The 59464-nt window shown below is 37.5% G+C and overlaps 1 protein-coding gene and 1 long non-coding RNA gene across 2 annotated transcripts; one reads left to right on the plus strand and one right to left on the minus strand.

Moving 5' to 3' along the window:
• Positions 1–15438: 15438 nt before the first annotated feature.
• Positions 15439–31194, minus strand: LOC144239597 (uncharacterized). The gene is made up of 4 exons (XM_077773684.1): positions 31135–31194; positions 20542–20668; positions 20191–20283; positions 15439–18416 (listed from the first exon to the last, which is right to left on the minus strand). The coding sequence occupies exons 2-4, from the start codon at positions 20573–20575 to the stop codon at positions 16081–16083; spliced, it is 2463 nt and encodes an 820-aa protein (XP_077629810.1). The 5' UTR covers positions 20576–20668; positions 31135–31194; the 3' UTR covers positions 15439–16080.
• Positions 31195–34585: 3391 nt separating this feature from the next.
• On the plus strand, positions 34586–58359 carry LOC144239690 (uncharacterized). Its single transcript, XR_013337466.1, has 3 exons — positions 34586–34682; positions 49209–49357; positions 58174–58359. It is a non-coding gene; the product is annotated as an uncharacterized LOC144239690 (long non-coding RNA).
• Positions 58360–59464: the final 1105 nt, after the last annotated feature.

The raw sequence follows: 59464 nt of genomic DNA on the forward strand, positions 1-59464 counted from the left end.
AGGGCAGGTAGCGCTCGCGTGGAAACAGACGAGGGCGCGGTGCGCCGCGTCCTCGTGGTTCAGAAGTCCTGGCCAGCTAGCACGCAGAGAAGAGCAATCTGGAACTGGCGGCTGTCCGAAGCCCCAGGCCTGTGGGTGCAGAGCCGCAGGGTTGGGTCACTGGTGCGGCCCTGGCGGGGACTCCGATGTAGGGTCACCGCAACCTGGTGATAATATACGGGAAAGTGACTTTTGATATTGCCGAGAACGGGCTGGTTTTCTCACTACACCGTGTTAGTTCCATTTAATAATAGTGAGTAGGAGTGAAGTAGTATTAATACCTTTATATCCAACACGGACTTAATTAAATGTAAAAGTGACCCGGTGAAAATTTTTTATGTTTTGTAATATCGGTGTAGGAATAGCTTTTCTAAGTATAACCAAAGAGAGAAATGTAATATGTAAAGATTTGACTGATTATTTGTCAGACCTTCGACTGAGTTCTCATTCAGTATTGTGTTGGGTATTGTCCGTCTTTTGCCTCTCCATATAAACCTTAGTATTAGTTTGTCGATATCCACAAAGTTACTATCAAGGGTTTTGTTGTTTACTGTTTTTATGATGAAAGGGTGTTGTATTTTGTTAATAATTTTCTGATCAGTTGAGATCATCATCGGTTTTTCTTTTTTCAGCTTTAATCCTATTTTTATACAGGAATCATGTTAGTATAGAGGAAAGTGTGGGAGTGGGGAAACATTTTAGAGTAGTGTGGTTAGGTCTTCCTCTCTTAGTTTGCCCGCCACCCTGAGCTGCGACCTGCACAAGTGCTTCTCAGGACCTCTCCTCCCCCAACCAGTTAGGTGACAAAGAATGCCTAGAGGGGGCTGGGTATTTCCCTCCTAACACATTGGTTAGTCTCTGGTAAACTAGTTTCCCTTTGATGGGGTTCTTGAGCAAAGGGCTAAGAAAGAATTCTTAAGACGTCTTTGGTTCAAAAAGATGATTTTATTAAATTACGGGGACAAGACCTGGGTGAGGGTGCGGTGGAGAAAGAGCTGCACTGGGGTTGTGAGGAGTGATTGATTACATATTTTTAGGTTTGTGGTGGGTAGGGGGGTATGAGAAAAGTAAGTTTCTAAGGCATTTGGAAGCAAGACTTTCAGGATCTTGAGGGACTAGCTACTGTTAAAATAAGGTTTCTTTTAGTCTTTCATAAAACAAAAACATGAAGGAAGTAAGACACCCATGAGTTGCTTCAGGAAGGTCATGCTCTGCATTCTTCAGGTGTCTGTCAGTGGGTTACAAACTGTAAGATTTAATTTATATTACATTTCTCGTCTTTGTTTCCCTCATCACCTTGCGGGCAGGTGGACAACAGAATATCTAGAAATATTTCACAACGGTTACTTTCCCCTCCCTCTGCTGGAAGCATGTGGGCAATTCCCTCTGATCTTCACTCTGAGACAGTGGTGGTGTTCCTAGAGGTCAAACTCAAAAAAGGGGGGGCCTGTAGACGTTTTTAACTCTCAAGCTGGTCCACACTCAGTTTCCAGCAGTTAATAAATTCCTAGAGTCCCTGGCTCTAGCAGCTTCTACTTCAGATTATTTGTGATTCTCTTTGCCTGTCTCTCCAGTTATCAGACCATTTGTCTGCCCTATGAGCTCAATACTCTGAGGGAAATGACTTATTAATTAATTTTCAGTTTGCTTAGCTTTTTGTTATTGTAAGGATGGTAGTGATCACTTATAAGCTCCTTACATATTGGAGTAAAAAAGCAGAAGCCCTCCTGATTTTGTAATAGTAACTTCTTTGTAATATACATACTTAAAGGCACATACAGCCTAAGTACTGCCAGATGGATTTTTTTTTTTTGGAAACTGAACACATCCATTTATTTAACTATCCAGATCAAGAAACAGGACATTATCAGCATCATAAAGTATGTCTTCATGCTCTCTTGTGTTCTCTTTCTTATTCTCCAAGGATAATCACTACCTAAATTTCTAAAAGCAAAAATTGGTTTGGCAAGCTTTTTATTTCATATTAGAATCACATAGTATATACTCTTGTGTCTGAATTCTCTTGCTCAACATTGTGATTCACCCATTGCATGTTGTTGGATGTAGTTCTAGGTTATTATTCATTTTTGTATCCTAATGCAGCATTTATTCCTCCTTGTATAAAACATGCCACATTACTTTTCCATTTCCATCAGATGGACAGAGAGACAGAAAGAGGAAGAGAGAAAACTAGTCAGAAGTGAAAACTGGATCACTCTGTATCCTGCTGAAATTAAAAAGATAATTAAGGGGCACCTGGTTGGCCCAGTTGTTTAAGTGTCTAACTTCGGCTCAGGTCATGATCTCATGGTTTGTGGGTTCAAGCCCCGTGTCAAGCTGACAGCTCAGAGCCTGGACCCTGCTTCAGATTCTGTGTCTCCCTCTTTCTGCTCCTCTGCTGCTCATACTCTGTCTCTCTCAAAAATAAACAAACTTAAAAATAATTTAAAATGCCAAGAAGAAAAATGTTAATTAATAAAGAAAGGATTATGTCACCATTTCATTTTCTTTCTAATTCATACATAAATAAAAATTTGGCCCATCAAAGTATGGATGGAATCTTAGATCTGCTGTTTCCCAAGGATGGTGTTTCTTAAGTCTGAAAAATCAAACTTACAAACTACTCTTTGAAGCTTCTAACGTGTGCAGTCTCCAGTCCTGATCATCTCATCCCCAATTTGACAAAACAAGATAAAAGCATCACACAGAGCAGTATAGAAAAAACATAAACATGTCTGCAAGTATCTAATCACTCAGAGTAATGTGAGCTAGAGGCATATACCAAGCCTAGGGCCAAACACCCGCCAGAATAAAGCTTCAGCCAGGAAGCAGGTGCCATAGAAAGTGCATGTGCATTGAGTGAGGGCTAGAATTCTCCAAAGCTTCAGGGACCCAAATGTTAAATTCCTAGGTCTTCTTTGTGTTGGGAGACTCACGCCAAGAGCAACATCTCTCTCCAGAACCTATACATGTACCCAACCAGTGCCTGTTGAAACTGTTTGATGTTTCTGAGACTTCTCTCAGTTTGAGTTTATGTTCTTAGAGGCTGTTGGACCTGAAATTACCTGGAATTAGCAAATCAAGATCCTTTTCACTTGTATCGGTTGTGACAGAGGCAGGTCCACAGAGAAACCTTTTGGGAGTGATGTGGGAAGCTCTCTGCAGATAGTTCACACTGCGATTACTGGCTCTGTAGGAATGGAGGGCCTGGGATGAACTGTGGGTTTGTGAGGTGAAGTCAGGGTTGGCAGCTGGATTGATACAGAAGCAGGTGATGATGTGAGCAGGGGATGGTCTCATAGTCATCATTCCACAGGGTGAAATTAACAGCTAAGTGTCATTAACCTGAACCACAGCTCTGTTAAAGATGAAGGAGCCTCAAGTCAAGGAGAGACACCTGAGGAAAGTCACTTGTAGATTCTCCTGGGAGCTCTATAGAGAAAATTATACTTCCTAGAAGTCCTCCCAAGCAGGACTGCCCCCAAATTGATGTCTGAGACCTCTTTTTGTAGCTTCGGCCTTAAATTTCTTTTTGACGTAAAGATGAGTAGAAGATGCTAGTTGCTCTCTGACCTTCATCTGTGTGAGCGAGCAGAGGGTATGGACAACATGTCTTAACAAGTATATGATTCTCCTGTTCCCAGTTCTCTATCAAACCAATACTACTCTGAGGATGATATGCAACATAATATGTCCATTTGAGATGGTACCTCTTTGTACATTATTGGAAACTTAGGGTGTAAAGTGTTTCATGATCTGAAGAAATATAACACAGTGGTCTCAACTGATACAGTCTTCTATTCAAGCCCTTTTATAGTACTTTGAGCATTTACATCTACCATGCAAAGTTTAGTGCAAGGTTATGTGTCTATTCCTATCAGGACTCATTTATTGGCGCTCAGGGCTCCCAGCAGCGGAGGCTACAAAACTATTCAGTTTTGTAGACCCATGGAGGCCAAACTGTTATAGCCCAAGTTCTTCAGCATATGAAAATACTTTATCAGACAGGCTATTATAAGGGCTCAGAAATTATCTTCCAGGAACCAGTCAAAAGCCAGTCCTTTCTTGGAATGTGTAGGGTTTGAGCTGTCCAAACCTGCTGAGTTAACCCTTTACTCTACAGAGGAATATGGTGTTTAGCATGTTTATAGGACTAATGAATCTTAATGGTCATGCTTTGCTTTGTTTGCTTCACTACATGTTCTAACTCATAGAAGTTTCCCACAGTAGCAGGAGGTTATATTCACACCAAAGCACAGTGATGTTCAATATATATGTATTGATTTCCTTACTTCCCTTCCTGTGTTTTAAGGATCCCATTCCAACCTATTGTTTACTATAGAATCCCTCTCAGGAAAATGATTTTTTATATTCCTATCGTTGATCTGAAATACAGTTGTTGTTTTTACTATTATTAATGTTACATAGCTTTCTCCTTACAGGGTTTGATGACATTCAAGGATGTGACTGTAGACCAGTAACTATGGGTTTATTTTGCTCTTCTTTTTCTGTTATTTTGCAATACAACTTTAGGTTGTTGATTTTACACCTTTCTTCTTTTGTAATATAAATATTTAAACTATAGATTTCCCTCTATGTTCTATCTTAGCTACAAAACACACATTTTGATATGCTACATTTTCATTATTGTTCATTTCTATGTGTAGTATTATTTTCCAAATACTGGGAAGGGGGTTTCCTTAGATATTTGGTGATTTCAAATTTAATTCTACTGTGGCCAAAGAACACATTCTGCCTGGTTTCAATCCTTAATGTCTTAAGATTTTTTAAAGACCATAGATGCATATGATCTATTTTGAATGTATATATGCACTCAAACAAAATGTACATCCTGCAGTTTCAGACATTGTAAATATCAACTACTCGAAGGTAGTGGTCATTGTTACTTATATCCTCTATTTCCTTATTGAGTTTTTTGTTGTCATTCTGGTTGTTCTGTCAGTTATTGAGAGATAATTGTTAAATCTCCAACTATGATTACAGAATTTTCTATTTCTTGCTTTAATTCTATCAATTTTATGTTTATTTGTTTATTCATTAAGTAGGCTCTACACCCAATGTGGGGCTTGAACTCACAACCCTAAGATCAACAGTCACGTGCTCTACTGAATGAGCCAGCCAGGCGCCCTTGTTGCATATATTTTCAGACTCTATTATTATGTAACTACACATTTCTGATAAATTGACCCTTTTATCATTATTATAAAACTATGTTTGATAATATAGATTGCTTTGAAGTCTGTTTTATCTGATATTAATATAGCCATTCCAACTATTTTTTTCAAATTCAATGCTAATAGTTGAAAGTTATCTAAGCTATTTGCTTAAGAGAATTATATACTGACTCTGCTTTTAAACATTATGTTTTATTTCTTTTAAAACAGGAAAATAGAGAGGCGCCTGGGTCGCTCTGTTGGTTGTGTCCAACTCTGGGTTTGGCTCAGGTCATGATGTTATGGTTGTGGGATTGAGCTTTGCATTGGCTCTGTACTGAGCGTGTAGCTTGCTTGGGATTTTCTCTCTCTCCTCTCTGTCCCTTCTGTGCTTGCATGCACATGCACACACACTCTCTCTCTCAAAAAAATAAACTTTAAAAAGTATGTTTATTTTCTTCCAGATTTGCTGTCCATGTGTGAGACGAAGGAGTTATCTGTAAAGAATGGGACTTTTGAAAAGGAATCATTAAAAGTCAGAAGTCAAGGCTTTGAGGAATCTTATTTTGGAGATGATGGAAATGCAAGGGTTTGAGAAAGAACAGGAAACTGAAAAGGAGTATTTTAGGCATGTGACAGTCCCATATGAAAAAATTTCAACATTCATCCAGCCTACATCACTTGTTCTAAATCAAGTAATTTGTACTGGAAAGAAACTCTATGAATGTAAGAAATATGAAAGCCTTACTCAACAGGGAAGAATTCATCAAGTGGTGAACTTGATGAAATGTGTGGGAAGGCCTTTATATATTACACAAATCATATCAACCATTGAATTCTTACTAGAAAGAAATGGGATGAATTTAAGGCATGTGGCAGAGACTTATGGCTCCAAGCTTATTCAAAATAAAATAAATGATGGTCATAAGAAACCCTATGAATGTCAGATTCTTTAAATGTTTACTTATTTTGAGAGAGAGCAAGTGAGCATGAGCTGGGGAAGGGGAGGGAGAGGGAGAGAATCCCAAGCAGCTCTGTGCCATTAACACAGAGATGGACATAGGACTCGATCCCACAAACCATAAGATCATGACCTGAGCCAAAATCAAAGAATCAGTCATTGAACTGACTGAGCCACCCAGGCACCCTGAATGTCAGATTCTTTAGAAATACCTTTAGAAGTTGTGCCCATCTTAACATAACTAAATTCACACGAATGAGAAACCGTATGAATTCAAAGAACACGGGAAAGTTTTTATCTGTTGTTCAGCATTGATTCAATACAAGAGAACTCATACTAATGAGAAACTCTGAATGTTACGAATGTAGGTAAGCCTTTAGGTGGACTGCACATCTTATTTGACATCAAAGTATTCATACTGGTGAGAAACCCTATACATAAATAAATGTAAACCTGCTTCAGGAATGATGGGTCAGTATATAACTGCATTCTCTCCAGGGTGTGAATACTGTGACTCTTCTTTATAAAGCAGGTAGGATGACATTAGAATCTCCCTCTTTTGCACCTGCATGAGGTAAAGTAAGTTAAAATGATTCTGCTTAGTTTGTGTATACGGCAAGTAGAGGATTCTTTGATCATTAACATCAGCTGATGACGCTGGGAATCGGCAGTGCCAGCAGAAGACAGTCACTCTATGGAACATAGTCATTCTATGGACGGTCTGACACACGGACTGTCAGGAAGATGAGACAGGCATCCTAGGGCCTCAGCCAGGTGCTCTAATTTAAAGCTATTCCTCCTGGTTTTGAATGATACTTCAGAACAATAAGTGATGCTGTGGAATCTCCAGCTTGGCCAAGAGGAGCATTTATTCTACACTTGGAATGAAGATTTCTCCCAATGGGAACAAGGAGATACAAAGTGGGAAATACAGGGGTTTCCTGAATCAAGAGCAACACCAGCCTTTTCTTTTCTTTTTGTTTTTTTTTTTTAATGTTTCTGTATTTTTGAGAGAGAGCGAGCATGAACCCAGGAAGGGCAGAGAGAGAAGGAGACACAGCTTTCGAAGTAGGCTCGACACAGGGCTCGAACTCGTGAACTGTGAGATCATGACCTGAGCCAAAGTCGGACACCCAGCCAACTGAGCCACCCAGGTGCCCCGCAACACCAGCCTTTCTGATGCTAAAGCTGTACCATCTGAAATACTGTCCACCACCTGATGGTTATAGTTAACACCACAGATGTCAAAGAAAAGGAGTGCCTTTGGAGGGTGTTATAGACTGAACTGTGTCCCTCTAAAATTATTATGTTGAAGCCCTAACTTACAATGTGACTGGTTTTTTTTTTTTCCTTTTTATTTATTTTTTTTTGAGAGAGACAGAATGTGAGTAGGGAGGAGTAGGGAAGTACAGAGAGGGAGAGAAAGTGGGCTCAATTTCAAGAACTGTGAAATCATGACCTGAGCTGAAATTGAGTCAAACACTTAACTGAGCCACCAAGGTGCCCCTATTTTTGGACATAGAGATTTTAGGAGGTCTTTATGGCTAAATGAGGTCATAAGAATAGGGTTCTAATCCAATAGGATTTGTAGCCTTATAAGAAGAGGAAGAGGCAAGATCACCCTTTCTTCATGCACATGCACCAAGGAAAGGCCATGTAAGGACACAGCAAGAAGGCAGCCAGTGAAGAAGTGAGCCCTCATCAGAACCCATCAAAGTGGTCACCTTGATTTTGGACCTTCCAGGCTTCAGAACTGTGAGAAAATAAATTTTTGTTGTTTAAGCCACCCACTCAGTCTACAGTATTTTGTTATGGCATACTGAGCTAGACAGAGGGGACTTTGATTAGATAGGACCCCATGGAACTATTCTTTCCATTGGCTTCATGGATCACTAAGTGCTGATATGAAACTTAGATAGGGAAAGACACACAGGTGAAAATAAATGAAGAAATGAAGCCAAACCATATAAAGAAGTGTTAATCACTCTTACAGTAGGCATTACTTGTAATAATGATGATGTTAATAATGTACTATTTCTATGGGGTGCACTGGGGGTATAGAAATAACCAGCCTATTTAGAGAGAAGTATTACAGCCATGCTATAACTAAACTATAGTTGTATATACTATAATTCAGACTGTAAGTGATTATACTAATGGTGACTTTTAAGGGGCAGCAGTTGCAAGGAGATTAATATAATGGATCTTGTAGCCAATTGGCTTGGGTTTGAATCCCCCTATGCTATTTACTAGCTTTTTACATTGAACTAGTTCCTTTACTTCTCTACAACTCACATTCCTCATCTAAGAAATGGGAATAATGAGCCCATCTTAAGCACTGTTGTGTGGACTGATTTATTATAAAGTGCCTAGAACAGGGACTGGTGTACTCAATACATCATCACCATCACCATCAATCACTATTAGTACTATGTACTGGGTTCTGTCATTTAAACCTCACAGAGACCTTTAATATGTGGACTGTTTACCTCTGGTTTATAAGAGTGTCATCATTCCTGATAGTATCAGTTGTAACAATATTAGCATAAATGCAAATAATCACGTTTGTGTGGTAGCTAGTTTCCAATATTTCCCTTAATGAATCTTGCTTTCTGGCATTCAAACATCTTCCACAAAGAATAGATCTGACCAATATAACAAATCCAGCCACCATATTTGAGAATACCCTTAAGAAGCCCAATGTGGGGCCCACATGGTGGTAAGGCCTGACAATATTCATATGAGCTGGCCTGGAATCAGATCCCACAAGTCCCAATCAGCTTTCAGATGTCTGCAACTCTGGCAAACATCTTGACTTAACCTCTTGAGAATTCCTAAGCCGAACCACCTAGCTAAGCTGTTCCCAAATTTCTGGCCATCAGAAACTGAGAGAATAAATGTTTATTGTTGTTTTGAGTAGCTTGTTACATAGCAATTAATAACGTAGTCAGGGATGCATTATAAACATGCCATTTTCCAGAGTGTAATGGAACATACCAGGGGTTCTCCGAATTGACATTATTTATAGTCATAACCTTTTTAAAAACTAATTCCTATGCCCACCATGCAGCTGGAGCTCATGACCCCAAGATCAAGAGTCACATGCTCTACCAACCAAACCACTCAAGCACCCCAATTACAGTGATAACCTTAATGTAATTCAAATGATTATATTAAAGTGGTGCTTAAATTGCCCCGTTTCACAGATGGAAACACCAGTGTTTAACAGCAATGCCCATTATTATAATAAATATTAAAATAGTACAATTATAATATAACTAAAGGAGTAATCTAATAGAGCTCATTTCACGGAGGGGAGAAAAACGTCACCTCTAGAAGCAGCACTATCGTTGTGTTAATATAGTGTAAACACCACTGACCTGAAGGTGACAGAAGGCAAAAGGGATACAGGATTTCTTAGCATCAGAGTTGGTATTAAACATGGTATCTTAATTACTACAGGCATAGTACAAATAATGAGGGATTTTGTTCTAAATTATATTAACTATACTTCAATATAATAATATAATTATGGAATTAAGTAAAGTGGTTAGTAAGTGTATGGTGTGGTTATGGTATGGTATGATGTATGGCATGGGAAGTGGGGTGGGGCAGGATAGGGTACAATATAAACAGTCACACCAGCACCAATAGTCCCAATTTATGGCTGAGGGTGGAGGGCTCAGCCTATCCTGCCATTAGGGAAAGTGCCCATGACAATCATGGCTTTTTTTTTTTTTAATGTTTATTCATTTTTGAGAGACAGAGACAGATTCGAGCAGAGGAGGAGCAGACAGAGACTCTGAAGCAGGCTCTAGGTTTTGAGCTATCAGCACAGAGCCCAACGCAAGGGTCAAACCAACAAACCGTGAGATCATGACCTGAGCTGAAGTCGGACAGTTAACCGACTGAGCCATCCATGCACCTCAACAATCATGGTTTCAGCCGGACCTTGCTATAGCATCAACACCTGTCACATTGTGTCATATTTATTGTCCAACAAAGTGCTTGGGGCTGGGAATCCTCAGCTCTGCCACATTCCTCTTATCCTCAGGGTTTCATATCCACTGGTGGTTCCTCTGGTGGAGGAGGTGAGTCTCATGGTGGGCAGACCACATGGAATGATGGGATACAGAAGTGCTGGGGTGGATGCTGACAGAATGGTCCTCTGCCTGTTGGTTCCCCACTACTGTCCCTCCCTATTACGCAGCCTGCCCGCAGCAACCAGAGGTCTGAGTAAGGAGATAGCATTGACCTTGTGGACACTGGGAAAGGATGCAGGTCAGATACACTGGGGATAGGAAGGATGGGGTGGTTGAGTGAGAAAAGGTTAGGGCTTAGGTGTGCTCAAGTGTGGGGAGGGGCATTAAATCTTGAATCAGAGGACTGTAACCCTCCCTCCCTCATCCCCTGCCCCCAGAGTTTAGCTCACTCAGTGTGGGGCACTTGGTCAACTTTGATGCTATTACTAGCACTCATTCTTCCACTTAAACTTATACTGAGTGTCTACTTTGTGCTAGTGCTGTGCTGGGTGCCCTGAACACAGTAGGAAGATAACAAAGTCTGGGCATCATGAGGTTGACAGTCCAGTGGGGAGGGGGGAATGATAAACCAAAACCAGAAACATTTAATATCAGGTCAGATAGTGGTACTTGCAACACAAAGATAGTACAAAATAGGAAGTGACCCCAAGAAGTGTGTTACTCCATATATAATGGTGGAGATGGTGGTGGCAGGGGGATTCTCTAAAGAATAGAAAGGACAGCAAGCTGCAGCATAGGCATTGGGGAAGCAGAGTACTTTCAGAGAACACAGCTGAGCAAAGGCCCAAAGTGGAACAAGCTTCCTTGATGTCAAGAACAGACAAAGGTGAGCTGTTGACAAATAATAAAAATGCTGACCAGCTACAACTGCAGGCTCTCCAGACCATATACCCCTTTTTATTATAGTTATAACTTTACACTATAAACATTGAATGTAAACATGTAAAAATATAACTGAAGTATTGTGTGAAAGTCTGATACAAAAGTTACATAATTCAATAATCATACATATACATTATATAAATAAACATTTTAATATACAATAAATATAATGTGCTATATATTGTAAATATACATTACTATAATATGTAGTAATTAACACATATAAAATTATACAAACCTATTTATATTTAGAATCTAATATCTAATAATCTTTTATCAAATATAAATTATCACATGGTAAAACTAATACTTTTTTGAGATTCATCCATATTGTAGCTTGTGTCAATAAATCATTCCTTTTTATGTGTATAATTCAATAAATTATAGACATCCCATAATTTATTGAATTATTCATCCACTACATTTGGTTTATTTCCAATCATTTGGCAAGTGAATATAGTTTCTGTCAACATTTGAGTCCATACATAATTTTTCACTTCTCTAGGTTAAATATGGAGGAGTGGGATTGTTGGGTCATAGTACATGGTATATGGTTAATTTTATAAGAACCTGCAAAATTTTTGTCCAGAGTAGATATATCACTTTATCTTCCCAACAGTAATTCAAAAGTGTCCATTGCTCTGCATCCTTAACAACTTTTGGTACTATTAAAAAAAAAAAATACTTTAAGCCATTCTAAGTGTGTGTGTAGTATCTCATCAAGGTCTTAATTTGCATTTTCCTGACTAATGATGTTGAGCAGCTTTTCATCAGCTTATTTTCATCTGTGTTTCATACAACCATGTGGATGAATCTCAAATACATCACAAAATGAAAGATGTCAGACTCAAAAGGATGCATATGTATGTACATACAGATACACACAGATTTCTATAACACTGGAAAAGGCAAAACTACAGAGACAAGAAACAGATCAAATTAGTGATTGCAAGAGGCTGGAAGTAGGGAGAGAGAATGCCTAAAAAGGGATAAGGAATTCTGGGGAGTGAAGGAAATGTTCACTGTCTTGACTGTGGTGTTGATTACATAATTGTCATTTGTCAAAATTCCCAGAATTCTACACTAAAAAGGATGAATATTATTCTACATACTAACTCAATAAATCTGACTTTAAAAATATCTCAATACTATAATATCATAATATATATATATAAAAGAGAAATAACTGAAATTAATTGACAAAAAAATAACATGTTTCCCTCTGTGAGGTTTGGGCAGAGCCATGCAGATGTTGGTCAGATGCCTGTGTCCATTTATAGATAGTAATGTTATTAACAACACTATACCCTCATTGATCTCCATTAGCCCTGCTCCCTTACTCAGCCCTGATTGAGTCACTTCATTCTCCATAATTCCATTTTATAGGTGAGGTAACTGAGCCCCAGGTGGGGTAAGTTTGCTGGACTGGCCCAGAATCCCTCAGCAGATCACTAGGATTTGAATCTGCATCCACAGCCTTCTCTATTCTGTTTGCATCATGGGACTCTCAGCTTGTGGTCTCTTGGGCCCCTCAGATCCTCCCCAGCCCACTCTGGGTCACTAATTCCCCAGATGAGTCTGTGAGGCTAGGACCTTATCCTCATCCCTTCTCCTTCTTCCAGGTTTCCTGTCCATGTAAACAGTGGGGTTGTGGAGAAGCAATGCTGGAGAACTTGGCAGTAGCCACACAGGATCCTCATGAAGAAATATGGACAATGGAGAATCAGGATTATATTAGTGGAGACGAATGGGGAAAAGCAAATACTACCAGGATTTAATGGAGGGTTCACAGATACTCTTTTTTAATTTTTTTTTATTAAAAAAATTTTTTTTATTTCTAGGAGAGAGAGAGAGACAGCGTGAGGAGGGGAGGGGCAGAAAGAGAGGGAGTCACAGACTCTGAAACAGGCTCCAGGCTCTGAGCTGGCAGTCAGCACAGAACCCGATGCGGGGCTCGAACCCACGAACCGCAAGATCATGACCTAAGGGAAAGTCGGACGCTTAACCGACTAAGCCACCCAGGTGCTCCGAGGGTTCATAGATACTCTTAATAGGGTAATGGACATCAGCAGACTTTTTGCTAGTTATTAATGCAGGTACTAACAGAGGGAAATAGTGGAGGCTTTAAAATGCAGATGTGTGATGTGGAGTTTATGGTGCATTATCAGTCATCACCCTCACTGGTGGGGAGGAAAGCAGGTTAATGGCACTTACCAGTGTTCAGAGAAGGTACTGAGATCACCACATCCTGGGTTGAGGATAGTTACAAACACTGCTAGATGGGGAAATGGGAGATAATTAGTCACCATTGTTGCAATGGACAAATAATGGAGGGGATCACAAACCATCCTACTAGAAATGTAGTTAAAGTATCAGAAGATATTATTGGTAGTTGGATTAGGTGGGGTATATCACAGCTTCCTATTCTGAAGATTGTAGGAAGTGGTCATCAGTTACTACTTACGTGAAAAGTGGGAATAAATGGGGGATATGGAGATTACTAGGCTTTGTCACAAGTGAAGTAACAGACATTATGCTGGAGGTTAGTTGTGGAGGAGGTAATGAGATCTCTAGACACTATTTCCTGGAATTAAGGAGGGGTGATACACACAGCACTGAGTGAAAGAGAGAGAATGGGTGTACAAATACTGTGCTACAGTAGGGTAAGAAGGGGGGTCTTCAGACACTCTCTTGAGGGGGTCAGCAAACACTGTCCTAAACTGAGGCATAATGACGGGTTGCAAGACCTTTAGTGAAGCCCCAGATACAGTACTGGATGAGGTAAAGGGGGTTAACAGTGGGTCACCCACCATACCTTGTTCTAAGATAGAAAAAAGCATATGGTGGATCATCCAATACTGTGAAAAGGTGAGATGAAGAGAGCTAATGATGAATCAGATACTGATCTAAAAATGAGAGTGAAGGGATGTGTCACTAAACACTACCAAATTTGGATGAGGGAGTTCAGGGGAATTCCCAGCCTTGCCCCGTGACAAGGTTCTGTCCCCATCTTCAACCACCATGCTGTTGTTCCCAAAGGCAAAAAACAGTACCTTGCACAACCCCACTACTTCCCATTCCCCATTGTTACCAGTGGACTGACCTGGAGGAACGATTCTGCTCTTGCCAACTTGGCTGCCCAACAGCTGAGTGTTCAGTCAGACCCTCTGCCTGCATTTGAGAGATGACTGCTGCCAGTCTTGGGTCAGACACCTAACTTCCCAGGAAGGTCTGCCCTGTTTGCTCTCAGTCCCTTCATACTATGAGCTTTGGGCCTGTCAGGACATTAGGAACGAGGTCTGTAGGTGAGGGTGCGGAGTGGGGTACGACTGTGCATGCTGGGGCAAAGTGAGCAGGCTCTTCTGCAATGAATCTGGAGCTGTGAATTTCACAATCACATAGGAAATCCTGAATACCAAGCATCTATGTGGGATTTCCTCCATCTCAGTTTTCTCTTCTTTAAACTGGCAGGATCAGGCCAAAATATTTATGATAATGTTTCAGCTTTGGGGCCAGGATGGAGGCAGAGCCCAGGTAAAAACTGGAGCTGAAAAAGCCTAGTGTTTTAGGCAAGTTGGTTCTCCCCATTGCAACATCGTATGCTGCAATATAGAAAAGATCAAAGGAAAGTTGTGAGAAGCAATGTCAATACTCCAGTGTCAATTCATGGAATGCCTATTGTCAGACACGGGTCAAGGTTCACAGCGGTGAGCAAAACATGGAAAAACATTCAAGCATAAGAGCCATAGACAAATAAGTAAAATATACAGGGCATCATGGCAGTAAGTGCTATGACGAAAAATAAAGGATAGAGGGGAGAGAGTCAATATTTTAAACAAGGCAGGAAAAGACAGGGAAAGCCTCTGTGAAGAGGTGCTGTTGGAAGACACGAAGGGTCTAACCACACAGATATGAAGAATCTTGTTCTTCAAAGAGAGAGTGCTGTAGATGCAAAGGCCCTGTGGCAGGACCTGAACTAATATGTTTGAGGCAAATGGGGAGAAGGTGTTTGTGGAGTCCATGGCATAAAGATGGACACAGAGAAGACGTGAACAAATGCTGAGGTTTGTTTTTAATGTGTTTCTAATTTGTTATTATAAAAGTCAGGTCATTAAGGCAGGCAAATGAGCTGGAAGAACTATGACAGCAAAAGGGAGATGGAGATGAAAACTTGACCAAAATAACCTGAAAATTCTTACTTCAGAAGCTTTCCTGAGAGTAGTGGAGGTTCACAAAACACTATGTTTAGAGCTAAATGAGAAAATGGCACCCAGCAGACATTAGTGTTTAGCACTAAAGCAATTATGTGAGTGTCAGAAGACAATGCGCTAGGGACTCATGAGGGTCAAATACACTTTAGTGGTAGATGATAAGGGGCAGAGGTTACAAGTCATGATGCTAGAGGGTAATGGGTCAACAGACATTCTGAGGTTTGTGTCTGTATACATAAAGAACTTTTCTACTGAGTTATCTCTTTCTTGATGGAAATACTCAATGGGGAACTGGACACACACAACCATGTTAGATTCAACAGAAGAATAAGAAAACACCCAAAACTGTTAGACAATGTGTTCTGCAGCAAACATCTCACAGAATTTAGGATCTGTCACTATCATATATATTATGCTGTTCTACCATTCAACCTGTTGACACTCTACCTATTCCACAGTAAACAGGATTATCATTAACATGACTTAATATAACCTCTCTATGCAGAAGCTGGTAATAATGTTCCATAATATTTTTCATGAGAAGCCTTCTTCTAATCTACAAATTTTCCCAGTATGAATGCCTCAAGGTTTAATGAAGGTGGTGATAATATGGGAAGGGTCCCCTTCATTCAGGGTCCTCTTCTGTACGGTGATGTTTGACACTTTGATGGGGTATTTCTACTTAGGATAATATGCATATTTTTCTGCTAACAAATTCAACGATATACAATCAAACCTGATCTCACTGAGGTTTTCTCACACTGTTCTTCTCAAGTGTGAATACTCTGATGGACACTGAGCACAGATTTCTGGACGAAGCCTTTCCCACAGACTACACACTTATAGGGTTTGTCTCCAGTGTGTGTTGTCTGATGCTTATTCAAATTTGACCTGTCTGTGAAAGCCTTCCCACACTCAGCGCATACATAAGGCTTTTCTCCTGTGTGAATTCGCTGATGCACTTGGAGTTGTGACTTCTTAGTGAAAGATTTGCCACAGTCACTACATTCATAAGGTTTCTCTCCAGTGTGGATTCTATGATGTATTATCAACTCTGACTTCTGTCTGAAGGTCTTCCCACATTCAGAACAGATGTAGGGCTTTTCTCCAGTATGGGTTTTCTGATGCTTACTGAGATTTGACCTGCCACTAAAGGCTTTCCCACACACAGCACACACATATGGTTTTTCTCCGGTGTGGATTGGTTGATGCACCAGGAGCTGAGATTTGGAGGTGAAGGATTTCCCACAATCACTGCATTCATAAGGTTTCTCTCCAGTATGAATTCTCTGATGTGTAATGAAGTTTGACTTGCGGATGAAAGCTCTACCACACTCACCACATACATAAGGTTTCTCCCCTGTATGAATTTTCTGATGCACAATGAGTATTGATTTCTGGTTGAAGGCTTTCCCACATTCATGGCATTCATACTGTCTTTCTCCAGTATGAATTTTCTGGTGTATATTGAGGTGTGATTTTTGGGTAAAGGCTTTTCCACAGGTACCACATTCATAAGGTTTCTCTCCAGTATGAATTCTCTGGTGTGTAATCAAGTCTGATCTTTGTGTAAAGGCCTTTCCACACTTAGGACATATATAGGATTTCTCCCCTGTATGAGTTTTCTGATGTGTAATGAGATTTGATCTGTTGGTGAATGCCTTCCCACATTTAGCGCACATATAAGGCTTCTCTCCTGTGTGAATTCGTTTATGTACATGGAGTTGTGACTTGGAGGTAAAGGATTTCCCACAGTGGCCACATTTATAAGGTTTCTCTCCAGTATGAATTATTTGATGTGCAATCAAGTGAGCCTTCTGGATAAAGGCTAGTCCACATTTCATGCATATGTAAGATTTTTCTCCCGTATGAATTCTCTGATGCACTGTGAGTGCTGACTTCTGAGTAAAGGCTTTTCCACAATCACTGCATTCATAAGGTTTTTCGCCAGTGTGAATTCTCTGATGTATAATCAGTTCTGACCTGTACGTAAAAGCCTTACCACATTCAGTACATATGGAAGATTTCTCTCTAATTTGAACCTTCTTATGTGTAATGAGGTTGGAACTATTGTTGAAGATCTTCCCATATTCAGCATATATAAAGGGTTTCATTCTTGTGTGAATTCTTTGATGTACCTGTAGCTGTGACTTTGAAATGAAGGACTTCCCACAGTTATTGCATTCATATGGTTTTTCTCCAGTATGAATTCTTCGGTGTGCAATCAAGTGTGTCTTCTGGATGAAGGCCTGTCCACATTCAATACATATATAGGATCTCTCGCCTGTGTGAATCTTCTGATGCATCTTGAGTGTGGACTTTTGTGTAAATGCTTTGCCACAATCACTACATTCATGGTGTCTCTCTCCAGTATGAATTTTCTGGTGTATACTGAGATCGGAGTTATAAGAGAAGCCTTTTCCACATTCACTACATTCATAAAGTTTTTCTCCAGTATGAATTCTCTGATGCCTTAAGAGAGAAGATACTTGGAAAAAAGCTTTTCCACATTCACTGCACTTATAGGGCTTCTCTCTAGTATGGGTTCTCTGATGTGTAATGAATTCTGGCTTCTTTACAAAAGCCTTCCCACAGTCGATGCACACATAGAGTTTTTCTCCTGTATGAACTTTCAGATGTACCCTGAGCTGTGACCTCTGGGTGAAGATCTTTCCAAATTCAGCACATTCATAAGATTTTTCCCCAGTATGAATTTTCTGATGTTGAGAGGGTGCTTGTTTATAGCTGAGGATTTTTCCACATTGATTATGGTCCCATAACTTCTCTCCTGTTGGAGAACACTCAGGGTCAGGAGAGGAAGAGATTTTACCATATTCAGTAATCTTATTCATGTTCTTTGATGCACTGTTTCTATAATGACTGTATAAATCTAAATTATGCTTCAAAGCATTTCCAAAGGAATCACCTTGATGGGTTCTTTTGGGGGAAAGAATGTTTTGGCTCACATGAATTATTTTTCTAATGTCCTTATATTCATAATCTTTCTTTGTAGTCCGTATTTTCTTGATGAAAGCAACATCTCTTAAAGATTTATTTTCTCTTTGCTGACAGCTTTCTGTCTGGTCACCAATCTGCCACAATTCTTCTAGAATGAAATACAACAAAATATCACTTGTAGCATCACCTTCCTTCTCACTGTAGAAAAGAAGCTTTTTCACGAATTCTCTGCTGTGAAGTTTGCAACCTAAACTCTCCTTTACAAAGAAGAATGATGTTTTAGCTGAAAGAGCAGCTAGCAGAAGCTAGAGGGGAGGGACATATGGATCATCAAAGGTGAAGGGAGAGAAAAGGGTGAGAGTAACTCATTTGAGAATGCTGGCAACAGTGGTGACAGGAAACGTTCTGGGATACAATCAAATAGTTAGAGGAAATAACCTTTATGAACATAATCCACCATGGACAGAAGTGGAAAAAGTAAGGCAAAAACCAGAATATATATAGCACAGTAACATTTATATAATAGTACATACCCCAAGTCACTTTAAATCTTAAAAGAATGAATATGCAAGAATTAAAAAATGTTTCCATCACATAAAACAACTGCCTATGGTGAGAAGTGAGTGGGTGTGGGGAAAAGAAAGAAATGGGAATAAATAAAAAAATAAAATACAGGAGTCCCTTCTCTTATCTGAAGGGGACATGTTCCAAGACACTCAGTGGATATCTGTATCCTCAGATAGTACCAAACCTAATTTTTTTTTTTCTTATTCAGTGAAGAACATTTTAGCTTTTCACTTAAAGGAAGCACTTTATGGCTTCTCTTTGACATACCGCAACTACCACTATCACTACTCTTGTGCTCTGGAGCTACTGTTAAGTAAATAAGGGTTATAGAAGCACTGCAATATCACGATAGTCAATCTGATAACTGAAATAGCTACTAAGTGACTAGTGGTCAGGTAGTATATACAGTGAGGATATGCTGGACAAAGGAATGATTCAACTCCTGGGCAGGATGGAGTGGGGCAGCATAAGATTTCACAATGTTATTCAGAAAGGCACACAATTTAAAACTTATAAATTGTTTATTTTTGGAATTTTCCATTTAATATTTTCAGATCATGGTTGACTATGGGTAACCAAAACCACAGAAAGTGAAACCGCATAAAAGGGCCAACTACTGTCATAGAGAATCTTTACCCAGATTGATAACAACAGTGTGTCCTGAATGAGAGCCACAATTAAACTGAAACTCCATCATGTGAAGTATAGAAATAAAGCAATCACAAAGACAGGCAATGAGGCAGAAATCCCAGTTAATGTGACATCAACCAATACCGGAAGGAAATATCAGAAAAGTACTTCTAAAGGTTAAGTGACAATTAACCCCACATCATCAGTTGGGTGAAAAGCATGGGGAACAGGGATATAAGAAACCTTATGTCAGTGCCTATGGAGAAAATAGGAAGAGAGCCTGGTTGTAGATAATATTCTGAAGCATCCCATAGTGGAAAAAAAGAAATTATAGAGGACTACCAGGAATGGGAATGTGACATATATAAGTTTGAAAGAAAGCAGATCCTTGAATGCCTGAAGGTATAAAGAATCATGGACAATGGGAAAGACAGAAAGAAAAAAAAATTCCTTAATAAAGGATTTAAAAATCCTTTTAAAATAAAAAAATAAATCTGGATTGGCATGTAATCCAGACTCCAAAACACCAAAGAAGATGGTTAGAAATGATGAAAGCATTTAGTTATTTGAGAGGCCAACGTCAAGGGTCCTCAAGCAATACAAAAAAAAAAAAAATAGAGCCTTCCAAAAGAGTCATCTTAATAGCATTTCAAAGATGCCAGTCTTTTTCAAGACAGCTGAGATGTGCTTATTTTCTCCCTTCTGTCTGGGTCATGCTCACTCACCTGAACAGCTCTGATGTGCGCTCTCACCCTTCAATACCCATGGCTCCTTTCCTTGCTCCAACATAAAAACTTCTGGCTGGGGAACGTCATACCCTGTTTAAGAGAAATGATAAAGGGCTGGATCCAGCTAATTGTGTTTCAAAATGCAAGCAACAGTCTTGTTCAATGAAGTTTTGTTCTTCAGGAACATAACCATGTATTTCTGGGAAGAGAGTATTTTTCAGAATGCCTAAGGGGATAAAGAACCCTAGACAAATCAAAGTCAAAACATCACATACTTCAGATGTCTCACAGCATTCAGCAACTGAGAAAGGAAACACTCTCACTGTGGACCCGAGTAACTGTGCTTACCTACTGAAAGCAGGTGACTGTAGGTCTCCAGCATCACATCCCGGTACAAGTTTCTTTGAGCAACGTCTAGATGCTGCCACTCCTCTCTACTGAAATCTACAGCCACATCCCTGAAGGACACCGATCCCTGTAAGAGCACATTCCTGTTCAATGTGAGTTGTTTGGAGGATGGAGAGACTAGGAATATGGAATGATGGGTTTTGTTGTTATTAATTCATTTCCTCTTTTTAAAACCCACCTCCCATCTCCCTAACATTTTATTATGGAAAATTTTGAACATACAAAAAATTTAAAAGAATTTGTAGAGTGAAAACTTGTTTCCTAACCACTTAGGATCCATCATTAACATTTTGCTCTATTTGTTTTATCATACATTTATCCATCCTTTTATCATCAATCCATCTTTTTTTTATGCAGTTCAGAGTAAAGTGTAGATGCCAGTACCACTTCATCCTAAATATGTTAGAATGCAAATCATTAACTAGAATATAACATTTACCTTTTTTTAAGGTAAAATTTTCACACAATGAAATATACAAATCCACAATGTACATTTGAAGTTCTGATAAATGCATATATCTGTAATACAGGAACTCTTTAAAAAAATGGTATTTCATTCAGGGTGCATTTACATATCTAGTTTTACACAATCATTTTGCAGGAGAAAGAAATCCAATAAAGAATTTCTGCTGTTTGTTCTATACTACAGTTAGTCAATTACTTGTTTTTTAAAACTGAAGAATGAAATAGGCTCTCTCTTAGATGATACAGTGATACAGTTTAGGACCAGCCATTACACTAGTCATGAGAACAAAGAAATGGATTATGTTCCTTTTTTTTTTTTTTTTTAATTTTTTTTTTAATGTTTTATTTATTTTTAGGAGAGAGAGAGAGACAGCGTGAGCAGGGGAGGGTCAGAGAGAGAGGGAGTCACAGACTGAAACAGGCTCCAGGCTCTGAGCTGGCAGTCAGCACAGAGCCCGACGCGGGGCTCGAACCCACGAACTGCGAGATCATGACCCAAGCGAAAGTCGGACGCTTAACCGACTAAGCCACCCAGGCGCCCCAGAAATGGATTATGTTCCTAATCTTCTAGCAAATTAAAAGACTTAAGATTTAAAAGAAGGGAAAAAACAGACACAAGTTCACTAAAGTGTCAAAAAGTAAATCTCTTATGTGGAACACACTGAGGACCCAAAAAAGGAAAAAGTATATTCAACATGGGGCAGTAATTTTTTTTTAATCAAAACAGGCCTTTATTTATTCATTTTTTAATAATAGTTTATTGTCAAGTTGGTTTCCATATAACACCCAGTGCTCAGCCCCACAAGTGCCCTCCTCCGTGCCCATCACCCCCCTTCCCCTCCCCTGGGGCAGTAAATTTTTATTAGTTGAATTTAAGTTTCAAGATGATAAGTATAATACAGAATGAGGGGTAAGGAAGGTTACTTCCCAGAGAAGACAGAAGCAAAGGTGAGGAGAAAGTAAAATACGTGATGAGTTTAGGGAACATCATATAGCTCTATATAATGGAGAGAAGTCTGCATACACATCAGAAGGTAGTTATGGAAAAAACAGTTTGATCATAAAACAAGTAAGGATTTTTTTTTTTTTTTTACTTTTAGTAAAGGTAATTAAGATAATCAGATTTATGTGAATTTTTTCCATAGAAGATCCCTATCGCAGGATAACTAACCAATTAAATGATGAAGAAAAGTTTCTTACAGAACAATTCTAGCAAATAAATGAAGAGGTTAGGATATAAAGAGAATATCATAATTTTGTAATTCCTAATGAAATAATGAATTTATTCAGTAATCACTAATGGTTGCTTAGCTGTTTCAGGTAAAAGGCTGAAGAGAAATTTACAATGGATGGACCAGCTATTAACATCTACATCCAATGATCAATTTTAATATCACAAAAAGAGAGATAACCAAATATTATGTGCCTCCTGACATGATATTGTAACTGATTTCATTATCACATCAAGTATTCTTAACAAAGAAAAAGAAGAATCCAACCTGAATCTCATTAAGCCTCTAGATCTAACAAATCATTCACAAAGTGAAGGTGAGAGAAACATATTGCACAATATTAAGACTGACACATCAGCCAAATCCAGAAGGCAGCAAATGACCCATTTCTTCAAAAAATAAATTATAAGGGCGCTTGGGTGGCTCAGTTGGTTAAGTGTCCAACTCTTGATTTTGGCTCAGTAAATGATATTGCAGTTCCTGGGCTCGAGCCCCACATTGGGCTCTGCGTTGACAGCACAAAGCTTTCTTGGGATTCTCTGTCTCTCCCTCTCTCTCTCCCAAAATAAATAAACTTTAAAAAAAAAAAAAGAAGAAAAACTAATAGAAGGGAAGCCTTTTTTTATAAAAAGAAACTTCAGAGTCATATTAACCAAATGCAACTTGTAGACCTTGTTTGGTCCTTCATTAAACAAACCAACATTAAAAAGATATTTAAGACATGTTTTAAAAAATTCAAACAATACAGGTATTAGATGACATCTAGGAATTACTGTTGTTTTAGATGTGATAATGGTTTAGTGGTTATGTTAAACAAAAAGAAAGAAAAAAAGAATTCTCATCTCTTAAAGATACACATCAAAGAATTTGCAGATAAGATATGGTGTTGGGATTTGCTTTATAAAATTTTTTTTAAATGTTTTATTTATTTCTGAGAGACAGAGAGAGTGAGAGAGCCAGTGTGAGCAGGGGAGGGTCAGAGAGAAAGGGAGACACAGAATCTGAAACAGGCTCCAGGCTCTGAGCTAGCTGTCAGCACAGAGCCCGACAAGGGGCTCCAACCCGTGAACAGTGAGATTATGACCTGAGCCAAAGTCGGACACTTAACCGACTGAGCCACCCAGGCACCCGGGATTTGCTTTAAAATAATCCAGCAGCTGAGGGAGTGGGAGGGTGGTTTTAGATGGAATTAAAATGTCAGAATATTGATGACTAATAAAGCTAGGTGGTAGGCAGAAGACATACAAGGGTTCCTGATACTATTCTCTTGACTTTTGTATACGTTTACTTTTTTTTTTTTATATAATAAAATGTTTTTTAAAAACAAGAACCTCCAGGGGTGCCTGGGTGGCTCAGTTGGTTAAGCATCTGACTTTGGCTCAGGTCACGATCTCACAGTTTGTGGATTTGAGCCCCACGTCAGGCTCTGTGCTGACAGGCTCAAAGCCTGGAGCCTGCTTCAGCTTCTCTGTCTCCCTCTCTCTCTGCCCCTCCCCCATTCACATTCTGTTTCTCTCTCAAAGATAAACATTAAAAAAATTTAAAGAAAACATTCCTCCATATTAAAAAAAAAAATTCATCTGTAAATGCATAATTGAAGGTAGGCTATTTCTACCTAAACTCATGAATGTTTTATTTATTTATTTTTTTTAATGTTTTTTATTTATTTCTAGGAGAGAGAAAGACAGCGTGAGCAGGGGAGGGTCAGAGAGAGAGGGAGACACAGACTCTGAAACAGGCTCCAGGCTCTGAGCTGGCAGTCAGCACAGAGCCCGACGCGGGGCTCGAACCCACGAACCGCGAGATCATGACCTAAGCGAAAGTCGGACGCTTAATCGACTAAGCCACCCAGGCGCCCCAACTCATGAATGTTTTAAAAAAGGATTATAAAGACCTGAATACCCACACTCAGCAATTTATAGAAACAGTAGACAGAAAATAATCAGTGATATATAAGAAACAAACAATAGGATCTAATTGATATTTATAGAATATTCCAACTAACAAGAGTGGAGTACACATTCTTTTCAAACACCCACAGAACCAGGACCAAGACAGACCATAACCTAGACTGTGAAACAAACTTCAACAAATTTAAAAGAATTAAAATAACACATAGCATCTCTGACCATAATGGAATCAAACTAAAAATCAATAATAAAGACCAAAGATAAATGGGCAAAGGAATTACATTACAAAATAGTAACAAAAGCTATCTGGAAAGCAACAAAATATTTGGAAATGAAGTAACACATTTCTAACTAACCTATAAATCACAGAGGAATTCTCAAAAGAAATTTAGAAAAAACACAGAACTGAAAGAAAATGAAAATATATCAAAATCTGTGGGATACAGATAAAGCAATGCAGAAAGGGAAGTGTATAGCACTAAATGTTTACATTAGAAAAGGGGAAACAATCCAATTTAAAAAATGGGCAGAGGATTTGAATAGACATATTCCAAAGACATATAGAAGGCCAGAAGGTGCTCAATATCACTAATCATCTGGGAAATGTATATCAAAACCATAATGAGATACCTTACACCTGTTAGAATGACTATTATCAAAAAACAAAACAAAACATAAGAAATAACAAGTACTGATGAGGATGTGGAAAAAGAGAACCCTTGTGCACTGCAGGTAAAAATGTAAATTGGTGAAACCACTATAGAAAACAGTATGGAGGTTCCATTTTTAAGTTAAAAGCTTTAAGTAAAAACTAAATTTTAATTTAAAAATTTAAACTAGAACTATCATATGATCCAGCAATTCCAAGTCTGGGTATTTATCCAAAGGAAATGAAAACAAACTTAAAAAGATATACGCACCCTTCCATGTTTACTAAAGCATTATTTATAATAGTCAAGACATGGAAGGAACCTAAGTGTCCACCAGTGGATGAATGGATAAAGAAAATGTGGTATATATACACAATGGGATATTATTCGGCCATAACAGAAGGAGTCTTGCCATTTCCACAGCATGGATGGATCTTGAGAAATAAGTCAGAAAGAGAAGAACAATTACCATATGATCCCATTTATATGTGAATCTCAAAACAAAAAAACCTGAAGTCACAGATACTTAGAACAGATTCATAGTTACCAGAGGTGGGGAATGGGTAGTGGGCACAATGAATGAAGGCAGTCAAAAGGTAAACTTTCAGTTATAAGATAAATTTGCCATGGGGCTATAAGGTTAGTAATACATGGTGGCTACAGTTAGTAATACTGTAATGTATACTGAAAGTTACTATGAGTAAATCTTAAAAGTTTTCATCACACAAACACAAAACTGTAACTATGTACAGTAATAAATATTGTGGTGATCATTTCACAACATACACAAACATCACGTTATGTTATATACCTGAAACTAATATAATGTTTTACGTCAAGCATATATCAATTAAAAAAAAGGAAAGGGGAAAATTGCTAAATCAATAATCTAAATTCCCACCTCAAGAAACTAGAAAAAGAAGAACAACACAGACTCAAAGCAAGGAGAGAAAAGAAAATAATAAAGAGCAGGCATCAATGAAATTAAAAACTAACTTTTAAAAAACACAGGAAAAAATCAATAAAATACAACACAGGTATATGAAAAAATCAATACAATTGATAAGCTTTGTTGACTGAGCTATTAGTCAACAGACTGGCAAAGATAAAAACAAGAAACAAATCACCAATGTCAGTAATGAAATAAGAAATATTGGGGCTCAGTCGGTTAAGGACCTGACTCTTGATTTCAGGTCAGGTCATGATCTTATAGTTTGTGAGATCGAGCCCCAAGTTGGGCTCCGTGCTGTCAGCTCAGAGTCTGCTTGGGATTCTCTCTCCTTCTCTCTCTACTCCCGCCCCCCCCAACTTGCATGAATGCTCTCGCTCTCAAAATAAATAAAAAGTTTAAAAAAAAGGAAAAATATTACAGATCCAGCTGCCATTTAAAGGGAAATACAAATCACTTCTCAGCCTTTTGGCTAAGAGCAAATGTAAAGGGAAATACAGAGAATACAAAGCCTCAATGCTAATAGACAGATCCAAAAACTTAGAAGATATGTATCATTTCTTCAAAAATCACAAATTAACAAAACTCAGCTATTATGAACAGAAAAGATGATGATCCTATAACCATTAAATTAAATTCTTAATTTAAAAGCTCCTAAAAAATAAAGAAATCTCCAGGCTCAGAATACTTTATTAGAGAATTAAACTAAATATTTAAAGAGGAGTTAGCCTTATTTTTACAGTCTTATCCAGAAAACAAAAGAGAACACTTCCCAACTAATTTTGTGGGGCCAGCATTACCTTGATATCAAAATTAGACAAAGACAGTACAAAAAACTACAGGTCACTATCTCTCATGAACCTAGATGCAAACATCCTCAAAAAATATTAACAAATTACAACCAGTAATAAAAAAAAAAGAATCACGCACCACTGTACTATGTTTCACAATGCCCTTTGAGGATCTATTAGTTTCAACATAAATAAGAAGTTTAAAAAAATATATTGAAGAATGTGTATTCTTAAAACAGAACATTTTGGAATAGACAAGAACGGAAAATCAGCCATGAGACTCACTGCACAATTTATGTGAGAGAATATAAATTTCTTACTTACCTAAACTTAAGGCTGGAGTAGTAAAGGTACAGAAGGAATTGATATTAAAAAGATAAAATTGATAACAGGTGTGAAGGTGAGAAAAAGAGACTCAACTAATTACCAGTTATTAGTTCTGTCCAACTATAGATTTTGGTGTTACAGATGGACTTAAGAATTAGAGGAAGAGATGGGGGAAGAAGACAATAATGATTTAAATTTTGTACGTATTGAAATTTAGGTGATAAGACATACATAAGGGTGTATACTTAGTAGTTGAAAAGAGAGCTAGTATGGAGTTGAAGATTCAGGAGTGGTATGTAGAGAGCAGGCCACTGAATTTAGGGGAGGGAATGAGTATAGAGGAAGGACAAGGGGATAGAGAAAGTATTATCTCTCTCTTTGGAAAGTGTATCTTAGATATCTGTGGCTTTTAATGATTAAAATTATGGTATTTGAAAGCTATTATTTTATTTCTTCATTTAATTTTGTTCAGAGATTATAGTCTGCTTCTTTATGATGTGCTGATTGTTTATGGAGCTTAAAACAATGTCATTTCTTTGAAAATGCTTCCTATATACTTGCAAAAAAACATGTGCTCCGATTTTTCTCTTTCACACACTGGCATAGCCATACCCTACATACACCAAAACCCCAGCCCCCCAAACCCAAGGTCATCAGACTTTAATGGGGAATAAAGAAGATGTCATATTAGTAGCTTTGACTCCTTACCAAATGAGCTTCTGATAAACAGTCTGTCCAGGAAAAAAAATCTCCTCATTCAAAGATAATAATAAACATCTCCTGATGTACAAAGATACTATAAGTAAAAAGAATGAGAGAAAAAAAGAAGAAATTAAAAGGAACATGCTAGAAATAAATTGTCACATGACAGAAGAAAACACATTCACCATGATTTCAATGAATTCACGAAGACAAAAACCTAAAATAAATAGGGATTAAGAGTCCAAGGAAGAAATAATGGAAAAACAGGTTAAAGCAAATGGTTATTCAAATTTTTGAAAAATAAATTGACAGCACTCTATAAAGAAGTGAAAAAGAAAAAGCAACACAAAAACGGAGATCTCTCTGAAAGCAATAAAATACCATGTGAAAACACAAAAAAAGCAACAAAGATTAAGACAAGTGAGCAACATGAAACTTTTAAAGGAAAACAGAAAAAATATATAGTTTAATAAAAACATCTAACAGAATACTTGAAGTGGAAACAACTTTTATCATTTTTCACAGTATAAATTTATTAGATACTGTCTAAAGAGAAAAGAATTAATTCAAGAAGTTAATGTGATAAAGACCACACTAAAAGAACCAACCATACAAAAAAGAAACCAAACCTTCCAAATTACTGGAAGGGACAAAGAAACAAGAGCAAGAATATAGGGTCTAAGGTGAAAGAATATCTTTATCAAAAGTGTACATAAAATATATCTTTTCCAAATGCTATATAAAAAAAGTTCACAAGGACTCCGAAGACCGTAAAAGGATGAGCAAAAGATATATCTGGAAACGCCAACAGGAAGGAAACAAGAGCCTGAAATCAGATAGGGCTGAATTCTAGGGAAAAAATATTAAACATAACAAAGACATAATCCAAAATTAATTTCAGATGTCATTACTATCACTGCACCAAATTTCATAGCATCAAAATTCATTCACAGAAACTACAAATATAGACAGAAATATATTCGTGGTAGGAAATTTAGTATGTTTCCCTTTCAACAGAGTAAATAAATAAAAATAAATAAATAAACCACACTTGTAAAAACCTCCTAACTACATAAGATAACTTACTGATAAGACAGCAAATTCTGTATCTTGAAACAGTCTTTTCAGGTGCCTATGTAATATTCAGAAACGTTAAACATAAAATTTGTGCGTGCAGGCACACCCACATACACACTTTACACAAAATTTAACATTCCAAGAAGCAGAATAAAATCAGTGCAAATAAATCTCTCTAAAGCTGCAATCCTAATTTTATTAAAAATGGAATTACTTAACTAAAAATCTTAGTACCTAAAAGTGAAAATGTGGTAAACAGTAACTAAAGATTTGGTGGAGAATTTATTATGTTCCTAAAAAATTATCCATTTCATCTAGGTTTTTACATTTATTTGCATAAGACACTTTTTCTAAATTATTTCTCAACACTATTTTGCTATATATTTTTGATATATAGTATTTTTGATATATATAATTTTTGATATATATTATTTTTATATTGTTGTTTTAGATATCTTATTATCTTCNATTTGGAGTTGACTGCTAAATGAGAAAGTAGTGTCAGCCTCATGTGTTCCTGTGATAAGCCCTACTGGGCTACTGTTTTCATGTATTTTTGAACTTAGTTAATTAACACATTTGACTCCTGAATCTGTATTCATAATTTCCAGTTTTTTTCCTGTCCTTGACTGGTTTAGGCATCAAGTTTAACAGAGTAAACAAAATAACACAAATACCACAAACAAGGCTGGAAATAATTTTATTTTTTAATTTTTTAATGTTTTATTTATTTCTTAAAGAGAGAGAGACAGCATGAGCAGGGGAGGGTCAGAGAGAGAGGGAGACACAGAATCCTAAACAGGCTCTAGGCTCTGAGCTGTCAGCACAGAGCCCGACGCAGGACTCAAACCCACAAACCATGAGATCATAACCTGAGCCAAAGTCGGATGCTTAACTGACTGAGCCACCCAGGCACCCCTGGAAATAATTTTAGATATCATCTTTACCCAAACTTTGGCCTACAGGTCAAGTGTAAATCCATATGAAGTTTACTACCACTTTTGACTGTGTGTTTTATAAACATTTTAATTTCTTGAAGGGTTTCTGAACCATCTGTATTCACCAATTTTGACATTTATTTTTTGTAAAGCTATATTCCTTTTGTTTATATGATTTTGCATAATATTAAATCAGAATGTTTCAATCTGTTTTGTTACATATTTGAAGTGTATCTTTACTCTCTGTTCTTGATCATCAGCCTGTAAAAGCTACTTACGCTTCTGTCAGACATCTTCATCAATTAGTTTTGTTCTCCATGTGACTAATTCCTTTCCTTATCTTTTGTTTTGTCCTTATTGTTACTTTATAGAGTTCTTTTTCTAACTTCTTCAGTTTTAAGTGTCACTCATACCTTAGGTCTTTTTTCCCCCCAAACTTCAAGGATTCCTTAAAAAGGCATTAAAATCTATACTTTTCCTCTCTATTTATAGCTTAGCTTCACCACAAACTTTAAAATACAGTTCTTTATTTAATTGAGATTCAATCCAAAGAATTTTCTAAGACCCTTTATGGTTTTTCCTTTAAAGAATATACAGAAAAAAAGTTTTCAGATATGGGGTTTCTTTTGCTAGACTTTTACTTTTTTAAAATTGTGGTAAAATATACATAATGAAATCTACCATCTTAAAATGTATAGGTCAGTGATATTAAGTCTATTCCCAATGCTGTTCAAAAGTCTTTTACTTCATATTTCTAATTTAATGCTCTTGGTTGAGAACAAAATCAAAATTCTAGCAAAGTTTCATATTTTTTACCTGCCAGGATTAACATGTTTTTGGAACTAGCTCATAAAACTGATCAACAAAGAACGAACATCTAAAAAATAAATTTCACAAAGAGAATAGAGAAATATTTATGTGGGGAGAAGGAGTTTACGAAGAAATAGAGAGGGGCGCCTGGGTGGCTCAGTCAGTTAAGCCTCCAACTTCGGCTCAGGTCATGATCCAAAGTCCGTTCCTGGGTTCAAGCCCCATGTCAAGCTCTGTTCGGACAGCTCAGAACCTGGAGCCTGCTTCATGTTCCGTGTCTCCCTCTCTCTCTGCCCTTCCCCCGCTCAGACTTTGTCTGTCTCTCTCTCAAAAATAAACAAACATTTAAAAAAAAATTCACTAAACAAAGAAGAAATAGAGAAATAGTTTCAACACTGTGCCCAAAAATGATTTCTAATCAGGAAGCTTATCCTCAGCCAAAAGATCAATATGGCATGAAGACAAAATAAAAGACAGTTTTTGACATTTCACCTCTCAACTATCATATAGTTGGCCTCTAGGTGTGGAGATAATATTGCCCATTCTTGGCAGACAGATAAAGATTTGCTTTAGGGCAGTAAGAGAGTGTGGTTACTTCCTGTGGCCCATCTGCCACTGGTGACCCATCAGAGATATCTACTCCCAGGATGAATTCCTTCCCCCTAAGATTCTTCTTTCTCACCTCATATGAACTGTCATGTTCCTCTGGAACCAGGATCAGGGATTTCTGGGGAGAGGTCTGATTAGCTGGCATCATCATAGTAGGTCTCAAACTTTATTCTCTCAGGAGCCTAAAGCTTGGTAGACATCAGTAAATCCAAGCAGAGCTGCTGGGGGGGTGGGGTTGGGGAGGGGGGAGGCAGGCTGAAGTCTGGAGAAGATCTAACCCAGAGACAACAAGAAACCTGAAATGACAATGTCCACATGGTCACATACTCATTCATCACATAAACATTTCCTGCAAACACCAAGGTGAAGTTCCCTGAACTAGACACACAGAGCAGAGGCTCTCAAACTTGACTGTGGATTCAAAACACTTCGAGGGCTTGTTAAAATACAGTAAAAACCTCCATCTCACTCCCAGTTTCTGATTCAATAGGCCTAGGGTAGCAACTTTCTTAGTCCAGTCAGGCTGCTATAATAAAATACCACAGACTGGGAAGCCTATAATNAGCCACCCAGGCGCCCCAAACAACAGAAATTTATTGATCACAGTTCTGGAGGCTGTAAAGTCCAAGATCAGGGCGACAGTATGGTCAAATTTTAGTGAGAGACCTAACTAGAGGTTCATAGCCAGCACCCTCTGTGTGGGATCTATTTTATAACAGCACTAATCCCATTTATGAGTAGTCCACCTTTAGAACCTAATCAGTTCCCAAAGATCTCACCTCCTAATATGGTATTTCTGGATTTCAACACATAAATTTTGGGGGGGGGGGGGGCCATTCCANCGTGCGATGATGACCTGAGCCAAAGTCAGTCGCTTAACCGACTCAGCCACCCAGGTGCCCCAAAAATTTGCATTTTGAAGTAGTGCCCAGGTCATGTTGATGTTGTTGGTCCAGCAACCAGACTTTGAGAACCAGTGCTGTAGAGAACATAAAGTTTAATAAAACCTGTGAAGAGTACTGGTCAATGAGATATGGAATAATATTCCTTAAGATTTAAACTGCAGCTCTGCTAACTTTTAGCTATGAGACTATGAACAAGTTACTTCCGTTTTAGTTTCAAAAATGAGGATGAAAGTACCTATTTCAAGAGTTATAAAAATTAAGGGCATCAGGGTGGCTCAGTGGGTTAAGCGTTCAACTCTTGATTTTGGCTCTGGTTATTATCTCATGGTTGGTGAAATCAGCTCCATGTCTGGCTCTGCACTGACAACACAGGGCCCGCTTGGGAATCTCTCTCTCCCTTTCTCTATCTCTACCCCTCCCCTGCTTGCTCTCCTTTTCTCTCAAAATAAATAAATAAACATTTTTTTTTTAAAAGTTATAAAAATTAAATGAGATGATGCTCGTAAAGTATTCAACATCTCCCTGGCACACAAGAAGCATCCAATAAATATCAGCAATTACCATTCTCTTTTTGATATTAAAACTTAAATATAAAAACAATGTAATCAAAACAGAAAACAACAGCTCACACAATACTGACTTTATGTAACAAAAACAGCATCCAACTGGGTGAGCACATTTATGATGTAAGTGGCACTGATAGAGTTGACCATTCACCTAGAAAAAAACAAACTAGATCGCCCTCACACACTATATATTAGACTGAATTCCAGCAGAATTAAACATTTAAGTATTTGTATTAAAAAAATTGAAATAAATTTTAGTAGTATGTGTTTGTATCGACATTGTGTGGGGTGGAAGGAATCTTTTAGGTCACATGTGAGAAAACCCAGATGCTGTAAAAGAAAAAAACTGATATTTTTGGCTAGATGGTATTCCCTAATTACATGTTAAAACATACTTTAAAAATAAAAATGAAGGGGCGCCTGGGTAGCTCAGTCGGTTGAGCTTCTGACTTTGGCTCAGGTCATGATCTCACAGTTCACGAGTTTGAGCCCCGCATCTGACTCGCTGCTGTCAGCACAGGGCCTGCTTTGGATCCTCTGTCCCTGTTCTCTCTCCCCCTCCACTCTTCATGTGCTCTCACTCTCTCAGAAACAAATAAGCATTTAAAAAAACATATAAATAAATAAAAATGAAAAAATCTACATATTTTTTTCAAAATGTGAAAATAGGGTATCTCTACATTTAAAAAAAAATCTAGCAATCAATATGGGGGAAAAAAGCCCTGGGGGAAAAATGCTGTACAGAGGATATGAAAATTCACAGAAAAGGAAACTTAAATGGTAAGTAACCAAAAAGAGGCAAATTTTACTAATAGGAAAATGTAGCAGAGCAATTAAATATAATTTCTCCTTAGGATAGTAAAAAGTTATTTTAAAAAAATCCAGTACTGGAAATTAGAAAAATGACCCCTTTTATAAATTACTGGTGACAGCTAGAATTGTTATTGTGTCTTTTGAGTTAGTCATATCTATTATTAAAAATAAACAACTAATTTTAATAATAGTTTCAAATATACAAAGCAGAAGCTGACAGCAGAAAGGACAAGTTCTCTGTAATTAGTTAAGCAAACAAGATAAACTGTGAGACAACACAGTAGAGAGCACCCATTGCTTTGATGCAATCGATGTGACATTTATGAACACTGACCATGAACTAGACTGTAAAGCAATTTTTAAATTATTTTTATTTAAAAAAATTTTTTATGTCTTTATTTTATTTTGAGAGACAGAGAGCGAGCGGGGGAGGGGCAGAGAGAGAGAGGGAGACACAGAATTGGAAGTAGGCTCCAGGATCTGAGCTGTCCGCACAGAGCCCGACATCGGGCTCAAACCCATGGACTGTGAGATATGACCTGAGCCGAAGTCGGACGCTTAACCCACTGCGCCACCCAGGCGCCCCTGTAAAGCAATTTTTAAATTCGAGCATTACCCAGAGGCACTGTGATAGAGAATGCACTATTAAATATCTCATGACTGAAAAAAGTAACTAAAATTGAAGAAAAAAACAGTACTTAGATTTGAACAAAATGTTTAGAAAGCGAGCTCATCACAGACCTCACTGACCTCATAACTGACCCCACAGATCAGTCACTGACCACAAACTCCCATCACCGTGTCAACAAATCCCACACTCATCACTGAGCCAAGAGACTCCTATCACTGCCCACACAGCAGCGGACGCCATAGACCCAGAAACCACACTCACTCACTCTACGGACAACACACCCATCACCGACCCCCAAAATCCCTAATCAGGACGAACCAAAATCACCTCAGAGACCTCTCGGAGTTAAACTGCGGAGACGCTCCAGACCTCAGCGGCTAAAAAGCCTTCGAGGACCACTTCCGCTTCCGGTTTGACCTCCAGCACCTCCTCTCAGGGACAGTCGCTATCGCTCATGCTCTGAGTGTTACCTTGGAAGCCGCATATACCAATAGTCGGCATGGCGTAGTTTCCGTAAGAGACGCTGTCGGGCCGCGAACATGGTCTCGCCCGACAGTGCTTCTGAGCGCGAGCCGCCATCTTTGAGGCGTGTCCATTCCGTACGGAGAACTAGTCCTCCCGCGGGTTTTCTTAGAGCGAGGCGAGGATTGCAGCGTAGAACGCGGGGATAAGGCCCTGGTTGAAGTAGGCTTCTGGAAGGAAGGAGGTATTGGCTATGGTGTCTGGTGATCTGTGTTATATTTAGAAAAGCTAATTTGCCTTTCGGGATACACCGCGCTGCTGAGAGTTAATTATCTGCTGGGAGAAACCATCGGGGATGAGGGGAGCCAGGGAGGAAAAGTCACCAAGGGATGAGGACAGACGTCTTATATGCAACGGCTGAATCCTGGGAGAAATCACCGGCGGATGAGAGAAGTGAGGACAGTCCAATCTGTTTTTTGGAGAAGCCCGCAGGGAGAACGCGGAGAGGTCAGAATGGGAGCCCGTTCCTGGGCGAAACCACCGGCAAAAGAGATGCCAGAACGGCCCGTCTGCGGCCGGAAGGGTAGTTTACCCTTTGGGGGAGAAACCCCCTGGGGATATATATAAGGTACTAATCGGTACGGTCTAGTTCTCTGCTGAGGGATGCCACCAGGGCAAGACGGCACCTCTGGAGGGCTGGTGGAGGAAAATAGAGCTTGCATCCTCATTAATTTCCGTTAGTAGGCAACAATTATAAAAATAATAATAGTTTTTAATATGGTCAACGTGTGACAAAAAGCATCTAAGGGAAACTGCTATTTTTGTTTATTTGTACATTCAAATCTAAGTAATAACAACGTCCTTAGTATGTAAATAAAGCCTAAAGCCCAGCAGGTGNCTGGCGAACTCCTAATCATTCTTTAAAACCCAGCTAAATATTGCCTCTGCCAGGAAGTCCTGTCCGACAGTGGTAGGAGGTTCTGTGACCTACTGAAAGTCCTTTAGCAGTCCCAGCAGTGGGAAAAGTGTTTTGAGGGAGCTAGACAGAGGCTCTGATGTGGGCGTGCTGGGTACCTTCAGGCTATTTATGTCCCTCTCTGGGCTTTAGCTTAAAAATTGGGCCAGTTAGAGGGTTGAACTGTGCTTTCACTAGCTGGTCTGTCTTCTCCCAAAGACTAGTTTAAGGAAAAATCTGTGGAAGTCTATTAGTGAACACACATTTTCTAAAGATTGCTCTTCATTTTGTTGGTAATATGATTATGTTAACCAGAAGACTTATCTTTTAGTGATTTATGTGGAAATACTAACAAAATGTTAGCTTAAAGAAGTTTACTGAGGAGGGGTAAAAGGATAAAACAAAAATAACACTATGTTGGTAAATGATGAAAGCAGCTGATAGGTACATGAAATTTATTATAATGTTCTCATTTCTTTAGTATTCATGTAAAAATTTCACAGTAGAAATTTAAAAAGGAAATGAATTTAAGAATTATCTACAAGGGCATATTATCAAGAAGAAAGCAGGTGTGTTGATGGTATTAGATTATACAAATTTAAAAGCAAACAATATTAACAGAGATGTTCTGTGTTTTAATAAAATGCAGCTACCAAGAGCATACAACACTAATAACATCTATCTAACAATATAGCTCTGAAATGTATACAGCAAAAGCTGGTAAAACAGGGAAATTTTGAGGAACTCACGATCACAGTAACTAACATATCTTTGAGAAACAGATCAAATGGAAGAAAAGTAGGTATAAGGCGATATTGGGATAACGTAAGTAATTTGGTTAATATATATCTACATTTTATTTTTGTTTTTAACTAGAAAAGTACATTTTTTCAAACATACATGGAACACTTATAAAAATTCTCCAAAAAGTAGACCATAAAGACATTATAAAGACCCTAAAAAACCTACAACCCTTAGGTTAAGGACAACATAATATGGGATGTTGCAAACTATTTCGAATGAAGAGAAAAATGATAGTACTATATATATGAAAAACCTAAGGGATGGGCCAAAGTGATATCCAGAAGAAAATCTAACCTAAAATTAGGATGCTAGGAAGAGTGAAAACAAATTAATTAAGCTTTAATTCAATCACATTCTACTAAAGTCCTATTAAATATTCCCAAAGAGGGACTGCTGGGTGGATCATTCAGTTAAACCTCTGACTCTTGATCAAGGAGGAGCCTACTTGGGATTCTCTCCCTCTCTGTCCCTCCCCATTCACACACTTGCTCACTCTCTCTCAATAAAGAAATAAACTTTAAAAAAAATACTCCCAAAGAAATTGGAAAAGAGGAATCAATGTGATAAGCAGATGTTAATAAAATAAACAGAAAAAAAAAACCCTACTAGAGATAATAAAACCATGAGCTGGTTCTATGTAAAAGAGTGAAGTTGTTTTTAAGAAAGATGAAAAAAAATAGAGAAGATACACACAAACAACATTAGAAAGAAAAGGGGGCATTCATAGGAATCTCTATAGAGAGAGAGAATTTGAAACTCAAGAGAATTCTCTGGTTATTTTGAGTAATGAGTTTGAAAACCTTAATAAAATAGAAAGCTTTCTAGACCCAACCATGCTGCCCTCCAAAATCCAAAGGAAACAAGCATTGTCCCTCTGTCTTAACAGATTTATGTTAGGAGGTTCAGCAACTTGTCTTTCACCTTGGGAGGAGAGATACCCTGACATCTGGCAGATCACTGAATCCCAGAAAGCCCATGAAAATACAAGTCCCTATGTAATTGAGGGCTTTATTTCCTACCTCCTTCATTCATTTGTCTTACTAATGCATCTAAAAAGCTGCTATTTTCTACTCTCCAGGTCTTATTGGTATGCTTGAAACTGGGCAAAGCCTTCACTACCAGACCTAGGTTTTGACTACTGTACAGGTCGAGTTGGATTTAGTGGTCTGTTCATTGCTAATGGTTCCCGTGGGTCAAACTGAGAGTAGGGTGCAAAATATCAAAATTTAAAGAAAGACAGAATCAGTACTGATTTTTTCTTTTAGCCTCAGGCTTCAATATAGCTTGGCAGGACACTGATATTTTGTTCATTATGGGGCTTTTTGGCACTAACTTTGAATTTAAAAAATACTGTGTTAAAATATTATTTATTTTGATTACAGAATATTTCCCCAAAACTGCACATATTCCAGAGATTAAATATCCTATGGCCCATCTGCTAGACTACAAGATAATTAAATTGGAATAAACAAATAAATAAAATCAAAGCAATTTTGTTTACAGACTCAAAACAATCTTAAAACTTTTCATAGGTTAAAAAGCAATTATAATGGAAATCAGAAAACATTTAAAACTAAAAAAAAGAACTTTATGTCTAAATGGACATTTAAAATTAATAGCTTTAAATGCATTAAAATAAGTAAATAATAAATAATGCATTAAATAAGTTGAAAATAAAGCAGTTTTCTCTTCAAATAGTTTTTAAAAAGTAAACTCAAAGAAAGAAGAAATGAAATAATAAACATCAGATGTTAAAGAAATAATGAGTAGCGGGGCGCCTGGGTGGCTTAGTCGGTTAAGCGTCCGACTTTCGCTTAGGTCATGATCTCGCGGTTCGTGGGTTCAAGCCCCGCATCGGGCTCTGTGCTGACTGCCAGCTCAGAGCCTGGAGCCTGTTTCAGAGTCTGTGACTGCCTCTCTCTCTGACCCTCCCCTGCTCACGCTGTCTCTCTCTCCTAGAAATAAATAAAAAAAATTAAAAAAAAAAAAGAAATAATGAGTAGCAAGCAAAAATACTGAAAATATCATTTAGAACAATGAAAACTGATTTTGAGGAAAAACAAAATAAATAAAACTTTAATTCATCAAGCTAAAGAAAAGATATAAAAATTAGGACTATCAGAGATTTAATTAACTATAGATAATTATATTAGGCATTCAAAATCAGTAAATGGAGGGGAGCCTGGGTGGCTCAGTCAGTTGACTGTCCAAATCTTGATTTTGCTCAGGTCATGATTTCAGCATGGTCACGGCATAGAGCCCCTAGTGGGTCTCCATGCTGGGTATCGAGCCTATTTGGGATTCTGTTTCTCCTTCTCCTCCTGCCTGCTTCCTGCTCAAAAAAAATCAGTAAACGGATTTAACGCTAACATTTTAAATACCTAGATTAAATGATCAACTTTTTAAAATTACCAAAATTTTCTCGAGAAGAAACAGAAAATCTCGATAGACCAGTGGCCCTCGAAGAAAAGTAATCAGCAAGCAGTGGTCCTTAAGGGAATGAGATTATGGGACTGTTTCTGTGGCCTGGTTGGATTTAAAGGCCATGTGAGCCAGCAGAGACCAAGGACAACAATTAAGAGCTAGAAACAAAGTGGTTACAGTTAAGTCAAACAGGGTCAAAATGTCGATTAGTGGTGATTAAGGCTAGCACTAGGATGAGGCAAGAGAGACACTTGCCATGGTTGTAAAATGTAAAAACACACCAAAATAACCCAGTAATGAATTAGGGTCACCTGGGTGGCTCAGTTGGTTATCCGTCTGACTTCAGATCAGGTCATGATCTCACTGTTCATGAGTTCAAGCCCTGCATCAGGCTCTCTGCTGTCAGGACAGAGCCTGCTTCAAATCCTCTGCCTCCCTCTCTCTCTGCTCCTCCTGTGCACATGTGCTCAGTCACTCTCTCTCTCTCTCAAATATAAATGAATATAAAAAAATAATAAGTTAATATAAATAGTTGATATAATTCTAATCAATAGAAGAACAAACACTTGAAATTAGGTACAAAAAGAAAAAAACTGGTAGGGGACTTGGCTTACCATATTTCAAAATATATATTCTAGTTACTGTAATACTTCAATATTTAAATTGTGCAAATAAACACTACACATTGCAACTCTTCAGACCATATAAATATACAATAGATGAATCCAGAAGATGGGGCTAGACCATGTCTTTTGAAAATTATTGTGTTTTCTTAGATTTGAGATATAACAGACCCTGGATATATCACTAATTGAAAGCAGGTTAGATGGGCTAAATGGGTAATGGGTATTAAGGAGGGACTTGTTATGCTGAGCACTGGTTGTTATATGTAAGTGTCGAATCACTAAATTCTCCTGAAACAAGCAAACAAAAAAAAAAAAAAAAAAGGAAAGAAAGAAAGAGAGCAGGTTAGGTCCTGGACAATCTGGGTAAATTATATGGTAGTAAACTAATACAGTGGTAGGTTTGATTTATTAATTATCAGGATTTTTACATCTTTCTTTGTATTTTTTAAAACATGTTTATTTGAGAGAGAGCACGTGCAAGGAGGGGAGGGGCAGAGAGAGAGAGGGAGATATAGGATCTGAAGCAGGCTCTGGGCTGACAGCTCAGAGCCCCATAAGTGGCTTAGAACCCATGAACTGTGAGATCATGACTTGAGCCAAAGTTGGGCACTTAACTGACTGAGCCACCCAGACACCCTTACATCTCTCTTAATAATTATTTACTAAGATGTAAAAAATCCTTTACATTGGATTTTTTTTTTTAATGTAGGCTCTATACCCAGTATGGAGCACAGAGCAGGGCTTGAACCCAGAACCCTGAGAGCAAGACCTGAGCTGAAATCAAGAGTCAGGTGCNTCAGAGCCCCGTAAGTGGCTTAGAACCCATGAACTGTGAGATCGTGACTTGAGCCAAAGTTGGGCACTTAACTGACTGAGCCACCCAGACACCCTTACATCTCTCTTAATAATTATTTACTAAGATGTAAAAAATCCTTTACATTGGATTTTTTTTTTTAATGTAGGCTCTATACCCAGTATGGAGCACAGAGCAGGGCTTGAACCCAGAACCCTGAGAGCAAGACCTGAGCTGAAATCAAGAGTCAGATGCGTAACTGACTGAGCCAGGTTCCCCTACGTTTTTTTCAGTAGGCTTCACACCCAGTGCAGAGCTCAATGTAGGGCTTGAACTCACAACCCTGAGATCAAGACCTGAGCTGAGATAGAGTCAGATCTTAACCGACTGAGCCACCCAGGTGCCCCCCACCAAACTGGCTTTTAATGTTAATTATGTACTCTGTATTTGCTTGCTAGGGCTGCCATAGCAAGTACCACAGACTGGGCGGCTTAACCAACAGAAATTTATTTTATCATAGTTATGGAGGCTAGAAGTCCAAGATCAAGGTTTGGTTTCTTCCGAGGTCTCTCTCCTTGGCTTAGAGATGGCTGCCTTTTTGTCAGGTCTTCACATCGTCATTTGTTTGTGCAAATGTATTCCTGTGTGTCTAAATTTCCTCTTTTTATAAAGACATCAGTCAGGTTGGATTAGGATCCACCCTGAGGGACTCATTTTAACTTAATCATCTCTTTAAGCCTTATCTCCAGAGTCCATTTTGAGGTATTGGAGGTTAGGTCCTGAACAGAATTTTGGGGGGACATAATTCAAACCATAATATACTTTTTGCCCCATTTAACTATCCAAGTTTTAGTTCCTCTTATATAAGTTGATAAGAATTCTATTTTTTCCCCAGGCTCTGGACGAATTTATATAATATGTAAATTATCTATTACTTGAAGGATTGGTATGCTGTGTTCTTAAAAACATCTGACCTTGGCAGAGAAGGACAAATATCATATGTTTGCACATATAGGAGGATTAGGAGGAACTTGACAGAGGAACAAGGGGGAGAAGAAGGGTGGAAATGGTGGGGGAAAGGGAGAGAAGCAAACCATGAGAGACTCTTGAATGCTGACAAAAACTGAGGACTGATGGATGTGGGGGGGAGGAGGGATGGGCATGGAGGAGGACACTTGTGGGGATGAGCACTGAGTGTTATGTGAAAACTAATTTGACAATAAACTATTTGTAAACATAAATAAATAAAAATCAAATAAAATAAAATATATTAAATCTAAAAAAAAACAAAAACCATCTGACCTTTTAAGGGGTTAGATCATTAAATATTTTAAGATTTTTCCCTGTTGGTTATGTTTTATTCAGGTTTTCTACTTCTTCCTGAATAAAATCAGGTTATTTTCTTAGAAAATGATTAATTTCATGTAGATCAGTAGTTGCCAACTGGGCAATATCTGGAAACATTCTTTGTCACAATTAGAGGGAAGGGGATAATACTGACATCTAGTGAGCAGAGGACAGGGGGTCTAATAAACACCGTACACTGTACAGGACAGCCCCCTACAACAAAGAGTTACCTGATCCCAAATGTCAGCAGTGTGAAATCCTGCTCCAGATGTTCAGATTTACTTGCTAAAGTAGTAGGAGGGTTAAGAAGAATCTCAGTTTATATAGTTAAATAAAATTCCTCATTTATAATGTTTTTAGTTTCTAATTTTTTCTTGACCACGCCCAGATTCTGACCTCTAGAAAGAACACTTCTTGATTTGGACTAAATCTAAACTTGTCTTGACTTGATTCAATCTCTACTTTTATTAATTCGTATCTTGTTTTGGAAGTTATTTTATTTGCTTTCTACCTTCCTTTGTTTTACACATAGCTTATTTTTCTGTTCATTAAATTATATCCATGTATCAAAGGATATACATTTTCCCATCAGTACAGCTTTGGATCACATTACACAGCATTTGATATGTAGTACTCTCAGTACCATTCATTACTAAAAATTCTGTATTGTTTACTTTTAGTTTCTTCTTTAAATTACCAAGTTGATATATAGTATTTTGTTTTAGATCAATTTTTTTACTTGATTTATCACCTTATTGCCTTTCTGTCAAAGTTTTTCTTTTGATGTTCAACAAAAGATAAGTGGTTATTGATGACTTTCCTATATTTTTCATATTAAAGTGTTTTTATAATGCCCTAATGTTAAGTAATATCTTGGTAACCATTTCCTACACTTGTTACATTCATTATAAAGACTGCCTTTATTATAAATTCACTAATGTAGAATAAAGTATAAACTTAAGCTAAGTTTTTCCTTATTATTTACATAGGTATAATTTTATGCTAATGTAATCACTGATATGATAAATAAGAATTAAGATAAAAATTTATTACATATTACATTCATGTGGCCTTTCTCCTGAATTCTCTGATGCCTTCCTATACTGCTTTATTCACAGAGTTCTCATTTAGTAATTCTCTGATGTCCCATAAAAGTTTACTTTAGAAGCACAGGATTGTCTACATTCATTTAAATACTAGAGATTTTCTTTCTCCAGTATGAATTTTCTTATGTTGAATAAGACATGAGCCACAGATAAAGGCCTTCCCACATTATTTACATTCACAGGGTTTCTCACCAGTGTGAATTATCTGATGATGAATAAGTTGTGATCTTGACCAAAAGACTTGCCACATTCCTTACATTCAAAGAGTTTTGCTCTGAAATGATTTTCTGATGTCCGATAAGATTTGAGTGATAACGGAAGGCTCTATTACAATTGTTACATATGTAGGGTCTTTCTCCGGTGTGAATTCTCTGATGTTGAATAAGGATTGAACTGTTGCTAAAAGCCTTCCCACATTCCTTACATTCATAGTGCTTTTCTTTAGTATGTGTTTTTTTCATGTCAAATGAGGGATGAGTGGTAACTGAATACTTTCTACATTCTTTGCATTTATAGGTTTCTCTCCAGTATGAATTCTCTGGTGTAGAGTAAGGTGTGAGCCATGACTAAAAGCCTTTCCACATTCCTTACATTCGTATGGTCTTTCTCCAGTATGAATTCTCTGATGTCGAATGAGATTTGAGGGGTGGTGGAAAGCTTTCCTACATGCATTACATTAATAGAGTTTTCTCCATTATGAATTCTCTGATGTCCAGTAAGTTTTGAACAACTGCTAAAAGCCTTTCCACAATCCTTACATTCATAGCATTTTTCTTTAGAATGTCTTCTCCCGTGGTGAATTAACAGTGAGTGGTAATTGAAGACTTTCCCACATTCTCTGCATTCATAGGGGTTTTGCCTAGCATGATATATCTGATGTAGACTATTGAATGTTTCTTGACTGAGACTTTGCATATTTTCATGGGTGACTGTTACAGGTTTAAGATATCCCTCTTGATTTCCCTGTTCTGTCTGAAAATGGTGATTATACCATTATATCTTGATAAATGGAACATCCAAATTCAAGGGTTGTAAGTCTTTCCATTATCTTACATTGAGATGACTTTATTTTATAATTGTCATCATTTGATGATAACTCCTTTGTTGCACATTTTGATTTCACATCTGAGAAGTAATAAGGAAAACATGCATTTTTTTCCCCAGTTCCTGGAAGAATAAAATGTCTTAAATAAGAATATGAACACAATACCTATAAGAAATTGATGGCTTGGAAAAATCTAACTGTGGAAGGTGAGCATAGGGTGGACACAGAAGTGATTAAAGAAGCAGGTTAACTAAGTGTTTCTAAAATGTTGCTTTAGATTAGAATTACTAGAAGCCTTGTTAAAAATACAGATGGTACAAGTATCACTTCAAAACAACTGAATCAAACTACAGGAACAGAACTTAGCTTTAAGAAAAATCTCTAGTGATTCTGATGTAGCCTGAAGTTGGAAAATCGTTAAGGTTTTCCTCTGCACTTATTTTAACATTTGAATAACTTACCATTAACTCCAATGTGATGTCATGATCTGGCTCTGGCTAACATATCACTGAACTATGCTCTTTCCCAGTTCACTATGCTATGTTCCAAAAGCAGATAAAACACTTTTCTATATTAGTTTGATTTCCACTGCTGTTCTCTCTAGCAGGTATTGTTTTTGTTTTTTAAGTTTTTAAAAAAATTTATTTAAGAGATCTCTCCACCCCACGTGGGTCTCAAACTCAGGACACTGAGATCAAGAGTTACATGCTCTTCCAGCTGAGCCAGCCAGGCACCCCATTTGGAAATACTGTTTGTCTTTGTATGGACCCTTCTCTTCCTTCTGATCTCAGTGTAAATATAATTACAAATAACACTAAAAATTCCCCCTCTCAAACTGTGACAACACCAAATCTTATTCTAGTGCCCAGATAACTAATCATAACCTTCACAATTTTTTTCTCATCTATTTTTTTCTCATTTTCTACACTAGACTGGAAGGTTCCTATTGGAAAGCATCATGTCTATTTAATTCACTATTATTTAATCAGTTTTAGCACACTATCTACCATATAACATGTTTTTAATAAGTAGCTATGGAATGGTGAAGATTAAGGAAAAGGAATTAGAATGGTTGACATTATCAATTACTTTAAAGAAGCTTTTATGACTCTGCTGTAACAAGCAAGAGTGAACATTCTTGAAATGAAGAAATAGAGGAGATCTCAGAGTCTGGGAAGATGGTGGTGTAGAAAGGACCAGAATCTGTCTATCCACCTAGACAACTCTGCTGGCAGAATATGCCTGATGTAACTGTTTTAGAATCCTGGAGTCTGTTGAAAGCTTGCAAGGAAAGAATTGGACAGTATATTATAGTCAATTTTAGCCAATTTCAGCTTTTAGCAAAGTAGCAGATATCTATCCCCAGCCAAGCGGCAGGCACCTGTGCACGTGCCCCTGGAGCTGCTTGCACATAGCTTACAGGAACCAGGGTGAAAGCAAAGGATGCTGTCCTCCAGATGTCAGAAATTTGTGCTCTGATTGCTGATTGTTGGTTCTGATCAGAGAGATTCAGACCATTGTTGCTGCAATCCCCCCTTTATTACAAGCCCCTCCCTCTCCAGCTGAAATGACTTTCAGGAGATTTAAAAGGCTAGCGTCCCTCTATTCTCCCCACACGTTTTACTCTTCCCCTTTGGGGAGTCAGACATTAAAGTCTAGGACATTCAAAAACAAAATATATATCATGTGTTGGAAGAACAAATAGCATTAAAATGTCTACACAACCGAAAGCAATCTACAGATTTAATGTAATCCCTATCCAAATACCAATGGCATTTTTCAGAGAAGTAGAACAAATATTCCTAAAATTTGTAAGGAACCACAAAAGGCCCCAAATAGCCAAAGCAATTTTGAAAAGGAAAAACAAAACTAGAGGTATCATAATTCCAGACTTCAAGTAATATTACAAGTAACCAAAACAGTATAGTACTGGCATAAAAACAAACACATAGATCAATGGAACAGAAAGACAACTCAGAAATAGACCCACAATTATAACAATTATATGATCAATTAATCTTAACAAAGAAAGAACATGCAATGAGGAAAAGACAGTCTCTTCATCAAATGGTGTTGGGAAAACTGGACAGCAACGTGCAAAAGAATGAAACTGGACCACTTTCTTACACCATGCACAAAAATAAACGCAAAATGAGTTAAATACCTAAATGTGAGGCCGTAAGCCATAAAAATCATAGGAGAGAGCACAGGCAATAACTTCTCTGACATCAGCTATAGCAACATTTTTCTAGATATGTGTCCTGAGATGAGGGTAATAAAAACAAAAATAAACTGTTGGGACCACATCAAAATAAAAAGCTTCTGCACAGCAAAGGAAACAATAAAAAAAAACTAAAAGACAGTCTACTGAATTGGAGAAGATATTTGTAAATGACATATCCAGTAAAGGGTTAATATTCAAAATATATAAAGACCTTATACAACTCAACAGCCAAAAAACAATCCAATTTTAAAATGGGCAGAAGAGATGAACAGACATTTCTCCAAAGAAGACATACAGATGACCAACAGACAGATGACATCACTCATCATCAGTGAAATGCAAATCACAATCAACATTGAAAAATCACCTCACACCTGACAGAACGCTTTAAAATAGAAAACACAAGGGGCACCTGGGTGGCTCAGTTGGTTAAGTGTCCGACTTTGGTTCAGGTCATGATCTCATGGTTGGTGGCTTTGAGCCCCACGTCGGGCTCTGTGTTGACAGCTCAGAGCCTGGAGCTGCTTTGGATTCTGTGTGTGTCTCTCTCACTCTGTTCCTAATCCTGCTCACACTTTGTTTCTCTCTGTCTCAAAAAATGAATAAAACATTAAAAAAATAATAATAAAGGAAGTGACATTTAAAAAATAAAATAGAAAACACAAGAAACAAGTGTTGTTAAAGATATGGGGAAAGGGGAACCCTAACATACTGTTGGGGGGAATACAAACACTGTGGAAGACAGTGTGGAGGTTCTTCCAAAACTTAAAAATAGAACTACACTATCATCCAGCAATCACACAACTGAATATTTACCAAAAGAATACAAAACACTAATTCAAAGGGATATATGCACCCATACGTTTATTGCAGCATTATTTACAATAGCCAAGTTATGGAAGTAACCTAACTGTTCATCAATAGATGAATGGATAAAGAAGATGCAGGGTGTGTGTGTGTGTGTGTGTGCGCGCGCGCGTGTGTGTGCATGTGTGTGTGTACGTACACATACATATATACAATGGAATATTATTCAGCCTTAAAAAATAATTAAATCTTGTCATTTTAAATGACATGGATAGAGCTGTAGAGTATGACGCTAAGCAAAATAAGTCAGCCAGAGAAAGACAAATGCACATGACTATCCTCAGGTGCAAGAAAAAAAAACAAGTAAGAAGACAAGGGTTAATGTTCCCTATTAATGGTTATTTATGATATAGTTTGCATACTTTGTCCTTGAGATAATGGCCATTCCCTTGAAACTCCCTTACCATGAAACCCTAAACCATGCCTTGAAAATAACAAATGTTGTCCTACATACCAGGATAAGGGCCACTTTCTTTATCACTTTGTAGCCTTTTTACAATTCTGCTTTTGTACTGCCTGCTTGCCTGCTTGCTGATATAAAAAGCCCTGAGTCCTTGGGCTCGGGGTCGCACATTTGAAGTTCTGTGTTAATTCTGTGTGGTCCCAGCTAGTAATAAAGACTCCCTTTATTTGGTGTCAGTGGTCTTGGTTGAGCTCTGTGTCTCTCGGCATAACACTTTGAACAGTCTAAGGCCATTGTTTTAAAGGCTGTCTAATATATCTGCCATGAGGTCTTTTTCAGGGACAGATTCTGATGAATTGTTTTTTTCCTTTGAATGGGACATACTTTCCTTTGTTTTTATATGCCTTGTGATTTTTTTGTTGAACACTGGACATCTAATAATGTGGTAACTCTAGAAATCAGATTTTCTTCTCTTCTCCAGGGTTTGCTGGAGATTGTTGTTGTTATTGTTGTTGTTGTATCAATTGATTGATTGTAGATCATTTCTGTGCCAAAGAAAAGATGTTTTTTCTGAGCCTTTCCTTAGGCACAGTAACTTTCTAATTCTCTCTGTTTATGCAGCTGTTTTCTTTATTTTTTTAAGTTAAGTATTTAATTTTAATTCCAGTATAGTTTACAGTGTAATATTAGTTTCAGGTGTACAATATAGTGATTCAGCAGTTCTGCCAAGTGCAGGCCTAGAAGGTAAACTCTAGGTCAAGATGGAAGGACTGAGCCTAAATTCACGTGCAACACAAAGAACTAAAGGAAGATTTGGAGAAAGTCAATTAAGCAATATGTAAACAAAATGAAAATATCAAGAAAGAGATAGAAACCTAAATTAAAACAAAAAGAAATTCTGGAGCCAAAATGTACAACAGAAATAAAAATTTCAGTAGAGAGATTCAAAGGCAGAATAAGCAAGCAGGAGAATCAATGAACTTGAAGATAAGAAATTATCAACTCCGAGGAACAGGAAGAAAAAATGATTTAAGAAAAGCAAATGGAGTCTCAGGGACTTATGGGACCTCATCAAAAGGACCAACATACAAGTCCTGTGAGTCCCAGAAGAAGGAAAGGAGCAGAGAGAACATATTAGAAATGATGGCTGAAAACTTCCTAGATATGAGGAAAAACATGAATGTAAATATGCAAGAAGCTCATTGAACTCCAAATAACATAAACTCAAGACCTACAATGAGACACACTGTAATCAAAGTTTCAAAAGATTAAGACAAAGAATGAATCTTCAGAGTAGAAAGATAAGTGAATCATCACATACAAGGGATCCTCAATAAGATTATTCAACAGAAGGCCAGAAGACGGGGCGCCTGGGTGGCTTAGTCGGTTAAGCGTCTGACTTTCGCTTAGGTCATGATCTCGTGGTTCGTGGGTTTGAGCCCCGCGTCGGGCTCTGTGCTGACTGCCAGCTCAGAGCGTGGAGCCTGTTTCAGTCTGTGACTCCCTCTCTCTCTGACCCTCCCCTGCTCACGCTGTCTCTCTCTCCTAGAAATAAATAAAACATTAAAAAATTAAAAAAAAAAAGAAGGCCAGAAGACAATGGGAAGATATATTCCAATTGACCAAAGGAAAAAAATAAAACCCTGTCAACCAAGAATCCTATACCCAGCAAAACTGTCCTTCAAAAGTGAGGGAGAAATCAAATCATTCCCAGATAAACAAAAGCTGATGAAATTTGTGACCACTAGACACACCATCCAAGAAATGTTCAAGGGAGTTCTGCAAGGTGAAAAAAAGGAGACAGAGGCAAACCATAAAACAGACTCTTAAGTATAAAGAACAAACTGAGGGTTTCTGGAGGCAAGGTGGGCAGGGGAATGGGTTAAATGGATGATGAATATTAAGAAGGGCACTTGTGATGAGCACTGAGTGTTGTATGTAAGTGATGAATAACTAAATTCTACATCTGAAACNACCCACGAACCATGAGATCATGCCCTGAGCTGAAGTCGGACACTTAACCGACTGAGTCACCCAGGCGCCCCAACTAACTTGAATTTAAATAAATACTTGCATAAAGAAAAAAAGAAAGAAAGGACACTAGGCAGTATCCCTTGAATGTCTATGGAGAAATAAAGATCTTAAAGGTTGTTTTCTGTTTTTGTTTTTTTTTAAGTTGGCTCCACACCCAATGCGGGGCTTGAACTCATGATCCTGGGATCAAGACCTGAGCTGAGATGAAGAGTCGGATGCCTGACTGAGCCACCCAGGTGCCCCAAAATAAGGATCTTTTTTTTTTTTTTCAAAATAAGGATCTTAATAAAGGTAAATAAGTGAGAAATTATAAAAGCTGGTATTATAACAATGGCTTGTAACTTTATTGTTTTTACACAATTTAAGAGACTAATACATTTGTAGAAAAAAGCAATTATTACTGTAATAGCTAGTATTACTGTAATACTGTAAACTTTAGCTGTGTATCTCTAAATATTATTTTCTATATAATTTTGGATATTAATGCATTTAAAGGAATTGGTAGTTTATGTTTGGGGGCACACAATGTATAAAGATGTAATTTTGTAACATCAACAATCAAGAGGGGTGGGAATAGAGATATAAAGGAGAAGAGTTTTTGTATGTCATTGAAGTTAAGGTGCTATAAATTCAAATTAGAATATTGTAACTGTGGGATTTTAAATATAACAAAAGAAAATAGCTGGAGAATATACACAAAAGAAAATTAAGAAGGAATTTAAACATTTCACTACCAAAAATCAAATAAATATAAAAGGAGACAGGAATTCAGGGAATGAGGGACAAGAAAAGCTACAGAGCATATAAAAAACAATTAGCACAATGTTAGAAGTAAATCCCTCCTTAATCAGTGATTACAGGTAAATGTATTAAAATCTCCAATCAGGGGCACCTGGGTGGCTCAGTCTGTTAAGTGTCTGACTTCAGCTCAGGTCATGATCTCACAGTTGGTGGGTTCTAGCCCCGCTTCGGGCTCTGTGCTGAAAGCCAGCTCAGAGCCTGGAGCCTGTTTTGGATTCTGTGTCTCCCTCTCCCTCTGGCCCTCCCCTGCTCATGCCATCTCTCTCCCTCTCTCTCTCAGAAATAAATAAAATAAAATCTCCAATCAAATGACAGAGATCAGCATGATGGATAAAAACACATGATGTAAATATAAGCTGTCTACAAGAGACTCATTTGAGATTCAGAGTCACAAATCAGTTGAAAGTGAGTGGATGTTAATAGATATTCCATGCAAATAGTAACCAAAAGAAATCAGAACTGGGTATATTAATATCAGACAAAATAAACTTTATATCAAAAAGGTACAAGAGACAAAGGATATTACATATTAATAAAAGGCTCAATACAAGTTTATACAATACACTCAATACAATAGAAGATATAATAACTATACATTTATAAACCTAATGACAGACCATCAAAATATATGAAGCTAAAACTGACAGAACTGAAGGGCAAAATAGTTCTACAATAATAATTGGAGACTTCATTACCTCACTCACAATAATGGATAGAACAGGACAAAACATAAGTAAGGAAATAGAGGCCATTAACAAGGTAAACCAATTAGACCTAAAAGACATATACAGAACACTGCATATGAACAACAACAGCATATATAGTCTTCTTCAAAGTGTACATGAAACATTTTCCAGGATAGACCACATGTTAGGACACAGATTAATCTCAATAGATTTAAAAGATAGGTATCATATAAAGTACCCTCTCTGACCATAATGCGATGATGTCAGAAATCTACAACATGAAAACTAGAAAATTCACAAAATTGTGAAAACTAAACAACACAATTTTAAACAATGTATGAAAGAAGAAATCACCAGGCAAATTAGAAAATACCCAGAGGTGAAAAAAAAAAAAAGTACTCAGAGATGAATGAAAACAAAAATATAGTATACCAAACTTACAGGACAAAACTTACAGCAAAACAGTGCTAAGGGAGAAACTTGTAGCTATAAATACTTACATTAAAAAACAAGAAAGAATAGGGTGCCTGGGTGGCTCAGTTGGTTAAGTGGTCAACTTTGGCTCAGGTCATGATCATGGTCAGTCATGAGTTTGAGCCCCGCATTGGGCTGTATCCTGACAGCTCAGAGCCTGGAGCCTGCTTCAGATTCTGTGTCTCCCTCTCTCTATGCCCCTCCCCTGCTCATACTCTGTCTCTCTATATCTCAAAATATAACATTATCTCAAAAATAAACATTAAAAAATTTTTTTTAAATGAGAGAGATTTCAAATCAACAACCCACCTTTATAACTTATAAAAAGAACAAACTAAACCCAAAGCTAGCAGAAAGAAGGAAATAGTATAAATCAGAGCAAAGATAAATAAAATAGAGAATAGAGAAAAACAATGAAACCAAAAGTTGGTTCTTCAAAATGACCAAGAAAATAGACAAACTTTTAGTTACATAGACTAAGAAAAAAAGAAGACTCAAATTGCTAAAATCATAAGTGAAAGTGGGGACATTACCACCAATTCTACAGGGGGAAAGAGAGATTATAAGAGTACTAAGAACAATATGCCAACAAATTGGATAACCTCGATGAAATGGGAAAATTCCAAAAACTACAAAAACTTACCAAAACTAAGTCAGAAGGAAATAGACAATTTGAATAGACTTACAATTGGTAAGGCTATGGAATCATTAATCAAAAATCTTCCCCAACAAATAAAAGGCCTGTAACAGATGGCTTCACTAGTGAATTCTACCAAACATTTAAGAAATAATACCAATCATTTTCAAACTTTTCCAAAAAATTGAAGAGGAGGGAATACTTTCTAACTTATTCTATGAGGCCAGCATAATTCTAATATCAACGCAAGAAAAAGACACTACAAGATAAAAAAAAAGAGTATAGACCAATATCCCTTATGAACATTTAGGCAAAAGCCTCAAAAAAATACTAGTAAACATAATTCAGCAGCATATTAGAAGGATTACACACCATGACCAAGTGGGATTTATTTCTCAAGAAATAATGGAAAATTCAAATACAAGGATGGTGTGATATAAGAAAATGAATCAATGTAATATACTACATCAACAATATAAAGGGGAAAAACATGTGATCATCTCAATTAATACAGAAAAAACAGTTGACAAAATTTAACACCCTTTCATGACAAAAAATATAATAGGAACAAAAAGAAACTGTCTCAACATTAACAAAAGCTATATATGAAAAGCCCATAATGAACACCATACGAAATGGTAAAAGACTGAAAGCTTGTCCTCTAAGATCGGGATCAAGGCAAGGATGCCCACTTTTTTTTTTTTTTAAAGAAAGAGAGAGAGCAAGAGAGCATGCAAGCTGGGGAGAGGGGTAGGGGGAGAAAGAGAGAATATCTTAAGCAGTCTCCATGCTCAGTGTGGAGCCCAATTTGGGCTCCCATGACCCTGGGATCATGACCTGAGCAGAAATCAAGAGTCAAATGCTCAACTGACGGAGCCACCCAGGCGTCCCAAGGATGCCTACTTTTACCACTGCTATTTAACATAGTACTAAACATTCTAACCAGAGGATTAGGCAAGAAAATGAAATAAAAAGCACATCCAAATTGGAAAGGAACAAGTAAAATTATCTCTGTTTGCAGATCATATGAACTTACATGTAGAAAATCCTAATGATTCCATTTAAAAAACTCTATTAGAATAAATGAATTTAGCAAAGTTGTAAGATACAATGTCAACACACAAAAATCAGTTGCATTTCTATAAACAAAACAATGAAGAATCTGAGAAAGAATAAAATACTTAATAATTAACCAAGAAGAAAAAGACCTGTAAAAAAAACTATAAAACATTGCTGAAAGAAGTTAAAGCATAAATAATTGAAATATCCTATGTCCATGGATTGGGAGACTTAACATTTTTTAAATGTTTATGTATTTATTTTTGAGAGAGAGAGAAGTGGGAGGGAAGGACAGAGAAAGGGAGAGAGAGAATCCCAAGCAGTCTCCACGCTATCAGTGTAGAGCCTGATGAGGCCTCGAACTCATGAACAGTGAGATCATGACCTGAGCCAATACCAAGAGTCGGCTACTTACCTGACAGAGCCACCCAGGCACCCTGGGAGACTTAACATATTAAGAATGTTAACAGTACCCAAATAAATCTTGTCCACAAATGGTACTAGGGAAACTGGATATCCACATACAAAGAACAAAGTTGTGCCCTCACCCAACACCATTAAAATATTAACACCAAAAATTAATTCAAAATAGATCAAAGAACTAAATAATCTTCAACAAAGCAGGAAAGAACCCAATAGGAAAAAGGATGTCTCTTCAACAAATAGTGTTGGGAAAACTGGACAGCTACATGCAAAAGAATGAAACTAGACCACTTTCTTACATCATATAGAAAAATAAATTCAAAATGCGTTAAAAACCTAAACGTGAAACCTGAAACCAAAAATTCATAAGAAAAGGGGCACCTGGGAAGCTCAGTAGATTGTGTCTGACTCTTGGTTTCAGCTCAGGTCATTATCTCATGGTTTGTGAGTTCAAGCCCCACGTCCGGCTCTGCGCTGACAGTATGGAATTCCTGCTTGGAATTCTCTTTCCTCCTCTCTCTCTCCTCCTCTCCTTCTCTCTCTCTCTCTCTCTCTCTCAAAATAAATAAATAAACATTTTAAAAAAAATCTAAAAATCCTAGGAAAGAACACAGGCTGTAATTTCTTTGACATTGGCCAGTACAACTTCTTTCTAGATATATCTCCTGAGGCAAGGGAAACAGAAGCAAAATTAAACTATTAGTACTATATCAAAATAAAAAGACTCTGCACACCAAAGGAAACAATCAACAAATTAAAAGGCAGCCTACAGAATGGGAGAAGATATTTGCAAATGACATATATGATAAAGGGTTAGTATCCAAAATATATGAAGAACTTATAAAACTCAACACCCCAAAAATGAATAATCTAATTAAAAAATGGACAGAAGACATGAATAGACATTTTCCCAAAGATGTACAGATTGCCAACAGACATATGAAAAGATGCTTATCATCACTTATCATCAGGGAAATGCATTCAAAACTACAACGAAGTATCACTTCATACCTGTCAGAATGGTTAAAATCAACAACCTAAGAAACAACAGGTGTTGGCAAGGATGTGGAGAAAAAGGAACCCTCCTGCACTGTTGGGAATGCAAACTGGTGCAGCCACTCTGGACAATAGTATGGAGGTTCCTCAAAAAGTTAAAAATAAAACAACCTTCTGATTCAGCAATCACACAAGTAGGTATATACCTAAAGACTACAAAAACTCTAATTTGAAGGAATACATGCACCCTGGTGTCTATAACAGCATTATCTACAATAGCCAAATTACGGCAACAGCTCAAGTGTCCAACAACTAATGAATGGATAAAGGTGTGGTATATTATACAATATAATATTACTCAGCCATAAAAAAGAATGAAATCTTGCCATTTGCAACAACATGGATAGAGCTAGAGAGTATGATGCTATGCGAAATAAATCAGTCAGAGAAAGACATGTATCATATGACTTTACTCATATGTGGAATTTAAAAATCAAAACAAACAAGCAAAGGAAAAAAAAAAGCGACAGAGAGGCAAACCAAGAAACAGACTCTTAACCATAGAGAACAAACTGATGGTTAACAGAGAGGAAGGAGGTACATGGGGGAATGGGTTAAATAGGTGATGAGGATTAAAGGGTGTACTTGTGATGAACGCCCGGTAATGTACGGAAGTGTTCAATCACTGTATTATATACCTGAAATTAATATTACATTGTATGTTAACTAACCGGGATTTAAATAGAAACTTTAAGATAAATCTGTCCCTCCATCCATACATATATAAAAGACCTAAATCAATAAAATTTTTGGAAGAAAACATGGTACAAAGGTTCATAATATAAGAGTTGGCGATGATTTCTTGGATATGACATGAAAGACACAGGCAACAAAAGGAAAATATTGACAAATTGGATTTCATAAAACTTTAAAATTTCTGTGCATCAAAAGACACTCTCAATAGAATAAAAAGGCAACCCACAGAATAGAAGCATATACTTGCAAATCACGTATAAGAGATTAATATCCAGGACATAATAGAGAACCCCTAAAACTCAACAACAAAAATGCAAACAACCTGATTAAAAAATGAGCAAAAACCATAAGTAAACATTTCTCCAAAGATGGACAAATAGGCAATAACCACATGAAAAGATGTTCAATCATTAGGGAAATGCAAGATAAAACTACAGTGTGATACCACTTCACACTCATTAGGATGACTCACACTCATTAGGATACAAAAAACCAAAACAAAACAAAACAAAGGGATAACAACAAATGTCGAGAATATGGATAGATTGGTTGGATTTATGCCTGCCATCAATATCATTAATTAAGTTTGAATTGATTCAACAATCAAACTGAAAGGCTGAAACTGTTGGACTTGATTTAAAAAAAAACAACAAAAAAAAACCCAGACCCAACTCTACGCTGTCTGAAGGAGACAACTTAGATTCAAAGCTGCAAACAGATCTGCTTGGCATTCTGTGTCCAGATCATGACCTGAGCCGAGGTCTGATGCCTAGCCCTGCATGGGGATTTGTGCTGACAGCTCAGAGCCTGGAGCCTGCTTGGGATTCTGTGTCTCCCTCTCTCTCTGCCCCTCCCCCACTCATGCTCTTTTCTTTCTCTCAAAAAATAAATAAACATTAAAAAAGTTTTATTATTATTTTGTCATGGGGGCCACCTCCCTCCTTTTTTTTTTTTTTTTTTTTTTTTTACAAATAGTTTATTGTCAAATTAGTTTCCACATAACACTCAGTGCTCATCCCCACAAGTGTCCCTCCTTGTGATTCTCAGGAAAATGTGTGTGTGTGTGTGGGGGGGGAGCACATAATCAAGTAGCTGCAAAATTTGTGGTTACAGTTTGAATTGAAGGGAATTTTCATTTTCATCCCCTAGAAACTACGTTAAAGCTTAATAATTACTGCTCTAGTTCATTTCAATACACTGATCATCCTCTTACTTGCAAGCACCATCATAGGTTCCAGGCTCTAAGCTGCTGTCAGCACAGAGCCCGAATGTGGGGCTCAAACCCACGAACCATGAGATCATAACCTTAGCCAAAGTCGGACGCTCAACCATTTGAGCCACCCAGGCACTCCAAAGAGCATACAATTCTTGATCTCAGGGTCATGAGTTTGAGCCCCAGGTTGCATGGAGAGATTACTAAAAAATAAACGTTTTAAAAGTATGGACATAAATATAATTAACAAGCCATAAAATTAACTCTTACATTGTACAAGTTAGTCACTTTTAGCACATCCATAGAGTTGTATGACTATCTTCATCATCTAATCCAAGAACATTTTTATCACCACAAAAAGAAACCCTATACCTATCAGCAATCACTCTCAATTCCTCTGAACCCTGCTAACCCTAAATAACTCTTAATTTCCTCTTTGTATCTATCGATTTGCATATTCTGGACATTTCTTATAAATGAAATGTGGTCTTCTGTGACTGGCTTCTTCACCTACAATAATTTTTTCAAGGGCCATCTGTGTTGTGGCATGTTTTTTTTATTGCCATATAATACTCTGGTGTATGGATATAACACACTTTCTTTGTCTATTCATCTGCTTATAGGCATTTGGGTTGTTACCACTTTTGGCTATTATGAATAATGCTGCAATTAACAATTGTGTACGGGTTTTTGCATGAATGTATATTTCCAATTCTCTTGGGTGTATGTATAGGACTGGAATTACTGGGTCACACAGTAACTCTATGTTTAATACTAGCCTCAAATAATGAGTTGAAAAGTGTTTAATGTAATAGCTTTTGAGAACTTACTTTGTGTAAGGTTTACACATGTCTTCCTTAATCCATATGACACTTCTGAAAAAAAATACTGTGTTCAAGATTTTTGATGATGTAGAATATATTGTGCATACAGCACAAATCATTAGTTCAGTGTCACAGATGGGAATTTCCAGGACTAGGATTTGAATCTCAGGCTTGTCATAATCTGAAGCATACAATATTCATAACAAGCCATTTTACTTCACATTTTACTTTCTTCCTCATAGTTCTTTTCTACCCTCATCTCTGTAATAGCTGCATTCATACTCTCTGGTCTTAAAGAATTCCCATGAAAACTCTGTTCCATCAAGTCTGACTTATTCTATTTCATTTCCTCCATCCTCTTCCAATCACATCAGGCTTAGCTAAAACTTTAATGCCTTTTTTTTGGTTTGGTTTGTTTTTAGCTGTTTTTACATCTTAATAGCCATCCTTTTTTTTTCAATTAGCACAAACTCACCTTTATGTTATTACCCTTGGCTCTCAAGTCACCTTAGTTCACATCCTTATTTTAGGATGACTCTAAATGATACCTATACTTAAACTGCAGCTTGACTGTGGACAAAAATCTTTGGCTTTCATGTCCTTGATTATCCTTTTAGCTTTGTTCCTCTGATTTGTGGTGCTAAATATTATTGAATATAAACTTGACACTAGTTGATGTTTCTCTCCTTTAAGCAACTTGAGGTTTTCTTTGGACACTCAAGTCTTCTTTTATCTTAACTTTGGTAAAAACTGAGACATATTCTAATTTTTCAAATCAATTTTCCTTTAACATGACTGTCCTGATCTTGGCACATGGGTTCCACCTGATATCACTCTGCTTGACCTCCACCCTCTTCATGGCATTTCCATTTCCAAAGTTTATACTGCAAAGTAAGCTCCCAGTCTTCTTGAAGTGATTCCACTCCACCTCCCACCCCTGCCATTTCTGGAACCATTAGTAATAGGCTTCACCAGCTTCTAAGCACCATTTCTCACCTCTGCTTACCAGCTTTCATTCTTTGAAATTCTTTTACCTAATCTCAACTATATTAGGAAGTGCTCACATGTATTTTGGAATTCATGGGCTTTTCTTTGAACCTCACTGAAACTGGATTTTTCTATTTTGATCCCAATTTGTGACTTTAATGGTTTCCAAGAGGTTAAAGGGGTAAGATTTATATCTAAGTTGTTGTACTGATCATACTAATAAGTTCTTTTTGTTGTTGTTGTTCCCCCAGTTGGGAGAATCAGGGATCAAAACATGGAAGACCGGAGAGGAATAAAATACAACAACAAATGCTGTAGAAGAAGGCAGAAATTGTACACATGAAAAGAAGATCCCTAAGACATTGGAAGGCATGGGATCCACAGCTATATGCAAGGAACAGACATATGATTTTATAAAAAACATGTTTGAAACTATATATTATACCACTTGGTTTGCTTTTTGATTCTCCAAAAGTCAAGTAAAATTGATGGTACCAGAACATGCGCACCAAGAACCATTCATTTCCAGATTAAGTAAATGAGGTAATTCATACAGTTTCACATATCACTTTACACACATTGGGGCCATCCTCAGAGTTACCACTATCATCTTCAACACACACACACACACACACACACACACACACACACAGCCTGACACTCCAGGCAACCTGCCATCAGCCCCTTTCCAAGTTGTTTGATTACTCACCTCCGTTTTCTTGTGTGATTCCTGAATAGGGTCCAGGTCTTGCTCCACCCTCATCCACTGACAAAGGCAAAAAATGTTGATTTAGTCAGTCAGCCCCAGGTAGTCTCAGTGAGATTATTAATACAGGGAGACCTCACTAAATTAGAGTCAGGAGGCTAGAAGAGGCACTGTCAGTTAAGAAGAATTGACAATTAAGGACGCTCAACAGGAAAGGATGTAAATTACAGGCCCCAAAGGGGGAAATGTACATTGCATCACCTATAAGAAATTGACTACCACTGCAATTCAGCCAATAATAAACTGTCATTATCTTGGTTTTCTCCAGTGGACTTCCTTCAAAACAATCCCTCCCAACCTCCTCCTTCTTTTCCATTAAATAGCTACTGCTCTCCTTTGTTTGCTGGGCTTGCCTACCATTTTGGCAGAGCTTCCTTGCCCTGAATTGCAATTCTGTTATTCCCAACAAACCCATTTTGGTGGTAAAATAACTGACAGGGTTTTTTGTTTTTGTTTTTTTTTTACATGTTTATTTATAGAGGGTGGGGGAGGGGCAGAGAGAGGGGGAAAGAGAGAATCCCAAGCTGGCTCCATGCTCTTGGCCTCGACCACCACTTGGGTTCTACCTCTCCAACAAGAGATCATGACCTGAGCTGAAATCAAGAATTGGAGACTTAACCCACTGAGCCACCCAGGTACCCCTGACAGTTTTGTTCTTAATGTTAACATATACAAGTCCTGAAAAAGTCTTGCGCGAGGCTCCACTCTTCACTGTGCTTAAGTTCAGTCATCTAAGATAATCTACATGGGACCAGTCTCACAATTTCCACCTCTAG

This window comes from Crocuta crocuta, unplaced genomic scaffold, assembly GCF_008692635.1.
Source record: "Crocuta crocuta isolate KB4526 unplaced genomic scaffold, BGI_CrCroc_1.0 scaffold267, whole genome shotgun sequence".
Lineage (NCBI taxonomy): Eukaryota > Metazoa > Chordata > Mammalia > Carnivora > Hyaenidae > Crocuta > Crocuta crocuta.

What these genes read in the sequence shown, in the direction of transcription:
- LOC144239597 (XM_077773684.1), bottom strand. Translation starts at nt 20,575, where the DNA reads ATGCTGGAGACCTACAGTCACCTGCTTTCAGTAG. An exon ending in CAGTCACCTGCTTTCAGTAG is followed by an intron (nt 20,284 to 20,541) that starts GTAAGCACAGTT and finishes TCTCTTAAACAG; the next exon opens with GGTATGACGTTCCCCAGCCA. An exon ending in CGCACATCAGAGCTGTTCAG is followed by an intron (nt 18,417 to 20,190) that starts GTGAGTGAGCAT and finishes ATTTCATTCTAG; the next exon opens with AAGAATTGTGGCAGATTGGT.